General features: G+C 36.7%; 1 protein-coding gene across 1 annotated transcript; it reads left to right on the top strand.

The window, feature by feature from the left end:
• The first annotated feature begins 18008 nt into the window (after positions 1 to 18008).
• Positions 18009 to 57880, top strand: LOC112864668 (mitochondrial adenyl nucleotide antiporter SLC25A24-like). The gene is given in 7 exon segments (XM_086717726.1): positions 18009 to 18255; positions 36639 to 36771; positions 42961 to 43048; positions 44302 to 44413; positions 51708 to 51866; positions 54438 to 54590; positions 57725 to 57880. Coding segments are annotated over 7 exon segments (861 nt in total). The 5' UTR covers positions 18009 to 18072; the 3' UTR covers positions 57758 to 57880.
• The last annotated feature ends 1635 nt before the right edge of the window (positions 57881 to 59515 follow it).

Genomic DNA, 59515 nt, shown 5'->3' with positions numbered 1-59515 from the left:
ATGATCCCATTTAAATAAAATTCAAAGTCGACAAAACTAATCTGACTTCTGTCACCACCCACTGATGAATGTTGTTCCTTTGTATGATTAAAATACAACTTATTTGGGGGTGCCTGAGTGGCTCAGTCGGTTAAGCATCCGACTTCCGCTCAGGTCACGATCTCACGGTTCGTGGGTTCAAGCCCCACATCAGGTTCTGTGCTGACAGCTCTCTCAGAACCTGGAGCCTGTTGCGGATTCTGTGTCTCCCTCTCTCTCTGCCCCTCCCCCGCTCACGCTCTGTCTCAAAAATAAATTAATGTAAAAAAAAATTTTTTTTTAAATACAACTTATTTGTCCATACTATTATTGATAAATGTTTGGGCTTTTCCAGTTTGGGTTATTACAGAAAAAGCTTGTATGAATGTGCTTTTGCATTTCTTTTTCTTTTTTTTTTTTTTTATATATGAAATTTATTGTCAAATTGGTTTCCATACAACACCCAGTGCTCATCCCAAAACGTGCCCTCCTCAGTACCCATCACCCACCCTCTCCTCCCTCCCACCCCCCATCAACCCTTAGTTTGTTCTCAGTTCTCAACAGTCTCTTATGCTTTGGCTCTCTCCCACTCTAACCTCTTTTTTTTTTTTTTTTGTTCCCCTCCCCCATGGGTTTTTCTTAAGTTTCTCAGGATCCACATAAGAGTGAAACCATATGGTATCTGTCTTTCTCTGTATGGCTTATTTCACTTAGCATCACACTCTCCAGTTCCATCCACGTTGCTACAAAAGGCCATATTTCATTTTTTCTCATTGCCACGTAGTACTCCATTGTGTATATAAACCACAATTTCTTTATCCATTCATCAGTTGATGGACATTTAGGCTCTTTCCATAATTTGGCTATTGTTGAGAGTGCTGCTATGAACATTGGGGTACAAGTGCCCCTATGCATCAGTACTCCTGTGTCCCTTGGATAAATTCCTAGCAGTGCTATTGCTGGGTCATAGGGTAGGTCTATTTTTAATTTTCTGAGGAACCTCCACACTGCTTTCCAGAGCGGCTGCACCAATTTGCATTCCCACCAACAGTGCAAGAGGGTTCCCGTTTCTCCACATCCTCTCCAGCATCTATAGTCTCCTGATTTGTTCATTTTGGCCACTCTGACTGGCGTGAGGTGATACCTGAGTGTGGTTTTGATTTGTATTTCCCTGATAAGGAGCGACGCTGAACATCTTTTCATGTGCCTGTTGGCCATCCGGATGTCTTCTTTAGAGAAGTGTCTATTCATGTTTTCTGCCCATTTCTTCACTGGGTTATTTGCTTTTCGGGTGTGGAGTTTGGTGAGCTCTTTATAGATTTTGGATACTAGCCCTTTGTTCGATATGTCATTTGCAAATATCTTTTCCCATTCCGTGGGTTGCCTTTTAGTTTTGTTGGTTGTTTCCTTTGCTGTGCAGAAGCTTTTTATCTTCATAAGGTCCCAGTAATTCACTTTTGCTTTTAATTCCCTTGCCTTTGGGGATGTGTCGAGTAAGAGATTGCTACGGCTGAGGTCAGAGAGGTCTTTTCCTGCTTTCTCCTCTAAGGTTTTGATGGTTTCCTGTCTCACATTCAGATCCTTTATCCATTTTGAGTTTATTTTTGTGAATGGTGTGAGAAAGTGGTCTAGTTTCAACCTTCTGCATGTTGCTGTCCAGTTCTCCCAGCACCATTTGTTAAAGAGACTGTCTTTTTTCCATTGGATGTTCTTTCCTGCTTTGTCAAAGATTAGTTGGCCATACGTTTGTGGGTCTAGTTCTGGGGTTTCTATTCTATTCCATTGGTCTATGTGTCTGTTTTTGTGCCAATACCATGCTGTCTTGATGATGACAGCTTTGTAGTAGAGGCTAAAGTCTGGGATTGTGATGCCTCCTGCTTTGGTCTTCTTCTTCAAAATTACTTTGGCTATTCGGGGCCTTTTGTGGTTCCATATGAATTTTAGGATTGCTTGTTCTAGTTTCGAGAAGAATGCTGGTGCAATTTTGATTGGGATTGCATTGAATGTGTAGATAGCTTTGGGTAGTATTGACATTTTGATAATATTTATTCTTCCAATCCATGAGCAGGGAATGTCTTTCCATTTCTTTAAATCTTCTTCAATTACCTTCATAAGCTTTCTATAGTTTTCAGCATACAGATCCTTTACATCTTTGGTTAGATTTATTCCTAGGTATTTTATGCTTCTTGGTGCAATTGTGAATGGGATCAGTTTCTTTATTTGTCTTTCTGTTGCTTCATTGTTAGTGTATAAGAATGCAACTGATTTCCGTACATTGATTTTGTATCCTGCAACTTTGCTGAATTCATGTATCAGTTCTAGCAGACTTTTGGTGGAGTCTATCGGATTTTCCATGTATAATATCATGTCATCTGCAAAGAGCGAAAGCTTGACTTCATCTTTGCCAATTTTGACGCCTTTGATTTCCTTTTGTCGTCTGATTGCTGATGCTAGAACTTCCAGCACTATGTTAAATAACAGCGGTGAGAGTGGGCATCCCTGTCGTGTTCCTGATCTCAGGGAAAAAGCTCTCAGTTTTTCCCCGTTGAGGATGATGTTAGCTGTGGGCTTTTCATAAATGGCTTTTATGATCTTTAAGTATGTTCCTTCTATCCCGACTTTCTCAAGAGTTTTTATTAAGAAAGGGTGCTGGATTTTATCAAAGGCCTTTTCTGCATCGATTGACAGGATCATATGGTTCTTCTCTTTTTTTTTGTTAATGTGATGTATCATGTTGATTGATTTGCGAATGTTGAACCAGCCCTGCATCCCAGGAATGAATCCCACTTGATCATGGTGAATAATTCTTTTTCTATGCCGTTGAATTCGATTTGCTAGTATCTTATTGAGAATTTTTGCATCCATATTCATCAGGGATATTGGCCTGTAGTTCTCTTTTTTTACTGGGTCTCTGTCTGGTTTAGGAATCAAAGTAATACTGGCTTCATAGAATGAGTCTGGAAGTTTTCCTTCCCTTTCTATTTCTTGGAATAGCTTGAGAAGGATAGGTATTATCTCTGCTTTAAACGTCTGGTAGAACTCCCCTGGGAAGCCATCTGGTCCTGGACTCTTATTTGTTGGGAGATTTTTGATAACCGATTCAATTTCTTCGCTGGTTATGGGTCTGTTCAAGCTTTCTATTTCCTCCTGATTGAGTTTTGGAAGAGTGTGGGTGTTCAGGAATTTGTCCATTTCTTCCAGGTTGTCCAATTTGTTGGCATATAATTTTTCATAGTATTCCCTGATAATTGTTTGTATCTCTGAGGGATTGGTTGTAATAATTCCATTTTCATTCATGATTTTATCTATTTGGGTCATCTCCCTTTTCTTTTTGAGAAGCCTGGCTAGAGGTTTGTCAATTTTGTTTATTTTTTCAAAAAACCAACTCTTGGTTTCATTGATCTGCTCTACAGTTTTTTTAGATTCTATATTGTTTATTTCTGCTCTGATCTTTATTATTTCTCTTCTTCTGCTGGGTTTAGGCTGCCTTTGCTGTTCTGCTTCTAGTTCCTTTAGGTGTGCTGTTAGATTTTGTATTTGGGATTTTTCTTGTTTCTTGAGATAGGCCTGGATTGCAATGTATTTTCCTCTCAGGACTGCCTTCGCTGCGTCCCAAAGCGTTTGGATTGTTGTATTTTCATTTTCGTTTGTTTCCATATATTTTTTAATTTCTTCTCGAATTGCCTGGTTGACCCACTCATTCGTTAGTAGGGTGTTCTTTAACCTCCACGCTTTTGGAGGTTTTCCAGACTTTTTTCTGTGGTTGATTTCAAGCTTCATAGCATTGTGGTCTGAAAGTATGCATGGTATGATTTCAATTCTTGTAAACTTATGAAGGGCTGTTTTGTGACCCAGTATATGATCTATCTTGGAGAATGTTCCATGTGCACTCGAGAAGAAAGTATATTCTGCTTTGGGATGCAGAGTTCTAAATATATCTGTCAAGTCCATCTGATCCAATGTCTCATTCAGGGCCCTTGTTTCTTTATTGACCGTGTGTCTAGATGATCTATCCATTTCTGTAAGTGGGGTGTTAAAGTCCCCTGCAATTACCACATTCTTCTCAATAAGGTTGCTTATGTTTATGAGTAATTGTTTTATATATTTGGGCGCTCCGGTATTTGGCGCATAGACATTTATAATTGTTAGCTCTTCCTGATGGATAGACCCTGTCACTATTATATAATGTCCTTCTTCATCTCTTGTTACAGCCTTTAATTTAAAGTCTAGTTTGTCTGATATAAGGATGGCTACTCCAGCTTTCTTTTGGCTTCCAGTAGCATGATAAATAGTTCTCCATCCCCTCACTCTCAATCTAAAGGTGTCCTCAGGTCTAAAATGAGTCTCTTGTAGACAGCAAATAGATGGGTCTTGTTTTTTTATCCATTCTGATACCCTATGTCTTTTGGTGGGCGCATTTAATCCATTTACATTCAGTGTTATTATAGAAAGATATGGGTTTAGAGTCATTGTGATGTCTGTATGTTTTATGCTTGTAGTGATGTCTCTGATACTTTGTCTCACAGGGTCCCCCTTAGGATCTCTTGTAGGGCTGGTTTAGTGGGACAAATTCCTTCAGTTTTTGTTTGTTTGGGAAGACCTTTATCTCTCCTTCTATTCTAAATGACAGAGTTGCTGGATAAAGGATTCTCGGCTGCATATTTTTTCTGTCTAGCACACTGAAAATCTCGTGCCAATTCTTTCTGGCCTGCCAAGTTTCAAAAGAGAGATCAGTCACGAGTCTTATAGGTCTCCCTTTATATGTGAGGGCACGTTTACCCCTTGCTGCTTTCAGAATTTTCTCTTTATCCTTGTATTTTGCCAGTTTCACTATGATATGTCGTGCAGAAGATCGATTCAAGTTCCGTCTGAAGGGAGTTCTCTGTGCCTCTTGGATTTCAATGCCTTTTTCCTTCCCCACTTCAGGGAAGTTCTCAGCTATTATTTCTTCAAGTACCCCTTCAGCACCTTTCCCTCTCTCTTCCTCCTCTGGGATACCAATTATGCGTATATTATTTCTTTTTAGTGTATCACTTAGTTCTCTAATTTTCCCCTCACATTCCTGGATTTTTTTATCTCTCTTTTTCTCAGCTTCCTCTTTTTCCATAACTTTATCTTCTAGTTCACCTATTCTCTCCTCTGCCTCTTCAATCCGAGCCGTGGTGGTTTCCATTTTGTTTTGCATTTCGTTTAAAGCGTTTTTCAGCTCCTCGTGACTGTTTCTTAGTCCCTTGATCTCTGTAGCAAGAGATTCTCTGCTGTCAGCTATACTGTTTTCAAGCCCAGCGATTAGTTTTATGACTGTTATTCTAAATTCACTTTCTGTTATATTATTTAAATCCTTTTTGATCAGCTCATTAGCTGTTGTTATTTCCTGGAGATTCTTCTGAGGGGAATTCTTCCGCTTGGTCATTTTGGATAGTCCCTGGCGTGGTGAGGACCTGCAGGGCACTTCCCCTGTGCTGTGGTGTATAACTGGGGTTGGTGGGCGGAGCCGCAATCAGACCTGATGTCTGCCCCCAGCCCACTGCTGGGGCCACAGTCAGACTGGTGCGTGCCTTCTCTTCTCCTCTCCTAGGGGCGGGATTCACTGTGGGGTGGGGTGGCCTGTCTGGGCTACTTGCACACTGCCAGGCTTGTGATGCTGGGGATCTGGCGTCTTAGCTGGGGTGGGTAGGCAAGGTGCACAGGGGCAGGAGGGGCAGGCTTAGCTTGCTTCTCCTTAGGTGATCCACTTCAGGAGGGGCCCTGTGGCAGCAGGAGGGAGTCAGATCCGCTGCCGGAGGTTTGGCTCCGCAGAAGCGCAGAGTTGGGTGTTTGCGCGGACAGAGCAAGTTCCCTGGCAGGAACTGGTTCTCTTTGGGATTTTGGCTGGGGGATGGGCGGGGGAGATGGCGCTGGCGAGCGCCTTTGTTCCCCACCAAACTGAGCTCTGTCGTCAGGGGGCTCAGCAGCTCTCCTTCCCTTTGTCCTCCAGCCTTCCCGCTTTCTGAGCAGAGCTGTTAACTTATGACCTCCCAGACGCTAAGTCGCGCTTGCTGTCGGAACACAGTCCGTCAGGCCCCTCCGCTTTTTGCAAGCCAGACTCGGGGGCTCTGCTTGGCCGGCGAGCCGCCCCTCCGCCCCGGCTCCCTCCCGCCAGTCCGTGGAGCGCGCACCGCCTCGCCGCCCTTCCTACCCTCTTCCGTGGGCCTCTGGTCTGCGCTTGGCTCCGGCGACTCCGTTCTGCTAATCCTCTGGTGGTTTTCTGGGTTATTTAGGCAGGTGTAGGTGGAATCTAAGTGATCAGCAGGACGCGCGGTGAGCCCAGCGTCCTCCTACGCCGCCATCTTCCCTCCGAAAATCTGGGAATGCTTTTAGACCTAAAGGAAATATAGGGGATCAAGGGACACGTTTAATGATACTATTAAGAATCAACCAGACAAATATAGAATGTAGGCTATTCTATAAGACAATTGGCCTGGGCTATTCAAACAGCCATTGTCACAGAAAAAATGGTGGTTGTGGGGGAATCACTGGTAGTAGTCCTGATTAGGAAACTAAAATAACAAAACCAGTACAATGAGTAAATTTTGTTTAGATTTTAGTTTGTAAAAAAAAAAAAAAAAAAAACAACTCTAAGTGACATTTTTGGGACAACTGGGGCAATTTTAATTTTAATAAGGAGGTATGTGGTAAGATAGAAAATGATTTTTAATTTTGTAAGGCATAATTATGATTTGCATTACATAGATTAATCTCCTTATTTTTAGGATATGTTGACATATTTAAGGCTGCAAGGTTCATGGTGTTTGTAATTACTTTTAGAGTGCATACATTCACACACATATATGAACACATAATTATATGTAAGTATAGAGAAAAGAGGAAAAAAACAAAAACTAAGTATAGCAAAATGTCAAAATTTGAAACCAGGTAGTGAGTATAAAAATGTTCATTGTACTATTCTTTTTGTAGTTTACAATTTTCACAATAATGAGGTGGGGGCAATCAATGGGGAATGTAGGTTCAACATTAGAAAAAAAAGTAAGCATGTTCCACATTCTTTTATAAAATTATAGAAATTAAGAGCAGTGTTATTAGCTTCTACCAAAAAATAAAAGGCAAAAAAAAAAAAATGAACGTAGTAATAGAACATTCTCCAAGAAGTTGCATGGTGACTAAATATTTTCTAAAATTTCAAGGGAATTTATCTAAATTTCAAAGGAATTATTTTATTTTGAATGGGGAAGGATGGAGGGAGGAAATGTTTAGATTAAAATAAATAGCAACAGAAACTTTTCAATTCTCTACTGCTTTGTACTAAGTTTAGCTATGTCAATTTTGGGAACATGATATAGTGATTAGGGATTAGCTTAAGAATTTGAGAATGTTGCCAGGCACTACGCAATGATCCGAGCATGTGGGGTTTGAGTAAGCAAAAAGACATTGGTCCCTGCTCTCCTGGAACTGGTAGTCCAGTAGGGAAGATAGTTATTAATTAAATATTTACACAAATACATAAACTGTGATGAGAGGTACAAAGGAAAAGTGGACGTCTCTAAATACTGTATCACAGGAGTTGCTTAGGCAGTTCTGGAAGACTTTCTTGGGGAAGTGTTGCTTGAACTGAGAACTGAAGGCTGAGATGGGGTTAAATAGCCAAGGTTGGGGGGAGTGACTTTCAGGCAAAGGGAAAAACATATCAACTAGCTTAAGAGGGAAGAAGTTTGGGGACATCTGAGAAACTGAAAAGTAGCCCATATGACTACAGTGCAGAAAGCAGGGGAATAGTACAAGTGAGGTGGCAGGAGGAAACAGAGGCCAGACCATACTGTATTTAAGTCTAATGGGGAATTATTGAAACAGAAGAGTAACATAATCAGAGTTGCATTATTAAAAGTTCTCTCTGGTTAAAGTTATGGAGAAGAAAATGAAAGTGGTGATTATGGTAAAAGGCTGTTACACAGTCTAGGTAGTTGGGAGAATGGAGGCATGGCAGTGGACTTGGAGGTAAATGCGTGGATTTGAGAGATATCAGTAAAACTGATGGGTAATGGTTTGGATATGTAAGATGAAGGAAATATTATGGATGCCTTTCAGGTTTCCAGTTTCAACAGCTAGGTGAATGGTGGAGCCATTCCCTGAGAAAATAAATAGTGAATGAAACATATTTGAATTTGTTTCTGAGTTTGAGTTTCTTAAGACATAAGATGTTGCATAAAGGTACCTATATATGTCTAAATAGTTTTAAAAATTATGTTTACAATAATTATAAAGAAATTCACCACTAGTGGACAGAATTTGTTCCTAAAGAAAATTAAATAGAGATGAACATCAAATAGTTCCAACAGAGTCCCTGATTATATACTATGATGAACCAGAGATGTTCCCTTGGGACTACTTGTGAAAGAATTTAAGTAATTATATTTTATTATCTGTTTTAACATGTTTTACTTTAGTTACTGTTTGAAAAAAGCCAAATATCAAATGAATTAGGCTTTTTCCTTCTCTTTCATTTTCTAGGCATAATGGGAGTCCCACAGCTAATATGATTGGTGTCTTTAATCAAATTTATAAAAGCAGTGGAGTGATAATATTTTTCAGAGGCATGACTCCAAATTTCTTAAAGCTGCTTCCTTCAGTATGCATAAACTGTATGGTTTATGAAACAATAAAACCACTCTTGAAAATAGAGTAGAAATGAAATCATGAACTGCCACTTTATGTACATTTATTTATAAGCATGGAAATATCTTGGCTTTCTTCTTAAATTGCTAGAGGTCTGCATGAAAAGATGCTATACCCATCCTCCAAATAGATAAACATACAAATCAGACTTACTGAATTCTAATTTTTTTTGTAAGCCAGAATTACAGTTTATTAAGTTCTTTATGAACCAAAATCTTTAATATTCATAAAATCTATTTAAGCTTCTCTAAATTTTAATGAAACTCACCAGGAATTTGTATTAAAGTGGGTTAAAATGCAATTTCTATTAGCTAATATAACCTAATTATATTATTAACCTAATAAATTGTTATGTTAGAGAACAAAATTGGAATATTTTGAAGTTTTTCAGCATTTTCTATTTTAAAAACCTAATGTTGCCTTGCATACATATTTTAAATCTGAAAGCATTAAAAGAAAACCTATGCATTTAAAATTATAAATATAAGAGCGAAACAGTGGTGTTTGAACCCCTTTTATTTGTCTAAATAAACAAAACAGTTACATCTTAAACAGAATTACATGGCATCAGAACACTGCAGTCTCCTACCAGTGTTGTTAATGGAATACTGTGACTTATTGTTCACTTCCTGAGCACTCTCATTTGTGGATACAGACCTTTTTAACTTACTCTTAGTTCTTAACATTGCCAAAAATTGCAAGAAAGTCACTAATGTGAACAAAGACAAAAAATTGAGAACCCTTGTTTTTAAATCTGTTAAAACAAAGTGTTCCTATATTTTTTCTATCTTTTATACTAATGAGTTTTTATATATATTTTTCTATCATTTATAACTGTGCTTTTAAACTCCATTCTTTAAGAATAAATAAAGGCTGATTAGAACTTTGCTTTGAAATCTTAAACTTATATGAAGGATGAATAGTATTCTTATTTTCCCTTTGGAAATTTTTATATTTTGCCTCTTTTTAAAAAATTAAGGAGTGCCTGGGTGGCTCAGATGGTTGAGCATCGGACTCTTAAATTGGGCTCAGCTCATGATCCCAGGGTTGTGGGATGGAGCCCCACACTGGGCTGAGCATACAGACTGCTTGAGACTCTCTCTCTCCCCCTCCCTCTCTCTGCCTCTCTCCCCTGCTCATGCACATGTGCACTCTCTCTCTCTCAAAAAAATTAATTCATTATTTAAAATTTTATTTTTAATTAAAAATTTTTAAATGTTTATTTATATTTGAGAGAGAGAGAGAGAGAGCTCACATGCATGCAAGTGGGGGAAGGGCAGAGACAGCCAGAGACAGACTCTGAAGCAGGCTCCAGGCTCCAAGCTGCCAGCACAGAGCCCCACATGGGGCTTGAACTCATAAGCCTCGAGATCATGACCTGAGCCAAAGTCCGATGCTTAACTGACTGAGCCACCCAGTTGTCCCCCAAAATTAATTTTTAATTCTTAATTTTTGAGAAAAAATGAAAGCGTGAGTAGGAGAGGAGTAGAGGGAGAGGGAGAGAGAATCGTAAGCAGGCTCCACGCTCAGTGCAGAGCCTGACATGGGCCTAGATCTCATCATCCTAATTTATTTTTTGTTGATGTATAGTTGACATACACTCTTATATTCTGCTTACCACAAGTGTAGCTACCATCTATTACCACACGATGCTATTACAATATCGTTGACTATATTCCCTATACTGTACCTTTTATTCCTGTGACTTATTCATTCCATAACTGGAAGCCTATATCTACTGCTCCCTACAAACCATTTTGCTCATCCACTCACCATCTCCCCACTGGCTGCCATCAGTTTATTCTCTGTATTTATGGGTCTGTTTCTGCTTTTTGTTTATTTGCCTTTTCATTTGTTTTCCAGATTCCACATATAGAGAAATCAGATGGTATTTGTCTTTCTCTATCTGACTTATTTCACTTAGCATAATACACATGGGTCCACCCATGTTGCAAATTTGCCTCTATCTTTTCAATCTCTTACAGAGATTATAGTCAACAATGTTGTATTATAAACTTCAAAGTTTCTAAGAGACTAGATCTTACTTGTACTCATCACAAAAAAAGAAGTGATAATTATATGATGTGATAGAGGTGTTAGGTAATAATACAGTGGTAATCATATTGCAATATATAAATGTATCAAATCAACATGTTGTATACCTTTAACTCATACAATGTTACATGTAAATTATACTTCAATAAAAATTTATGAATTCTTTAATTCAAAAAAGAAGAGAGATGATAAACCAGTTTGAAAACCTAAAAATAAAAAAAAATAAAATAAAACAAATTATATAATTTATATTATAGACAACAACGAGTAACTGGATTGGACCAGCTTTCTTTTCAAGTGTCTTTTAGGACACAGATATTTCTGCCATTTTATAAATTATGGAGTTTTCAGTTACTCTAATATTTGGAGTTATGTCTTACTTACCAAGTTTTTTTAGTGAAAATTTGCGCTCACTGTAAAAAATGTTGAAACTCAAAAGAATAATTCATCTAGTCTTTTTCTCTCTTGTTAAATGGCATGATTTAATTCACTGTGAAATTAGCTGAATTTAATTTCCTTAAGATAGGATAAGGATAGGATCCTTAGGGTAGGGTACTTAAACTATTAATGATGGAATTAAATTGTTAAGTTAAATTTCCTAAAATTCAAAATAATATGAATATACAACTAACATAAGTTTGAGTGACAAAACCAAGCCAAATTTCTAGTTGGAGTCCCATTTTTTTCTTAGTAGGATTCATTAATAGAAGGATTCTAATTAATTTATAACTCAACTTCTAAAGATCACATAAAAAGAGATTAAAATAAAGCAAATGCCTCATGTAAAATTAGTATGTTACCATTCTTTGTTATTAAAAACAATTAGAAATTAATTTTTTTACATAAACTTTCATTCCAAAATAGAGAGGGAAAAATAAATGGCAAGCTAGACCCCTCAATAATTCTACAGATTATAAAGATCAGGTATTGATTTAGAATAACTACATACTGGCAAAATACTTTAAATGCTTCAGTGGATCAGATCCATTGAACCCATTTAAAGTCTTCTGCCATTTATTTTTTTTCTCTATGTTTTAGAATACAATTTATGAATAGCAGTGTGGTATGTAAATTGGAATTGTTGTTATGTGCTTTGAATACTCCTAGATTTGGAGAAATGTTGTGACTCTAACCTGTGAGTTTATGTATTTTCCATTTATTTTGTTTGTTAATAAAGACAGAACTATTTATATATACAATTCAATTAATATATCAAAGTTTATATACGGACATGAAAAGTCTAATCCAAATAGGTTTGATTCTATGGGCCAAATTGTCTATGAAGGGAAGAAGCAGTAATGGAGAAAAGGGCCTGTGAATTAGATGTGTGGCTCTACCTTTCCTAGGATTCAACAAATCCTTGAATAAGCTTCTAATAAGCTAAGGGAGTAAGGGGAAACAATTTTAAACTCTCCTCTCTGCACAATAAACGCTCCACAGGCAGTCATGTGTTTTATTCCACTCAATCATAAAGACAATAAATATTTAAATATATATATGTATTTATATACCAACCTGCCATACACACACACACATACACACACATACATGCATAAACATGATACACACACATACATATATACACACGTATAATCACAATTTTTTAAGCATCAGAGTTGTAGGAGAGGTGTAGATAGAGATGTAAAATCTTAATTGTAGTTAAATATTCAAGTACCCACAATGTGACAGGTGTTATATAACACACGTGCTGTCTTCCTAATTAATATATAGAAGATAACTCCTCTTTCTCTTATTCCTAATAAGATAAATTAGAAACACCTCCAAACCTGTCAATTAATTAAAGAATACCATAGCTACAAAGCCCTCAGAAATCTTGACTTGCGTCTATGAATTTCCTTGAATTTTAGGACTAGGTCTCTGTTAAATAGTAGAATTTTGGCTTACTTTCTTTGTCCTGGACACTTGTAGCCAAACATCATTTTATGTTTGTTTGTTTTTTAAGTTTTTAAAAGTTTATTTATTTTGAGAAAGAGAGAGCAAGTGTGCCAGCAGGGAAGGGGCAAACAGAGAGGGAAAGAGAGAGAATCCCAAGCGGACCCCTCAGCATCAGCACAGAGCCCAACACGGGCTCAAACCCACAAACTGAGATCATGACCTGAGCTGAAATCAAGAGTCCGATGCTTAATTAGCTGAGCCACCCAGGAACCCCTCAAACATCATTTTAAATTGTGGACCATTTCTGAAAGTAATATAAAAACACGGATATTTGGGAAGGGAACAATTATAACTGAATTAATCTCTATCATTTATTAAATGCTTCCATGACCAGTTTTTGTCAGTTTGACTAAAAAAAGAGTAAACTGGTTCTGTCTTTATATATGTCATTAAACATATATACATATACAGATATATAAATATATTTAAAAATTAAATATGTAGCATTTCACAAAGAAATAAATCAGGTATGCACTCCCCATACTGTTTGACTTCAGATACTACCTTTGTGCTTCAAACACTACCTTTCTTTTCTTCCCTCCTAAGAAGTAATCTCTATCCTGAAGTTGGTGTGTTTCATTGTTAATTTTTTTTAACGTTTATTTATTTTTGAGAGACAGAGCATGAGTGGGGGAGGAGCATAGAAAGAAGGAAACAAAGAATCTGAAGCAGGCTCCAGGCTCTGATTGTCAGCACAGAACCAGACAAACTCACGTACCGAATTGTAAGATCATGACCTGAGCTGAAGTCAGACGCTTAACCAACTGAGCCATCCAGGCACCCCTGGTGTGTTTCATTCTTATGCACATTTAAAATTTTTTCTATGTAAGTATATTCATAAATATTTTTCATAATTATATTTTGTATATATCTTCTAAAGCTTGCTTTTAATTTAACACTGTTACATTTATTGACATAACTATTTCATTCATGTTTACTCCTATGTGGTATTCCATCACATACATAAATGTAAGTAAGTATATTTATTTAATCTTCTGGTGGGCAGTTAATTCAAATGGGAAATAGATTCTTAAACTTATTTTAATAAATATTCTATCATGTTAGAGATTTTTATATCTTTATGAAGAAAGGATGGAGGAACTTCCAAAGGTTTCTTCTGAATTATTAAAGAAACAAGGAAGCTTGAACAAGTACTTTACATTTCAGAAAACAGAGAAGTCAATCTGTTATTAGGGCAATAAATTACTATTTAAGATTTATCATAACCACAGACTTTCAAGAGTTAAAAACATAGCAAAAGCCTGTTTTAAGTTAACTGGAATCCAGTTAAACCCCACCATTGTTAACACATAAATTAAGAAGCCATTGGATATTCTTTCTTGTGAAATGCCTGTTCAAGTCTTTTTTCTAATTGCTAAACTTTTAATTTGATTGTTTCCCTTTTTCTTACTGATTTGTAGGAGTTCTTAAAAATTCTGTATAGGAGTCATTTGTTAGCTGTATGTATTACGAATAACTTTTTCAGTCTGGGAATTGAAGATCAAGTATCTTAATTGTGTCTTTTGATGAACAGATGTTTTAAAGGTTGATGAGGCCCAATTTCTCAGTTTCCTTTCATGGTTAGTGCAGTAAAAACAAACCAAAAATAATAAACAGAGACCATATGTGGTCTATAAAGCCTCAAATATTTACTATCTAGTCCTATGTAGAAAAAATAAAGATGATCCCTGAACTAGACTAATGAATTGAACATAGCTGCAATTCAGCGATCAGAAAGTGGGTATAGCTACCACTACCATCAAATCGGCTTCAAGACATGAGTGAAATTAGTAAGTATTGGAATGCTGAGTCCAGGCACAAAAACTGGTCTAAACCCTATTATTCATAACCCTGCATGCCAGCTGAAACAGCAAAAGGAAGCTGTCTTACTTCCTCTTTTTATATTGACCTTGTATCTGGCAACCTTGCTAAATTCACTTATCAATACAAGTAGCTTTTTTTGTAGACTCCTTAGGATTTTTTATGTAAATGATCATGTCATCTGAGAACAAATAAAGTTTGACTTGCATCTTTCCAAAATGTATGTTTTTCCTTTTTCTTTTCTTATTGCATTTGCTAAGACATCTAGTACAATACTGACTAGAAGGGGTAAGAATGGTCATTCTTGCCTTATTTCCCATCTTAGTGGGAGAAAATATTTAGTCTTTCACCATTAAGTACGAATGTTCATGTTAGTTTTATGTAGATGGCTATTCAGGTTTACTATTTATTCTTTTTTAAAAAATTTTTTTTTTCAACGTTTATTTATTTTTGGGACAGAGAGAGACAGAGCATGAACGGGCGAGGGGCAGAGAGAGAGGGAGACACAGAATCGGAAACAGGCTCCAGGCTCCTAGCCATCAGCCCAGAGCCCGACGCGGGGCTCGAACTCACGGACTGCGAGATCGTGACCTGGCTGAAGTCGGACGCTTAACCGACTGCGCCACCCAGGCGCCCCTTTACTATTTATTCTTTTGTCAACTTTCATAATATGTTTTTGAAGGAATGTTCTCATTTTATCTAGGCTGTCAAATCTGTTGACATATGGTCTTTGTTAGCAAACTCTACACGTGCAGGTAAAAATAATGGGTATTCTGCTGTTGCTGGGTATATTGCTCTATTAATATCAATTAGTCAATCATGTTATTGAAGTCTTTATACCATTATTGACTTTGTTTCCTATTTTATCAACTGCTGTGAGAAGGCTATTGACATTTCTGACTCCAATTGTGGATCTGTCTATTTCTCTTTGCAGTCTATCCATTTTTGCTTCATATATTTTAAAGCTTTGTTATTAGGCGCATACACAGTATGGTTGTTATGCCATCTTGAAACAATCCTCCTAACATTATAAAATATCTTCCTTGTCTTGAAGTCTTCCTTGGCTGATATTAATATAGCTATGCCAGCTTCCTCATAATTAATGTTCACATGGGATTTCCTTATCTACCCTTTTACTTTAAGCCTATATGTATATTATATTTCACTTTTGTAAAAAGTATATATACAGGTCTTGCTTGTTCTGCCTTTTACTTGGAGTGTATAGAATATTATGTTTAATGTAATTATATATCAGTTAACTTTAAGGGTATCTTATTTGTTTTGTTTGTACCAAATATTCTTTTTTCTCTTTTCCTCTTACATTCTTTTGGACTAATACAGTACTTTTTAGTATTCTATTTTATCTCTTTTTATTGTTTTGTTAGCTATAATTCCATGGTTTTTTGTTTTGTTTTGTTTTAATGGTTGCCTTGGGGTTTCCTGCATACATTTTTATACTATTTTATTTTACTTTTTAAAGTTAAAAAAAAAAGCATTCTGAGGGAGAAAGAGAGAGAGAGAGAGACCGAGAGACCGAGTGGGGGAGGGGCAGAGAGAGGGAGCAAGAGAGAATTCCAAGCAGACCATGCATGGATAGTGTGGAGCCCCATGTAGGCGCTCCAATCCAGGAACCGTGAGATCATGACCTGAGCCTAAAACAAGAGCTGGATGCTTAACCGACTGAGCCACTCAGGACCCCTTTCCCACATACATTTTTAAATTTATACTACTTCACATATAATGCAAGAACTTATTAGCAGTAGACTTCCACGTCCTCTCTCCCATCCTTTTTACAATTGCTGTCATACATTTTACTTTCACATGTTATAAGCTTCACAATATATTAGTATATTTGCTTTTGACAGTTAATGATCTTTTAAAGAAGTCTTTTATATTTATAAATGTCAGCACTTACAATATTTTGTATAAGTTGTATAAATAGCTTTCTGTTTATTATTAATTCCTAAAACCCATTCATTTAAATAATACATATTTCATGACATTTGGTCACATTTTTATTATAGCACTTAAGTTGACTTTATTTGTTTACAGACCCAGAGCACACTAGATGGTGAGCTTCTATGTTAGCAGGTCCAATATTGTTTTTTTTTCTTTTAATTTTTTTTTAATGTCTTATTTATTTTTAAGACAGAGAGAGACAGAGCATGAGTGGGGATGGGACAGAGAGAGAGAGGGAGGCACAGAATCTGAAGCAGGCCCCAGGGTCCGAGCTGTCAGCACAGAGCCCCACGCGGGGCTTGAGAAATGTGAGATCATGACCTGAGCCAAAGTTGGACGCTCAACCCATTGAGCCACCCGGGCACCCCAATGTTCTTATTTTTATCTAGCATTTAACAAAATAGTATAAAATTTATATGAAATAAATGACATCGTAAAGTATATCTAATAGCATTATTTAAAGAAATAAGTGAACTTTATTCTGTGGTCCAAGATTTAGGATTTTACATGAAAAATTACTTTTTAAAACACTGGTCTGGGCCTGTCGTTAGACTGTACCACTGACTTTCAAAAGATGTGACCAGAGATTGAGGACACAAAGCTTCAGTGCAATGAATTGTGCAATGCACAATGCAATGAACTCAGTTTTTACATAATCCCTCAACCCTGTCTACTGCCATTGTCTAGTGCCTCAATTTTAGAAGATCTCAGTCTCCTTTTTGGGAGCCTGTAAAAGAGGCTGAGGAGGGGCAGAAATGTGTGGCGTCCCACAAGACAAAGGAAAAGGGTGTGGTCAGCAGTGTCTGAACAGGACCAGCATTAAATAGGACAAGGATTTGAAAGTGTCCTTCGGCTTCTGTGAGAAGGGAGTTCTGTAGAAGTAGGTGGTGGGGGCTGCGGCGAGGCTGCAAGGCTGCCGGGGGGGGGGGGGGGTGTCTAGGAGAAAGCTGGAGGTGAGGAAGAGGGGGCTCCCGGAAGCAACCCCAAGATCCCTGGGAGTGGGCTGGGAGGAGGGAGACTGGAACCAAGCGTGGAGGCCCCTCTGGGAGGGCTGCCCTCTTCAGACGCCCCCAGAAGGAGGGGTGGCGCGGGGGCACGAGATTCTCCCGTCAGAGGCGAGGAGCAGGTCGGAGCACTCACCTGAGGAGCCGCTCAGTTTGCGCAGGGAAACACCCGGAAGCTCTTTCGACGCCGCCAGGGGAACGCGCGCCCTCTCTGCTTCTGCTTAAACTTTCCTGGGCCCCCGGGTCGCTCGTGGGCCCGGGGAGGTCCTGGGTGCAGGTTGCCGCCACATTTGGTGCCTCAACCTGCAACTTTTGGGGCGTAGTGACCCTCGCGAGGCGCCTGGGGCGGTTTCCCACGAGGCGGTCCTCCGAACTTGCTCCCAGCGGCGCCAGAGAGCCCAGCGGTGTGGGCGGGCTCGCCCCGGAGGCCCCGTCGAGCCGTTGTCTCCGAGGCCCCACGCAGGCGGGCGTCGTCGAGGCGGCGGCAGGTGGCGCAGCCGGAAGCGGGGGTGGGGGCGGGTCGGGCGGGTCGCCCTCATCCGGCCAGGAGGAGAGGCGGCCGAACGGCCCCCGCCTTCCCGCCCGGGCCATGCTGCGCTGGCTTCGGGGCTTCGTGCTGCCGGGGGTGGCCTGCCAGAAAGACGAAGATGACTTAAGGTACGAGATCCTTTTCCAAGACCTGGACAGCGACGGGGACGGGTTGGTGGACATCGTCGAGCTCCAGGAGGGGCTGAAAAACTGGGGCTTATCGTCCGGCCAGAACTCGGAGGAGGTGAGTGACCAAGGGAACGTGGCACCGGGAGTGTGGGAGACGTTGGGCGGAGATTAAAGTCACACTTGCTCTTTGCAAAGCTTCTTTCCAAGAACCATGTTGGAAGGGTGGGATTCTCTTCCGTGAGCGCCCCCTCTCACCCGCAACGCAGAATAACGGAGCCCAGCCCAGCTAAACACGTTCTCGGCCTCCTTACAACAGTCACTTTCCACAATGACCAGAGCCTTCTCCTGGACTTTTTGGGAGATGCTGAGTGGGTGTCTAGTGACTCAACATTTACTTACCCGCACAGAATTTCAGGGGCTGTGTTAGCCTTTGTGAATTCGTAGAAGAGACTTTCTCCTTTCCCAAGATGTTCACAGCCTAGGTTCACGCTTCAGGGTCTTGCATAAAAGACAAGAGCAGATAGGTCCCCAGAGCTGCTCTCTCTTTGTCTTAAAGTTTATTTATTTTGTGAGGCCGGGGCAGAGAGAGAGGGAGAGAGAGAATCCCAGCGTTGCGTTGCTTAACCGACTGAACCATCCGGGCGTCCCTCTTCTCATTCTTAAATTGACACCAAATGTCTTGGGGGGAAATCAGACCTAGATCCGTGGGTTTACGCTTCAGCTGACTGATTTAGTGCCTTGCCTAGATTAGGGATGTCTTCCTTCTCTGGACCAGTCTTGATTATTTAAATACTGGTTAGGTGAAAGTTTCAAAATACCAAGAGAAAACAATCATGTTTCCCCTCTATTAGTGCTAACCAGTCCTCAGATGATCTCCCCACTTGTTTCAGCTCTCTGGTGAGATGTGTGTTAGAAGTCCAGAATATTCCCATGGGTCAGGAAATTCCTTAAGGGTCTGTGCTCCAGAACCAATTGCTCGGATTTGATTATTATCTCTTTATCTCATACCTCTGTCTTCCTGCTCTGCTTTACTTCCTTCTACTTAGTCCAGAACTCCACGACACTGGACCTCAGCCTATCAAGTATCTCTGGCTCCTGCTTACTTGAGAAGGGATATCAGAGAAGAAACCTGAGAGAGTAGGGTAGGAATCAGAGAAGAATGGTAGGGATATAGGTATATTAGCATGAGTACTGATTTAAGGTATACACTATGTCTTAGAGAATGGTATCTCATTCTCAAAAGGTATCATCTCCAACCTGCCACTTGGAAGAAAACCACTTATTTTCTGTCACTATATCAGGATTGGACAGCAGGATTGGACAGAGGGGGAAGTTGAGCTGTGATAGAATTGCAACAGAAGCTTCAGACAATTCAAAAGGAGCTTTGCATCTGGGGTAGTTCTTTAAGAGTTGTTCTTCCTTGAGGCAAGAGCGCCAGGGCTTTATTACCTACCCCTGTCTCTTATGCCCCCTCCCCTACTTATTGAACATTGGCTGCCTCCAGGGAGTGACTTTAGGCAAGGTGAGTCTTTTCAGCCTAGAGAAGCATGAAGGAGGAGCTCAACTGAGAACTGTCAGTCACCAGTACTCCCAGCTACTGTCAGTCCTGAGAATGTGGGCGATGCACCACAGCATCTACTGCAGAGAAGCATTTGGAAAATAGTGCTGACAGGACAAATTGATTAATTCGATCTGGAGTGTGAGGTAAAGGAAGAATTCAAGAATGATTCCAGGAATTTTGGTTTGAACAACTGGTTGGTTGGTGGTGCCATTTGCTAAGATCAGGCAGAATTGGAGAGTAGTGAAGTGGGGTGAGTGATTATCGAGAGTTCTTGGTTTGGACATTTGAGGTTCCTTAGAGACATCCAGGTGGATATAGCAAGTAGTAGTTTTGTATTTGAGTCTAAATCTCAAGGAGGTAATCTAAATCTAAATTTAGATAAATCTAAATCTCAAGGGTTAGAGATGTACATCATCAGCATTGTATCGGTAAAGCTTTTTATTGGGTGAAATCCCCTAGGTAGAGGAGTCTGAGGACTGAGTTGGTCTGAGGACTGAGTTGTGAATCATTGCAACATTTTGAGGTCAGGAAAGAGCCAACATAGGAGACTAAAAGTTAATGAAATAGAAGGGAAATCAGAAGAGTAAGGTCTCTTGGGAGCCAATTTGAGTCAAGTATTTCAAGGAGGTAGTTATTATATAGAACTGAGATATCTGCTGAGAGATTTTGTAAGATGAAGACTGAATTTAACTGTGGGGTTTGTCACAATGGAGGAAATTTCTAACCTTGAGTAATTCCATGTATGCATGTACCTTGTTGTTGGTTGTGTCTCTGAGGAAAGTGAGAGGGCTAGGATCCTGAATTGCTCAATACTTTACCACCTTCCTCTGCTAGTGATACATGTTATAGACGTAGAAGGTATACAACACAGATTACACTTGACCTCGGCTTTGGTCCTAGATCCCCATCTTATTCCCTTCTGTGATGAGGGAAGTTGTGCTGAACTACAGGTGAGTCTTGGTCTTGTTGCCTTGAACACAATCCAGACTAGTGGATCTCAAAACTTGAAAATATAGGCCTATATATTATCTTTTAAAGAAAAACAATTCTTGTACTCCTAAGGATTGAGTTAAATCATTTTTGTCATAGTTACTTAGATATATTTATAAATATAAAGAAAGTATAAAATCATTATGCTTATAGCTCTTATACAACCATAGATCCTAACAGGTATGTAAATTAAAGATTATAAAAACCACCAAAATTCTAATTAATAACATTTATTTAATGAGATAACTAATAGTGTTTGGCTAAAACTAAATTTCCATTTTCTTATGAATATTCTACTGATAGGTACATTTGTTTGAGTTAAACATTCTGAAATTATCACATGTTTGCCCAGTTCTCCCCCACTTTCTTTTTTTGTATGAATACTGTGAAAACTGTTATATATATGTGGGCTCTGATGTCACTGGATTTTACTTAACAAAAAATACATTATTGCCTTTGAGGTGAACCTCTGTTTTTTGTTTTTCATTAGCCTTCAACAAAGTGGTATCATTTTGATGCTTGATTACTGGATTACACAGGGACATTGAAATAAATATTAGGCCTTTGTTATAAGGTGGCTGTCTGGTTGCTTATGCTATTTGTCTTCAGATTATCTTTAAAAGGAAAACACAAAATTAGGAAATTCTCACAAAAGATACTCAGACCTGTAGGAGTTTATGGATTTCAGGATAAGAAATACTTACCTAGATTATAGGCAGATTTAAGCTGCCACAGCCCTGTCTCTTTTCCTCTGGACTCCACCCTGTTTCCTACAGGACCTTCTAAGGGCAAGGGTGGGGGACAGGGCCTAGAAAACCGGTTTGGAGTTTACCAAGCAGAAAGAAATGTGCATTTGTTGGAGTTATAATCCTTTTACTCCTCCCAGCAAAACTTCCCCTGTTTTAGCACTGGACCTAATCGTTTTTTATCTATATCAGTGCTCTTATTCTTTGAGGAAGAATAGTAAAGTAGCAGGAAGAAAGGTTTCCTTCTCCCTGAACCCTCTTGTCACCTCTGGAACTTTTATTCTGTGGTTAACAACCTTTCTCAGCACTTAAACCTCTTCATAGAGCCTTGATTCTTACTGAAGCAGCTATCCTCTGAAGAGCCTCCTTGCAGCCCTCTCAGGGCTGAAGTCCCTCCTCTTTCTCCTTTCTAATTACCCGCTTCATTGAGGTCCATGCCATCTACCGTCTGACCCAACCATTTTATTCTTTGCTACTCACTGAATTTCTGTATAAGCCTCTTGGTCACTGAAGACTTACCACCTGCTCATGGTCTCCATCTCTACTGCAGATCTTTATATCATCCTGAGTGACTTCCTCATCCACTTCTGCATATGATCCATACAACATCCAGGCTTCCTACTTCCTTGGCTATATATGTCCAGTGACCTTCACCTCACAACACTTCAGCATCTCACTCTCTGGGCCCCACTTGGGTAAATTTTCCTAATAGGACTAGAACTCACCTTATAGGGTAGCTGTTAGGATTAAACTGGGTAAGGCTTTATTTTAGCACAGCGAGGACACATAATTGTCATTTAGCAGATGTTAGCTGTTTTTGCACTAATTTATATCCATAGGGTTGGAGGGTGGTGAAAACAGAGCAAAAAAGATTTCCATTTCTACAGATTTCACTAGGAATGTGGGAGATTCTGAAACACTAGAATGGGAGTATGGCTGGGAGTGATATGAGCGGCTCTCTCCCAGGCAGTGGTCCTGACTGAGCCCACAGGGCATATACATACACACTGACTTTAATTAAAAATAGGTGAATTGAAAAGTTTACCCACAACTTTGTGAAATGGCATACTTGATATAAAATATTGAATTAGGCTACCTCTTGTTCAGTAATGTTACAAACCATACAGATAAGCCACTGGCTAGTCATTTGACCATTGACAAGGCAAGCAGAAGAGTGCCAGAACTATTTATTGCTTATTTACCATGTGTTAAGTACTGCCTTAGGTAGTTTACATTTTCCATTTCATTTTAAACTTGTGTTTTCTCATGTATAAAAAACAAGAGAGTTCTAAGTTTCAAAATTCTGATTCTAGGGACATCTGGGTGGCTCACTGGGTTAAATGTCCGACTCTTGATCTCAGCTCAGGTCTTGATCTCAGAGTCGAGAGTTCAAGCCTGTGTTTAAAAAAAAAAAAAGCAAAATTCTGATTCTCATTTGAATTCTCAGGATTTACATAAGTAAATCACCTGGAGAAATGAACCTCATTGACCCTTGGGAAAATGAGCAAACTCTTATTTTTAAAAACAACATATTTCTGCATTTTTATATGCTTTATAAAAATAAAACTGTTGTCTTTCACTGTGAGCTTTCCTTGTGCTACTTCAAAAACTTTCTTCATTTTAGCCTCCAGTTGCAAATGTCATGCATAGGAAAGCATATGATTCCTACATTTTTTCTTGAAATTGGCATATGACTTTAAATTGATTTTAATGTACAATTAAAATGTATTGAGTGAGCAGGTGTGATTAATGATGGAATGCAAATAAAGTATGGCAAAAAACTTATGCAATAATTGGAATAATTTCTATAAATTTAACTGTAGTAGGAGAAAGTGTCTTTATTGGCAAAAGAGGAAAAATTAGTCTTTGAAGCCAGTTGGTAGAAAATGCTTTGTAATGATTCTGATATAAAAGTGTTTAAAAGGTTCTGAAGGAAAAGAAGTTATTTTCTGATATGTCTACCAATAACCTCAATGCCTATTTGAATTCCGTGCTGTACACACAATATAACATCTTAGGAATACTACAAGTTGGCTTGCTTTCCAAAGGAGCAAAATATATACATCTTGGAGCTTCATTAAACAAATGTTCCAATAAGAAATTGTAAATTGCTTTGGAAGACTTGTCCTGCAAAGGGAATGGAAGAGGAATAAGTGAAATTGGTAGAGAAGGACTAAAAATTTCAGGAAAGTGAATAGATGGAAGAGATTTTTCAATCTTATATAGTATTGTTTTCTTTCAGTATTATAAATATATCAAGCATACATTTATAAAGTATGGAAAAATTTAGGGAGGAACTTTAAAATTTGGCTGTGATATCCTAGGTTTTATTATGAAATTTAAAAATTAGAGAACTTTATAATGATAAATAATGGTAATTTTGCCAATTTATATTCACATTTCTAGATGTTTTAGATTTCTAGTAGGTTTTCCAATATTAAAGTAGAGGAAAAATCTAGTTGAAATGTGTTTTGTTTCACTTAGCAGTGAATAGATGTTATGCCATATGATGGTAAGAGAGTATTTCACCTCTTTAAAATTAATGTCAGTATTATATAGATAAGGAATCAAAGAAAGACATAAATTATAACTACCCCCCATCACTTCTTAAAGGTATAAAGACTTAGTTATCCTCTTATGAGAACAAAGCATCATTTTAACAAACTTTCCTGCAATGTAAATGATGTGTGCAATTTTTTTCCCCTTATATTTTCATCTTCCTTAGAATAAAATTCTAGGTGAGTAATTTCAGGGTCAAGAGGTATGAATAAGGATCTTAATACATACTGCAAAATTATTATGTAGTTAGATTGTACTATTATCTAAGTAGATTGTCTCATTTACTGCCATAAATGAGAGTGCTTGTTTCCCTACATGGTCAGCAACAATAGGTAAGTAAAAAAAAAATTACTTCCAATTCAGTGTGACAACCAGCATGTTAATAATTTAAAATGATAAATTATTTTATCATGCCATCTGGTCTCAATAGCAGAGGTTAATTTTTACTTGCAATGTTTTTTGACCTGTACTTTTTTTCCCTTTTCTTTTATATGTAATCAGTCTTCTGTTTTTTGGTTTCTTTTGTCTGAGTTTGATTCTAAATAGTTAATGTAATGTCAGTAGTAATTTTTAATCTTCTTGTGTCCCTTAGTGATTTGTATCCAATTTCTACCAGCACAGATTGTTAGGTTCAGATATGGGAAATAATATTTAAGCCAACAAACTTGATGTTTAATTTCATTAATAATGCAAATTGAAACAAAAATATAATTTAATATTTCTTTCCTTCCTTTTTCCCTTCTTTTTTTTTAAAGATTTATTTTTTAATTTTAGAGAGAGAGTATGAGCAGGGGGGAGGGGCAGAGGGAGAGAAAGAGAGTCTCAAGAGAGAATCCCAACGTGGGGCCTGATCCCATGACTCTGGGATATTACCTGAGCTGAAATCAGTGTTGACTGTTCAACTGACTGAGCCACCCAGGTGCCCTTTCTCTCTCCCTTCTTTTCTTTTTCCCTTCCTTCCTTATCAGTGAGATTGGCAAACATTTGAAAAGTTTGATAGTATTTAGTATTTGTCATAATGTGGGGAAGTAGGCACACTGTAATATTTTTGATGAGAATATAAATTGACATTCCCTTTAAAAAAATATTTATTTATTTTGAGGGAGAGAGCACAGATGACCAGGGGAAGGGCAGAGAGAGAGGGAGAGAGAATCCTAAGCATACTCTGTGCTGATGACAGTGTAGATCCCGACACGGGGCTCCATCTCACAAACTGTGAGATTATGACCTGAGCAGAAATCAAGAGTCGGACACTTAAACGACTCAGCCACCCAGGTGTCCCTGACATTCCCTTTTAAAAAATTATTTATTTTAGTATAGTTGACATACAATGTTACATTAGTTTCAGGTGTACAACATATGATTCAACTTCTGTATATGTTATGCTATGCTCACCACAAGTGTAGCTACCATCTATTACCATACAATGCCATTCACTGTATTCCCTATGCTGTACCTTTTATTCCTGTGACTTATTTATTTCATCACTAGAAGCCTTTATCTTTCACTCTCCTTCACCCATTTTGTTCATCTTCCTACCTCTGTCCCCTCTGGCAACCATCAGTTCTCTGTATTTGTAGGTCTGATTCTGCTTTTTGTTTGTTTGTCTGGTTTCTTAGATTCCACTTGTAAGTGGAAATCGAATGGTATTATTCATTCCCTGTCTGACTTATTTCACTGAGCATAATACCCTCTAGGGTCATCCATGTTGTCACAGATGGCATGATCTCATCCTTTTTTATGACAGTAATGTTGATTGTCTATATCTACCACATCTTTACCCATTCATCTGTCAGTGCACACTTGGATTGTTTCTGTATCATGGCTATTGTAAATAATGCTGCAGTAGACATAGGGAGGTGTATATCTTTTCAAATGAGTGTTTTCATTTGGCGGGAGGCAAATACCCAGTAGTTCAGTTATTGGATCATATGGTATGTTCTATTTGTAATTTTTGAGGAAATTCCATACTATTTTCCATAGCATCTGCACCAATTTACATTTCCATCAACAGTGCACAAAAGTTCCTTTTTCTCTACATCCATCCCAACACTTGTTATTTCTGTCTTTTTTGCTTCTATCCATTTTGGCAGGTGTAAGGTGGTATCTCATTGTGGTTTTGATTTGCATTTCCCTGAGGATTAATGATGTTGAGCACCTTTTCATGTGTCTGTTGGCCATCTCTGTGTCTTCTTTGGAAAAATGTCTATTTGGGTCCTCTGCCCATTTTTTAATTATACTATTTGTTTGCTGGTATTGAGTTGTATTAGTTCTATATATATTTTGGATGTTAACACCTTTTTGTATCATTTGCAAGTATCTTCTCCCATTCAGTAGGTTGCCTTTTTGTTTTGTTGATGGTTTCCTTCACTGTGCAAAAAGCTTTTTATTTTGGTGTAGTCCCAATAGTTTATTTTTGGTTTGTTTCCCTTGCCTCTGGAGATAAATCTAGAAAAATATGGCTATCGTAATGTCATAGAAATTGCTGCCTATGTTCTAGGAGTTTTATAGTTTTAGGTCTCACATTTGGATCTTTAACCCATTTTGAGTTTGTTTTTGTGTATAGTGTAAAAAAGTGGTCCATTTTCATTCTTTTGCATGTAGCTGTCCGGTTTTCCCAGGGGGTATTTATTGAAGATAGTGTCTTTTCTCCACTGTACATTCTTGCCCCCTTTTTCATAGATTAATTGACCACATAAGTGTGTGTTTATTTCTTGACTCTCTGTTTTGTTCCATTGATCTATGTGTCTGTTTTTTATGCCAGTACCATACTGTTTTAATGACTACAGCTTTGTAGTATATCTTGAAATCTGGTATTGTGGCACCACCAGCTTTATTTTTTCTCGGGATTGCTTTGACTATTCAGGGTCCTTTGTAGTTCCACAGAAATTTTAGAATTATTTGTTCTAGTTCTGTGAAAAATACTGTTGTTATTTTGATAGGGATTGCAATGAGTCTGTAGATTACTTTGGGTAGTATGGACATTTTAACAATATTAATTTTTCCAAGAATATTAATATTCCATGGGATATCTTCATTTGTGTTGCCTTCAATTTCTTTTGTCATTATTTTATAGTGTTCAGAGTATAGGTCTTTCACCTCCTTAGGTAAGTTTATTCCTAGGTATTTTATTCTTTTTGGCGCAGTTGTAAATGGAATTGTTTTCTTAATTTCTCTTTCTGTTACTTTGTTATTGGTGTATAGAAAAACAAGCAATTTCTGGGTGTTAATTTTATATCGTGCAACTTTACTGAATTCATTTATTACTTGTAATAGTTTTTTGGTGGAGCTTTTAGAATTTTCTATGTATAGTATCATGTCATCTGACAGTTTAATTTCTAACTTACCAATACGTATGCCTTTTAGTTCTTTTTCTTGTCTGATTGCCATGGATCAGACTTTCCAGTAATATATTGAATAAAAGTGGCTTGAGTGGACATCCTTGTCTTGTTCTTGATCTTAGAAGAATAGCTATCAGTTTTTGACATTACTTCCCCTACCCCCCCTTTTTTGACAATCTTAGTTTTTTGACATTCCCTTTTTGGAAGATAATTTGGCGGTGTATAAAATTTAGAAAATCTACATGTCCTTTAATTCAGCAATTCTCTCTCTAGGAATCTATGTTACAAACAATTGTGATTCAAAAATTATAATTTTACAAGATTATTCATTGTAGCATGTCTTGTAAATAGTTAAAACTTGGGACCAACTTAAGTTGAAACTATAAAACTTCTAGGTGAACTTATATTCTTAAGTAGGCCATAGAATGATTAAATAAAATTCACAGAATATGTTTTCTTTATATTATGTCATTTTTAAGCTTTATTCAGCAAGTGTTAATTGATTACCTATTGTATGTCAGAAGCTGTTCTATGTGCTTGGGGTGTAGTGATGAACTAGACAAAGTCCTTATTTCTTGGAGCTTATGTTTTAGTAGCAGAGGCAGGCAGTAAAAAGACAAACAAGATAATTTTATGATATTCCCTGACTACATACACCTCTCTGGCCTTGTCTCTTGTTTGCTTCCATTTCTCACTCCCTCTCTCCTTTGCTCATTGTATTACAGTGAGCTGTAATTGCTCCAGCATTGTTGCCATTCTTGCCGTTTCCAGACACATCCTAGGCAGGCTCTCATGAACATTTACATAAAGCTACAGCTCTAGGTTCTGGTGAATTTTGTGTCAGGTACTTTGGTAAGGATGACAGACATCAAGGACCTCAGCTACTTCAATTCATGAGACTCAGCTTTCATAAAAAGGTGTATATCACTCATAGAACACTTAAAATATCAAACGCAGAAAAATCAGTAACTAAGTGACAAAAAGAATACTGCTAAAGAAAAGTTGATAATAAAAATACTAGGTTAAAATATCAGATTTCACAATTTTAGCAATTTGACTTTGGCTCCAAAAAGTGTGTGCAAATTAGGAATTCTTAGAAAAGACCCCCATGGTCTGCTTCGTGATTACTACCACAAACCAAAAAAATAATTCTGCATTGCCGCAATGTCTTCCCTGCTAATATAAACAACTCTTTCATAGTTCTAAAGAAACTAGATGGTAATTCACATAAAAGGGGGTTATAAGATCCTTCTTACTCAAAATAAAATGAAACTAAATATGATGTGTGTCAGGTCAGAAAGAAATCTTATCAAAATGTTGACCAGACAAAGAAACCAGTTACCTTCACTGGCTGCCTCAGAATGCAGAGCTAGCATGAACAGAGTCCTGGCTGTATCTTTGCATCCCCATAGTGTGAGGGTGGACAAAAAAGCCCTTCAGCTTTCCTGAGGTTTTGTTTCCTCAGGTGTAGGATTGAGGGGAGCAGACTAGGTGGCTTTTAAGAGACCTTTCAACTAAAAGGATCCAGGTCAGTTCGAGATCCCTGTATTTGAGCAGACATTTAGAGTGGCAAAAGAAATAGATTAAAAATGGTGGGTGAAGTATTTTTTGCCTTTTGATCCCATCATTCAGAACTATTTCACATTACAGTTCAAGGAATCTGTGTCAGATACTTTCATCTAACGGCTGGTACTGCTAAAGGGTAAGCAAATAAATGAAGCATCTGACAATGAAATTTTTAATAAAAATATAGAGGCTGTGCCAAGTTTGGTTAGAAAAATGACACACCACTACATCACACCAGCAGTTAGGACTTCCTGCCTCTGAATTTTAAGAGCCATCAACTTGGTCAGGAGACGTGCATTCAAGCCATTCACCAAGATCAAACGAGTGCACATCGATTAAAAATATGCTTCCTGGTGCTTGCTTCAGCAGCACATAAACTAAAATTGGGAAGAATACGTTTCCTGAAATCTTCCCAGGAAGGGAACTTGAAAGAAACTTTTTAACAGAAAGGATGCAAGAGAGTTAAGTGCAGGGTAGGATATTTTTTCTTTACAGAACAGAAAAATGTCCCAAAGAACAGTAGTTTCTCATTTTTTGTGCCGTAAAAAGAATACACATGTCACTTCTTCTGGAATCTAACACTGGCTTCATTTTCAAAGAGAATCATTTTATTTTCCTCAAATGCAGCCATAAATTATAAACTTTAAGCATGTGATAGTTACATGATTTCTTCAGTAAGCCTAGGGCTTCCACAAGCTTTTCTGGAGCTTAGAGCCAGAGTAGTCCAGGGAGTCAAAGATTAAAACTTTCTTCACAGCCATACATTCCTTTGATGTTTGGGTTATTGAACACAAACTCACTGGATAACTTGTCTTCGGCATTGTGCATTAAAGTGTTAGCTATGTTTTCTTCCTTTTTCTTCCTTTTCTTTTATTGTTTTATTTCATCTTCATCATAAGTGACTCTTTAATCCTCATCCCCCCACCCATCTCCCCTCTGGTAACCATCAGTTTATTCTCTATAGTTAAGAATCTATTCTTGGTTTGTCTCTCTCTTTTTTCTTTGCTCATTTGTTTTGTTTCTTAAATTCCACATATGAGTGAGATCATATGGTATTTGTCTTTCTCTGACTGACTTATTTTGCTTAGCATTATAGTGTCTGGTTCTATCCATGTTGTTGCAAATGGCAAGATTTCATTCCTTTTCCCCCCACAAACTAAAGTTATTTTAAATAGCATGTGGGAACGTAAGTTGTTCATTTCATCCTGAGCATGATTGACTGATTCATACTCTGAATGGATACGGAACAGGATATTATGAATTTCCTTGTCTTTCATTGAGCTATGATTTATATTTTCTTGATAAATTTATTTGAAAACTTATTGGATAATTTCATCTTATATTTAAGCATTATTGGAGGTAATAAATCATACTTTGAAAGACACTTAGGGTACTGAAGAACTTGTCTTCACACGGTGACAAAATTCACTTTTAAGTAGCTTTATCCAGCACAGTGGTGATCCTGAAGAAGAAGGGACTAATCTCTACTCACTCATAGAGGGTTTTTTCCCTTTTTTAAGAAGCTTTTTAAAAATAATTTTAATTGATCATCCAATGTCACTTTCAAATCACACAAGTGATTGTAACTATAGAAGGATCTCATCTTCTTCATTCTCTAATTCTTGGTTTGCCGGTTTCTATCGTTTTCTTTTGTTTTGCCTTTTTAAGCTTTTATTTAAATTTCAGTTAGTTAACATACAGTGTAATATTAGTTTCAGGTATACAATATAGTGTTTCAACACTTCCTTGTAACACCTGGTGCTTATCCCTACACGAGCACTCCTTAATCCCCATCACCTATTTCACCCATCCCCTTCCCTGGCAACCATTAGTTTGTTCTCTATATTTAAGAGTCTGTTTTTTGGTTCGTCTCTTTTTTTGTTTTGTTTTGTTTTGTTTCTTAAATTCTACATATGAGTGGAATCATCTGGTATTTGTCTTTCTCTGACTGACTTATTTTGCTTAGTCAGACTATTTGACTATTATTAGTCTCTAGCTCTATCCACGTCATTGCAGATGGCAAGATTTCATTCTTTTTTATGGATGAATAATATTCCATTGCAAAAAGTACTACATCTTCCTTATCCGTTTTTCTATTGATAGATACTTGAGCTGCTTCCATAGTTTGGCTATAGTAAATAATGCTGCAATAAACACAGGGTTACATGTGTCCCTTTGAATTAGTGTTTGTGTATTCTTTGGGTAAATACCTGGTAGTCTGATTCCTGGATCATAAGATAGTTCTATTTTTAATTTTTTTGAGGAACCTCTATATAATTTTTTTTGAGGAACCTCTATATAATTTTTTTGAGGAGCCTCTATGAGGCTAATCATTCCTTCTTGTTCTGGCCATGGTACACAGTGGCTGCACCAGTTTGCATTCCTACCAACAGTGCAAGAGGGTTTCTTTTTCACCACATCCTCGCCAACACTTGTTGTTTCTTGTGTTGTTGATTTTAGCCATTCTGACAGGTGTGAGGTGATATCTCCTTGTAGTTCTGATTTGCATTTCCCTGATGATCAGTGATATTGAGCATCTTTTCATGTGTCTATTGGCCATCTGTTATGTCTTTTTTAGAGAAATGTCTGTTCATGTCTTCTGCCCATTTTTAAATTGGATTATTTGTTTTTGTGTATGTGTGTATTTTCTTTTCAGGGAACACTCTGACTCCGTGAGGAATTTCCTTTTGTTTTTGTGTGTTCTAAAAGTATAAGAAAGGCCATTACAACCCTTGGTTTGGACATGATGTTCAGGCTTATCTTTAAGAATTTGTTTTATCTTGGGGTGTCTGAGTGGCTCAGTTGGTTAAACGTCCAACTCTTGATTTCGACTCAAGTCATGATCTTCGGTCATGGGGCCTGCTTAAGATTCTTTCTCTCTCCCTCTGCCCCACCCCCTGTGTGCCTGTGCTCTCTCTCAAAAAAAGAAAAAATTGCTTTATTTCATTTACTGCTGAAGGTGTCAGGGCGAGGGTACCTGGATGTGCTTTCTCTTGCTCACAGCCCGGAAGGTGACCTAGGATAATGAAGCCAACATCCTCCCCATCCTGGCGCCAGGGTTCCTGGGGCTAAAATTCAGTCACCTCAGCCTCTCTCCATGGGCACATGTTGACCAGGATTTACTGCTGAATTGAATTCTTAACATTAGCATTAAGTTTTCTGGCCATGTTATAAACAGTTGCTTACCTTTAAATTATACTCTGTAGTCTTCCATTTCTCATCAAGTTCCTTTTATCCCATGTTTTCCTCTTTCTTGGATTTTTTTTTTCATTTTATTGCAACTGCATCCTCAAGAAGCCTCTCCAGAGTTTAAGGGTAACAAACGGAGTATATCCCAAACTGGGTTTACTTTGATCATATTTGAATGCTAGTTTGGCTAGGTGTCAGCTTTTAGCTTCTGAATCATTTTCCAAGAGAACTTTGAAGATATTGCTCAGGTTTTTTTTTAAATTAAGGTACAGTTGACACACACAGTGTTATATTAGTTTCAGTGTATAACATAATGATTTGACAGTGTATAAGTTATGTTATGCTTGCTCAATTGTTAATATTCAGTGTTGCAGATAATTAAGTTTGATGCTAATCATTCCTTCTTTTCTCCTCTCTCTCAGGCCTTAGGGTTTTTCTCTTTACTCAGATATGTCTAGATCATAATACAACTTCTGTTTGAAGACTTGTGTCTTTCTTCTAATCATTTTCTTTCAAACTCTTTATAGAACTTCTAATAAATGAATATTAGATCTCTTGGATCTTTCTCCCAATTCTACTTTTTTTATCCTTTTCACCTCTCTTTTTGCATTGCATTCTAGGAGACCTTCTTGGCTTAGTCTTCAGCTGTTCAGCTATGTGCATTTTGTTAATAAAACATTGCTGAATAATTTATTACTGTAATTTTTTACTTATAAGAACTGTTGGTTTTTGTTTTTCCTAATGGATATAATATTCCCTCAAATCTTATACATATCTCCACTACTGAGGGTTTTCTCGGGAGTAGTTCTTCCATTTACAGACTATGGTGCTTTTTCCATGCTGGTGGTGATTCTTGGTTGTCCGACTTTGTTGATGGGCATTTGGATTGTATCCAGTTTTTAGCTATTGGGAATTATACTGCCATGAATATATGTGCGTAAGTTTTTGTATAGCTGCTTTAATCTCTCTTGGTTAGATGCCTAGGAGTGGAATTGCTGGGTCATTTGCTAAGTATATGTTTAACTTTTTGAGAAACTGCCACGGTTTTGCAAAGTGGCTATACCATTTTATATTCCCACCATCAGTGATGATTCCAATTTCTCTACATCCTTGTCAATACTTGACTTTTTTGACTATAGCCATTCTAGTGGATGAGTGGTGCTGTCTCACGGTGTTTTTAATTTGCATTTCATTAATGACTGATGTTTCTGAGCATCTTTTTATGTGGTTATAACTTTTCTTTGATATTCTTTGCTGAATTGTCTGTTTAAATCTTTTGTCCATTTTTTTGGTTGGGTTAATTTTTATTTGTAGTTACTTTTAATTTCTGGCAACTTAAACTGCTTTTCTAGTTATGGTAGTGATACAAAGTTTATTTTAAAAATAGTTGGTTTTTAAAAAGTATATCAATTAAGTGAAATATATTAAAGAAAAGATTATCACTTATCATTTTGTTGTGGCAAAAATTTTGAAGATGACATAAATGTCTAAAAAAACCACTTCCTCAAGGGTAGGTATTACCAGGGTCAACACCAGCCCTTTTCTCATTCTTGATATCTCTCAGTGATTTTATCTACTCCCATAGCTTCTGCCCTGTCCCTCTACTGATGTTGTTGAAGTTCACATCTCCAAGACCTGTATGTGAGGATCTGCAAATACTGTCTACTGTTTGCTAGACATTATGAAGATACCTCACTAGCACTTCGAAGTCAACATGTTTTCCTGACTGCCCCCTCATCACAGTGTTCCTTCCAACTTCCTATTTTGGGGTTCTCACCATTTTATAGTCACTGAAGCTTAAACTCTAGAACTCAGTCTTGCGTTATCTCTTTGCTTCTTTGCCTGTTCCTTAACTCAGAATGCCCCAAACTCTTTTTCTCGCAAACCTGATGACTGTCAGAGTAAGACCCTCCCTATACACATGGCAACCCAAATAACACCTTCAGAGTTCTAGATTCCTCTCTTTCCCTTACCTTCAATATTGTGTCAGTGATCAAGTTACCTCCCACTTGCTAAAGATCTTTTGTATTTTGCTCCGCATTGCCATTCCTACCACCTTCCCCCTAGTTCGGAGATTCATTTCTCTTCTGGATTTTTGTAATAACCCTCTTATTGTTCTTTCTATTTTTAATATTTTCTCTCTCCTTCTCACCAAAGTTTATCACTGGAGTAACCTTTTTCTAACACCGATCATGTCACTTCTCTGCTCAAAATTCATCAGTAGGAAAAAAAAAAGGAGTGGGAGATACAGGCTTCTAGTTATGGAATGAAGAAGTCTTGGGAATAAAAGGCACAACGTAGAGAATATAGTCAATTCTATTGTACTAGCATTGTATGGCAATAGATGGTAGCTGGTCTTGTGAGTACAGCATAACATATAAAGTTATCAAATCACTATGTTGTATACCTGCAACTGATGTAATGTGTGTCAACTACACTCAAAAATTTTTTTAAAAACCCCAAAATTTGTCAGCAGAGAACCATTATTTATATCAGTATTTCCCAACTTCATGAGTTTGCTATAATCAAGAATTGACTGTACTCTAATTATTTTAAGAGTGGATTCATTTATATGTCAAGAAATTTACTTTAAAATAAAATTTTGTAATACTACCATAAACAGAAATCTAGTTGATTAAAAGTAAACATAAAATACAGGTTGCCCGGGTGGCTCAGTTGGTTAAGCATCCACTCTTAATTTTGGCCCAGGTCATGATCTCATGGTTTGTGGGATCAAGTCCTATGTGCTCCGTGCTAATAGCACAGATCCTGCTTGGGATTCTCTCTCTCCCCCTCTCTCTCTGCCCCTCCCCAGTTTGTGCTTTCTTTCTCTCTCAAAATAAATAAATAAACATTAAAAAAATAAAAAATAAAATTAAGCAAATAAAATAAAAACAAATAAAACAAATAGATAAAATAAATAAAATAAAAACAAATTAGTGTTGTGAATTGCTGGCTAAATATTGTATCATTTGATAAAATTATCCTGTTACTTATCCCCCCTTTTTTTTAAGTTGGCAAGTATTCAGGAATATTAGCGCAAAACTGAAATGTTGCCCATGATGTTACCAGAAGGACTGAAAGATAATTGAAATGAGAATAATTTTCTCACACCGTGATTTAGTGTTATTTAATACTACTTCAACATAAGCACCACATGTATTCCACTCATTTGGAAATACTAACTATAGAATTCATTTGAAATCCTTTTTGTGGCACATAAGTTCTCTCACAATCTCCCTGTGCTTATGGTGTCTCCTACTTTTCTCCCTTGCATTTTATCCTTAGCAAATTAGAACAATGTAGGGTTGTTATGAAGATTAAATGAGTTTATATGTACAAGGTGCTTAGAAGTAAGTGCTCCATAAATATTAGCTGTCATCACTGTCATTATTATTGTGTTTTTTCTAATTAACATGTGTTCTGCCTGCTTGCAGACACTGTGACGTATTCTTGGGATGTTTTTTCACATTTGTCTGCTCAGCTAATGCCTGTTTTTTTTTTTTTCTGCAAGTCTAAGCTCATACAGTCTTCCTCTTCTGAATTCCCACCCCCCCCCCCCCAACTCTACTGTACCTTGAATACATTCCCAGTATAACACCTGAAATATTCTCTTTGGTTATGTGAGTGGTCTGTAACTTTCTTCAGGGAAGGCACTGCATCTTCTTGTCTTTTAACCCTAGCACCTAGACCAGTGTCCAGCTCACAGTATTTAAAAAAAATTTTTTTTAACGTTTATTTATTTTTGAGACAGGGAGAGACAGCATGAACGGGGGAGGGTCAGAGAGAGAGGGAGACACAGAATCTGAAACAGGCTCCAGGCTCTGAGCTGTCAGCACAGAGCCCGACGTGGGGCTCAAACTCACGCACCGCGAGATCATGACCTGAGCTGAAGTCGGATGCTTAACTGACTGAGCCACCCAGGCACCCCTCACAGTATTTTTTAATTCAATAAATATGGATTAAGAGCCTTAGTATGCCATACCTTATGCTAGGCATGGATGGTACAAAGATGAACAAGACATGGCCTATCTCTTTGAGGTAGGAGTCTGTTGGAAATACATATGATGTATATTTAAGGATTATGATTATTAATTTTTTATTTAAAAAACTGTAACAACCTAGTGAGATTTGAACATACACTCTTACTCCATAAGGCTCAGTCTCAAACCATTAAGCTGTGAGTCATACTAAAATTTTAAGTATTTTATCTCATCTGGTTAATAGAGCGTGAGGTCTCTGATGGCAAAGACTATGTATCTCAGTACCTTTCTTCCCTCAAGGTACTTGGCATTCATTGTTTACCTCTGGTAAATACTTACCAACTTATAAGATTCAGAATTATTTGGAATGACATGGTGGCTATTGACTCTAGTATTGCACAAGTTTAAAAATCACAAATGTACTTAGCCTTGTAGCTGTGACTGAAAAACTAGGACAATGGATGCTGATGAAAATGATAATTAATATGAAATGTGTAATTTTAGCATGCTACAGTGGCTTTATTTGTAATACATCTCTGAGATGAGTTTCTACTTTTTTGTAGCACATTTTTGAAGCTGGAAATACCAATGATGATTCAGGATTGGACTTTGAAGAATTTATGCAGTACCTTAAAGACCACGAGATAAAAATGAGGCTGGCATTTAATAGCCTGGACAAAAATAATGATGATGTGTGTGTTTGTGTTTTATTCACAATTAGCTTAACATGAATAATAATTGTCAGTATTAAAGGGATTTTTTTTACTAGCTTTTACTTACCCCTGTCATCAAAGATTCAGTTATTTCTATTGTCTAGCAGTAATTTTTTATTTCTAAAAATAATATATAAACTATATTTATTAGTGTTATAATTTTTGTGTGATTTTGAAAATATTTTGGTTGCAGGAAAGTTAGATAACACAGAAAAGATCCTAAAATAAAGTAACAGTTACTTGTAACTCTGCTGTGTAGATGTCAGGTTTAACACACACACACACACACACACACACACACACACACACACACACACACACACACAAATATGTAGTTGTTTGTTTTTACCTGAGAGAGAGAGAGAGCACGCTCATGTGTGTGCAAGCAATGGGGAGGGGCATAGGGAGAGGGAGAGAGAGAATCTCAAGCAGGCTCCACACACAGCACAGAGCCTGGTGTGGGGTTCGATCCGGAGACTGTGAGATTGTGACCTGAGTTGAAATGAAGAGTCGGACACAGCTGACTGAGCCACCCAGGTGTCCCTTGATATATTTTTATATTTCCCTCTAGACTTTTTATTTCTGTTTCTTTCTTTGTTTCTCTTTCTTTCTTTAAATGAAATTGTAGTCACGCTGTATATATAGTTTGGTGTCCTGTTTTTTTCTCTGAATGTTACAATGTAAGCGTTTTCATTTCATTTAGTATTCTTCACATAGTTTTTAATGACTCTGAAATATTCTATTTATGAGTAGATAAATCATTCCTATATTGTGAGACATTTAGAATGTTTCCAATCTTTTATTCATAGTGCTGCAATCAATATCCATGCTGATTTACAGAGAAAAGGTATATCTTGTTACAAACCTTTAAATCAGAAAGACTATAGGTAAAAGTAGAGTACCATTTCTGCATCCATATGTGGCTAATCCATCATAGGTAATTAGAACCTAATTATATGCTATTCAAGAAACATATGTGTTGATTTTTTAAGTTTTGTGAAATCTAGTTTTTGTTAATTGAAAAATTCTAACTGTACCAGAAAAGCTATTTAAAGGATTGTACTGAAAGATTCTTGGGTAAAACAAAATGTAACCTGAATGTCACAGGCTTAGTGACCTGTGATATCCATACTGCAGCGCTCTATGCTTCCATTCACTTTCCAGAAAGAAGTTTAGGCCTTTCTGGGTTCTGCTACTGAAATAGTACCCAGAAGCTTTAAAGGTACCACTTACTAATTTATGTAAATTAGACCTGGTCATCGGTTGCTGCTGATCTTGGACCAGTAGTTCTGTTCTTGTGCTATTCTGGAATTTCACTCTCTTACTACTGCTTACCGCCATGATCATCATTTGTAAGCTGAAAATCCACCGTGTCAGATAATCAGCGAAATTAGAATGCCATTAGTAAAATATAATGCTATCACTATCTCTGGTAAAGCTGTAAATCACTGCTTGTAGCTCTTGGTAATAATAGAGAATACTTTTTCTGAGGAAAGATGGATATCCGAAAGTAATATAGTGATTGGCAATATAGATCTTTTAATTTCTGCCTTGTCTAGTCAAACTGCCAGGAGTCAGCCCCCAAAGTCCTGAGAGCCACAGTCCCAGTTCTCACGGGCTTCACGTGTCTCGAACACCTGAGCTGCAACAGTTGGTGTGAGGCTCTGCTGTGGGCACCAGGGCTACTGCCCACCTGGCCTGCAGAGCTCAGGCCCCAGGAGCCCTGCAGGAGCACCAGGTCTGGCGGAGCTGCCTGCTCCGTGTCATCATTGTTGCCGCTTCAGTGACCACCTTGCAGAGCTCAGCCAGTTTACTTTGGCCAGCATGCTTTTTGTGTGTGAAAAAGGGAGCACATCCTCTGTTATGGGTTGAGAGGTGTGCAGCTTAAAAAAGATACGTTGAGGGGCGCCTGGGTGGCGCAGTCGGTTAAGCGTCCGACTTCAGCCAGGTCACGATCTCGCGGTCCGTGAGTTCGAGCCCCGCGTCAGGCTCTGGGCTGATGGCTCAGAGCCTGGAGCCTGTTTCCGATTCTGTGTCTCCCTCTCTCTCTGCCCCTCCCCCATTCATGCTCTGTCTCTCTCTGTCCCAAAAATAAATAAATGTTGAAAAAAAAAAAAAAAAAGATACGTTGAAGTCCTAGCCTCCTGTACCTCAGACTGTGACCTTATTTGGAAACAGTTCTTTACAGAAGTAATCAAGTTAAAATTATGTCATTAGGGTAATGCCCAATATCTAATATGACTGGTGTCACATCAAGGGGAATCGTGGACACAGAGGCACATGTGCACAGAGGAAGATGATGTGAAACGACCAGACTTCTGGCTTCCAGAATTGTGAAACAGTAAATTCCTGTTGTTCTAAACTACCCAGATTGTGGTACTTTGTTACGGCAGCCCCAGGAAACTCCTCCCTTCTGTTATGCTTTATCAAGTGTCTGACAATACCAGAATGTTTTGGGCCTCAAAGTACAGCTTTCTCGATTCATGTGAATATGCAGTCACTTTCTTCCAGAGTGTACAAATGCTTCCAGATTGGCTGCGATAGGGTAGTTTCTGCTGTCAGGTGTGTATCATTGACCCTGGAGCTGACATTTCCTTCTGAATTCTATTACTGGATCTGGCTCACTGCATCATACCTTCCCACGCTTTTCTTCCTGACATCATTGTTCCTGATGGGACTCTCCCAGCTCATCACACATTATATTTGTTAAACATTAATAGTATACCGGATTCAATGTTTACCACCTGCTTTCTGTCCCCCAGGAGGCTTTCCAGGCCTTATGCCAATCAGTGGAGGCAAGAGGATGCATGTGGGCTGCTGTACTATCAAACTCATTAGCAGGAAGTGCTCAAACCCCAGTGTAATCTCATCTATTTAACTTCGTTTCACCAAGTAGTATCTGAGCTCCTGCTCAGTTCAGCCAAAATGTCCATGGAATGCTGTTGTAAAAATGTGAATGAAGTAATTATTGAACATAATTTTATCATTAAGATTATTTTTTAGATGGAGTTTTTTTGGAGGCTGAGGAAATGGTCGGAAAGAAATTAACATTTATTGGACTTTATCTTCTATATCTTATTTTTGTCTCACACAAGTCTTCGTAGCAGCTGTTTTTCACAGATGAGAACACTGAGGCTAAGGAAGGTTAAATAATTTTGCCTTCCATTGGCTTTCCCAGTGAACCACATCTCCCAGCACTTATGCCTCGGTGTAGCCATATACCACACAGACCTGTGTTTGGCCATTTGACTTGCTTCAGCCATTAGCACATTAGCAAGGCTTAATAAGTATTTGTACATTGGAACTTGTCCTCTTGGAATACTCTTTCTTGAACATCCTGAGCCACCAGAAAAGAGGTCTTAGCTACCCAGTTGGAGAGATTGCATGGAGAGAAATGCTCATTTAGTAATCAATTATTTTACATTTCCATCTGAGGTAATAGATATGAGTGAAGCCATCTTGGATTTCTAGCTGTGGTTGAACCTCCAGATGATTGAATTCACAGGAGTGGCCCAGGCAACACAAGAAGAACCAATGAGTTGAATCAAGCTCAGATTGCATACTCATAGTCAAATATATCCTTTTTAAACCACTAAATTTTGGAATAGTTTGTTACTTAGCAATAAATCACTGGTACAGGAATGGAATATTTTGTATTTCTCCCTGGAATAGCAATGCTAGAATGGTTGTGTTCCTCCTCTCCATCCATCTAACTATTGTTATTCCATTGAATTTATTTCAAGTCCATTATATGCTTGCTGCATATAATTAAAGACAAGTTTGAATCTCTTTTTCAGGTCATATGCCTTGATTATATTCTGGAACACATTACCTAATTTTTTCTACATCTTAGCTTGGATTTTTAGCTTCTTCGGGGTAAAAATTACTTAATGTATTTTAGTTAAATGAAGCAAACAGTTTTTGAGCACTGTATGTGAGTTATTGCACTAGGAACTGTGTGAACAAAGGTCTTCAGAAGCACACCATTTGGGGTGAATTAAGAATAAACATACAGAAGACAGACTATGATCATTGCTCTAGAAGCGATATAAGGAGAGCTTAATTGTGCCAAGGGACACTTCAGATTTGTGCTGGATCAATATGTAAATAGAATGGAAAAGAAAGGGTTTCTTGAGCAAAGAGAGTAAGTAGTTTGAACAAAGGCAAAATTAGGAAATTGTCAGTCAAGGTCAGAACTGGTTAATATGGCTTTTCAAGTTTGGCCCTAACTTACTATTTTTTGGGGGAAATTTCACTGACATATAACATATATATCAATGTGCACACATTCTAAGTTAAAAGCTCTACAAATTTTCCCGAGGCAAACACACAACATGAAAACAGCATCCAGATTAAGAAGCAAAATATTAGTAGTATCTCAGAAGCAGCCCTTTTATATCCCTGCCAAATCACTATCGCCCACTAAAGTAGCTGTTATCCTGCTTTCTAGTACTGTATGTAAGTCCTCAATCAATCTTTGTTAAACAAGTAAGTGTACCGTGCTCATACTGTATCTCTTGCTGAAATGCTTTTTTGTTTCTTTGGTGGTATCTTGTTTATCATTTATTGTACTTCATTTGTGACTTTTGTTTTTCACTCCTTTATTTATGCCTCCATTACACTTTATTTATAACTATCCTATAACATACATTTGGCACAGTGTGATATAATTTTGAAATAAGTAGTTCATCCATACAAGCTGGCAAGCTTCTCAGGGGTGGTTGTTTTATTAATCTCTGGCTTCTCTCACATTTAGCATAGTGATTTTAATAGTACGCTTTCAAAATATATTTTTTAAACTATTGAATTAATGAACATAGTGTTCAGAGATTGTAATGGGATATAAGGCAGAGGATTCAGTTTTCCCAGTTGAAGAAAAGTTTGATTTCTAGGCTGAGGAATAGACCAGTAAATTCCACCCTGTGAAGCTTGGAACGCTAGGGGCCTTGGAATGATTGCAAAGAGTCTGAAATTCTATGCATGAATACTGGGCTTTATCTATAGGCTAAATAAATAATATATCTCATACATATGTGCACTATTTATAAATGTATACAGATGCAGCTATGGCTCATAAAATATGAACTAAAGATGTGACTGAATTCATATATTTTTGTTGTTACATATTTTCAACTAGGTGACATTAAGTTGATTTTTTTAATATTGAAATGTCCTCATATTTTAAAAGACTGAGTATCCTCAACTCTTTGTTTTACACAGAGGAGGAATCAAAGATTCTTTGGACTTGTATAGTGCCATGATGAGTTATGTGTTTTAGAGTTTGAGGAGAAAATGGAATACTTAATTTTTCCTTTATAACATCCTGCAACATGAGATTGAGATGCATAGTAGGCTTGTATTCAATGTATCAGTTGATTTGAGTTATAACATAGGATATGGTTGTGCTAAAAAGAATTTGTGTTGGGGGTGTCTGGGTGGCTCAGTTGGGTAAATGTCTGACTCTTGGTTTCAGCTCACGTCATGGTCTTGTAGTATGTGGGATCAAGCCACATGTTGGGCTTTGTGCTGACAGCATGGAGCCTGCTTGGGATTCTCTATCCCTCTCTCTCTCTCTGCCCCTCCCCTGCTCTCATTCTCTCTCTCAAAAGGAAATAAACTTTAAAAAATGCACCTTAAAAAAAGATTTTGTGTTGTATTATAATTTAGGTATGTTATTATTTTTTTAGTTTACCTTATAAAATGTTGGGTTGCCTTATTTTCATGTGCCTGAATCAGATCTTCAGAGTTAGCTTTTAAATTTTTTCCAAGTAGGTATCATAATCTAAATCTGTTGTAGATCTGCAATCTCTTACTGGAAATCCTTAGGGTCAGATGTGTTCAGAAATTTAGAATTTGGGTTTTAGACAAGCAATACAGTTCCTGTATGATATATTATGTGATACTACAAGTGAGATTTGAGGTACCACTGTGCAATTATATATGTATTTCTTCAAAGAAACAAATGAATAATTATATAGAATCATAAATAATTGACGACCAAATGAATTTTGATGACAAATATACAAGAAGTTTTCAGAGCTTTTAAGCTTTGTGTTGTGAATATGGAATTATTGGCCTAAAAAACATGGACTTTTTAAAGACTATTATGTTCTAAGTATATTGCCTTATCTTTTCAGATACTTTAATTTGACATTTTTTTCACTTTTTAAAGGAATAATAGAAACTTCAGAAATAATTGCTGCTTTGAAATCACTGGGTATGAATATTTCTGAAGCTCAGGCAAAAAAAATTCTACAAAGGTCAGTCCTCATCCTTATTTTTAACAGTTTTTATTTAGTTCCATGTTAGAAACTGATTGCTATATATGTAGCACCTTCCTTCCTCCCTGCCTTCCTCATTTCCTGCCTGCCTGCCTTTATAACATCAGCTTTTATTGACAGTGTTATAAGAAGAGTCCCTGAGAAATTTATGGAACTGTGAGAATGCTGTTGACTAAATCATGAAGTGTTTACACTTCACAAAGTCCCTAGGATAAAATCCTTCCTGCTTCTAGTTCAAAGAACAGATGTAATTCTCTTAAGCAATTGACTTAACACGTTTCTTTTTAATTTTTTTGACATACAAAATACTGTACATAATTAATATACACAACTTGGTGAGTTTGGAGATAAGTGAACACCTAGGAAATCATTACCACATCTGTGTCATAAATCTATCCATCTCTTCCAAAAGTTTCCGCCTACCCTCTTATTTACTACTATTATTTTTTCTGATAAGAATACTTTTTGTAGTTAAAACTTCAACTTATTTATTTTTTTACTGAGGTGTAACTGACATGAAACACTAGTTTCAGGCATATAATGTAATGTTTTGATATTTGCATATATTGGGAAATGATCATCACTGTAAGTCCAGTTAGCATCTGTCACCATATATAGTTAAAATTTTTTTTCCTACAATGAGAACTTCTAAGATTTACTCTCTTAGCAAGTTTCAAAATTATGCAGTATACGATAATTAACTCTAGTTATTATGCTGTACATTACATTCCCATGACTTACCTATTTTATAACTAAAGTTTGTACCTTTTGGCCTCTTTCACCCATTTCACTCATTCCCTAAACCCCCACTTTGGACAACCCTAATCTGTTCTCTGTATCTATGAGCTTTTTTATTATTATTATTTTTTTAATATTTCACTTATAGGTGAGATCATACGGTATTTGTCCTTGTCTGACTTGTTTAACTTAGCAAAATTCCCTCAAGGTCCATCGATGTTGTCTCAAATAGGTAGATTTCCTTCTTTTTTATGGCTGAATGATATTCCATATTCCACACACACGTGTGTGTATGTGTACACACACATACCACATTTTCTTTATCCATTCATCCATTGGTAGACACTTAGGTTGTCTCCATGTAAGAACAACTAACATAAATCTGCTGTCTTAGCAAATTTTTAAATATCCAACAGAGTATTCTTACACTTAGTACTTATTCTTAGAGGATTTATTATAAATGTTATAAGCACTATTTTTGTTGTAAATTTCAGCATCGATAGTGATGGAACAATGACAATAGACTGGGATGAATGGAAGTACTACTTTTTACTTCATCCTGCAAAAAATATTGATGAAATTGCTCATTTCTGGAAGCGCTCTACTGTAAGATTACTTTGTATTTTACTATATTTTTATTTTGTCACAAATGCCATAGCTGTTATTATGATCACATAATCCCTATATTACTTCCAGCCTCAGTGGCTAAAATAGCAAAATTCTCTCCTAATAGTGTTCTACTAATTTAGCAAGGAGTGTTAATATTATATGTACAAAGACAGCTACCACAATTTGTTTGGTAAAATCTAGAACTTAAAGTAGATACTTATCTGCTGCAAGGGCCTTCTTTGCATTGAGAATAAGTTATTCCGATATAGTTAACTGTCTTAGGAAAGTGGAAAAATAATATACTTTAATTCTTTTCACAGAAATGATATACTCAGTTAGGTTTCTATCATAGGAAATGCAAAGTCAAACATTAAAATGCAAAATTTCAGAATCAGAAAGGATCAACTGTGTAATCTACCTATTCGTTTTATATAAGCACTTGACTCAGTTGTGAGGAGGAAATGAGGTTTTATAATTGAAAACATTTTTTTTTCTTTTTTAGATCTCTGATGCAGGGGGTTAAGTTAATCATTTATTCATGGTATACTATTTGCAAATCCTCCTCTCCATAGACAATATAAGGGAGGGCCAAGAGCATAGGCTTCGGAGTCAGATGCCTAGGTTTGAACTTCGCTTCTGCCATCCACTAGCTATATAACCCCTCTGTGCCTCAGGTTTTCTCAATTATATACTGGGTATAATAATGGTAAGAGTTTTGAGAATTAAATTAGTACATTAGTTAATAAATGTAGAAAAGGGCGGAGCAGGTAATACATGTCTTCAGTAAAGGTTACTTATTATGATAGGCACTTATTCTAATATGTTTCCTCTGTGTCTTGGATATGTGTATGATCTTAGGAATCATGTAGTGTTTCATGTGTGTGCTTTTATTTTACATAGATAGTATTCTGCTAAAGGCCACAGCTGATTTTTTGCTTTGTTCACTCAATATTATGATTTTAAGATTTGTCCTTGTTTTTATGCATTCATCTAGTTTATTGCTTCTAACTACTGCATGCTATACATTTAACACATCTTCTTTATCCATTTTCCTAGTAATAGGAACTGATAAATAGTTTCCTCCAACTTCAAGCAAAATGCCTTCCTCTACTGTAGCTTAGGGAATTTCACCTGAATTTCTGAGTCAGAAGTAATATGCATTTGCAAATTTTAGTAGGTTATCCAGTCTTAATTTTATAAAATATATCCATGTTATTTCCCAGGATAACTTGCTATGGTAGCTTACATTCCCACCAGCAATGCCTGAAAGTTCCTGTTTCTCTACGTATTGCTTGGTATTGTCCAGTTTTCTAATACTTTCCACTCTGTTGGGTACAAAGTGGTATCTTCTTTTAATGTGCACTTCTTTGATTTTAGTCCATTTTAAACATCTCTTCATAGAAATACTAGAGATTCACGTGTTCTTTTTCTATGAATTATCTATTTATATCCTTATAAGATTTGTTGAGATATAATTGATATATGACATTGTGTAAGTTAGGGTGTACCACATAATATTTGATACACTTATGTATTGTGAAATGACTGCCACAGTAGGGTTAGTTAGTTAGCACTTCTGTTACCTCACATAATTATCATTTCTTTTTTGCAGTGAGAACACTCATAGCAACTTGCAAGTATATAATACAGTATTAACCATAAGCACCATGCTGTAATTAGATCCCCACAGAATTTGTTCACCTCATAACTGGTGGTTTTGTCCTTTGACCAACGTCTTCTCATTTCCCTAATTCCCCAGCCCCTAACAACCACCATTCTACTGTCTGTTTATATGAATTTGGCTTTTTTTAGATTCTGTATATGAGTGAGACCACACAGTATTTGCCTTTCTCTATCTGACTTATTTCATATTTAGCATAATGCCCTCAAAGTCCATCTATATTGTTGCAAATAGCAGGATTTTCTCCTTTCTAGTGGCTGAGTAATAATCTATTGTGTATAATGTATATATATCACATCTTACACTTAGGTTGTTTACGTAACTTCACCATTGTGAATAATGCTGCAATGAACATGGAGGTACAGATATCTTTTTGAGATCCTGATTTCATTTTCTTTGGCTTTATACCAAGAAGTGGAATTTCTGGATTATATGATAGTTCTGTCTTTAATATTTTGAGGAGCCTCATACTGATTTCCATAGTGGCTGCACCAATTAAATTCCCACCGACATTGCAGAAAAGGTTCCCTTCTGTCTACATCCTCACCAACACTTGTCTCTTGTTTTGTAGGTAGTAGCCATTCTAACAAGTGTGAGGTAATATTGTGATTTTGATTTGTGTTTCCCTGATGTAGACCATCTTTTCATATACACATTGGCCATTTATAGGTCTTTTTTTTTTTTTTTTTTTTGAGAAATGTCTGTTTTGTTCTTTTGCTCATTTGTTTTCATTAGATTGTTCTTGAGTTGTATGAGTCCCTTATATATTTTGGATATTAACCCTAAATAAGATATATGATTGTTTCTTTTACTGTGTAGAAACTTTGAAGTTTGATGTAGACCCACTAATTAATTTTTGCTTTTGTTATTTATACTCTTGGTGTCATATCCAAAAGGTCCTTGATGGTACCCATGTCAAGAAGATTTTTCCTTGTCTGCTTTAAGGAGTTTTATAGTCTGAGGTCTTATTTTAAGTTTTTAATCCATTTTGAGTTCATTTTTATGAGTGGTTTAAGGTAGAGGTCCAATTTCATTTTGCTGCATGTGATTATCCAGTTTTGCCAACACCATTCTTTGAAGAGGCTATCTTGCCCATTGAATATTCTTGGCTTCTTTGTCAAATATGAATTTACATGTAAGGATTTATTTCTGGGCTCCCAATTCTGTTTCATTGGTTTATGTGTCTCTTTTTCTGCCAGTAGCATACATTTTCATTATGAGCTTTGTAGTATTGCTTGAAACCAAAGAGTATGATGCCTCTAGCTTTGTTCTCTTTCAGGATTACTTTGGCTATTTGGAGTTTGTGTTTCCATATGCGTTCTAGGATTTTTTTTCTATTCTGTGAAGAATGCAATTGGAATTTTGATAGGGATTGTGTTGAATCTATAGATGGCTTTGGGTATATGGACATTTAACAATATTAGTTCTTCCAAACCATGACCATGGTATATCTTTCCATATATTTGTGTCATATTCAATTTGTTTTTAAAAATTTTTTAGTGTTTATTTATTATTGACAGACAGAGCGTGAACAGGGGAGGGGCAGAGAGAGAGGGAGACACAGAATTGGAAGCAGGCTTCAGGCTCTGAGCTGTCAGTACAGAGCCTGATGTGGGGCTCTAACTGACAAACCACAAGATCATGACCTGAGCCGAAGTCATCCACTTAACCCACTGAGCCACCCGGGTGCCCCACATTTTCATTTTATTTCATCAATGTCATCTAGTCCTCAAACTGTAGGTCTCTTACTTCCTTGGTTAAATTTGTTCCTAAGTATTTTATTGTTTTTGATGCTATTATGAATGAGTTTGTTTTCTATATTTCTTTTTCATATATTTTGTTGTTAATGTATAGAAATGCAGCTGATTTTTATATATTAATTTTGTATCTTGCAATTTTACTGATTTCATTGATTAACTCTAACAGGTTTTTTTGTGGAGTCTTTGGGATTTTCTATATATAAGATCATGTCATTTGCAGCAGAGACAATTATACTTCTTTCTTTCTGATTTGGATGCCTTTTTTTCCTCTTTCTTGCTCAACTGCTATAGCTAGAACTTTCAGTACTGTGTTGAATAGGATTGGTGGGAAGAATGGTCAACATTGTCTTGTTCCTGATCTTCAAGGAAAAGCTTTCAACCTTTAACCATCAAGTATTATGTTAGCTGTGGGCTTGTCATATATGGTCTTTAATATGTTGAGTTATATTCATTCTCTACCCAGTTTTTTGATAGTTTTTTTTAATCATGAAAGGATGTTGAATTTTGTGAAATGCTTTTTCTGCATCTATTGATATGATCATATGATTTTTATCCCTAATTCTATTAATATGATGTCACATTTTTTGATTTGTGTATGTTGAACCATCTTTGCATCCCAGAAATAAATCCCATTTATCATGATCCTTTTAATGTGCTATTGAATTTTATTTGCTAATATTTTGTTGAGATTTTTGAATTTATATTCATCAGGAATATTGGCCTATAGTGTTCTTTTTTTTGTAGTGTCCTTGTCTGGCTTTGGTATCAGGGTAATGCTGGTATTGTAAAAATTAGTTTGGAAGGTTCTATACTCTTCAGATTTTTAGTAGAGTTTGAAATGATTGGTAGTAATTTTTCTTTAAATGTTCGTAGAATTCACTAGGGATACCATCTGATCATGGGCTTTTATTTGTTGGGAGATTTTTGATTACTGATTCAGTCTGCTTTCTCATTGGTCTGTTTACATTTTCTTTTTCTTCATGATTCAGTCGTGTGTGGTACATTGTATGTACCTAGAGATTTATCCATTTCTGCTAGATTATGCAATTTATAGGTGTATAATTGTGCAGAGTAGTGTCTTACGACCCATTGTATTTCTGTGGTATCCTTTATATTATCTCCTCTTTTGCTTCTGATTTTATTTGGGTTTTCTCTCTTTTTTTAGTTTAGCTAAAGGTTTCCCAATTTTGTTTATCTTTTCAAAATAACCAGCTATTAGTTTTGGTGAGTTTTTTTTTTTTTTTGCTTTGTTTTTGGTCTCTATTTCCTTCATTTCTGCTATGGTCTTTATTATTTCTTTCCTTCTTATAACTTTTGTCTTAGTTTGTTTTTCTTTTTCTAGTTCCTTAAGGTATAAATTTACATTGAGGTTTTTCCTGTTTCTTGAGGTAGGCCTGTATCACTATGAACTTCCCTCTAAGAACTGCTTCTGTTGCATGCCATAAGTTTTGGTATGTTGTGTTTCCATTTTCATTTGTCTCAAGATATTGTTTTGATTTCCCCTTTGATTTAATCTTTGACCCATTCAGAGGCCTTATTCTCTTCCTTATCTCCTTTATTTTTTGTATTTAAATATCCTGCATTTAAACATTTAACATATTTAAGTCATTATCATTTAAAAAAAAGTATAATCCTACTGATGTTCCCTCTAGCTACCTTAAATTTTTTACAGTCTTCATGGCTATACTTTCCATTTACTTCTCAACTAACTGGCTTTGCTTTTAGCACTTTATAAAAATTATTTTACCAAGCCAGTCTCCCAAATGTTAGTTCATTGTATATTTTCTAGATCTTACCACTCTCTCTTTTTAAATGTTCTCTTCAGCTGGCTTCCTTGACACTGCATTCTCCTGGTTTTCTTCCCACTTCTCTATCATTACTTTTCCATATCTCTTGAGGATCTTCTTCCACAGTTTGTTTCTTATATGTTTTCTTCTATATTCTATTTTAAGCTTTCTTTACGTCTCATTCTGTACATTTTCTTTCCTAGGCAGTCCCACTTACTCTTCCATCTAGAGCATACCTTCCTTCTGCATGTACAAGCATTCATTGGACATCAGTTGAGACACCTCAAACATAAACACAACATCATCTGTTCCCTAGACCTTCTTTTTCCATTTCGCTGAATGGTGTCATTAACTTCCTAGTTGCCCAAACCAGAAATGTCAACATTATTCTGAGGTCTTGAGCTTTTCTTTATCCTCCTTCCATCCCTGTATACAGTCTTGCAGTTCTTAGAATATGCAGTATCTTTGAAGAAATTATTTCCTTTGCCTAGAACATTCCCTAGGTTAATGCCTACTTCTATAGGGAGATAGTAGAGTGTGATAGACAAGAAGTTAACCTTTGAGGTCAGAATACCTGGATTCATATTGCTTTGCTACTTCTAAGTCACTTTGTGTGGAAAATGTTCCCTGACAGTTCCACTCATCTCTCCCCCCGCCAAAAAAAAATTCTATACTCTATTCAGTGTCTCTATATTATGTTATTTTTTTAATGTTTATTTATTTATTTTGAGAGAGAGTGTGTGTGTGAGCAGGGGAGTGGCAGACAGAGAGGGAGACACAGAATCTGAAGCAGGCTTCAGGCTCTGAGCTGTCAGCACAGAGCCCAACATGGGGCTTAAACCCACAAACTGTGAGATCATGACCTGAGCTAAAGTTGGACACTTAACTGTCTGAGCCACCCAGGCACCCCTGTATTATGTTCTTAAGACATTTTTTTTTGCTACCCTTATTATTGTACTTATTCCTCTGTATTATAATTGCTTGTTTCCTTTCCTGTTTTTCTCATTATACTATAAACTCCCAGAGGGAAGAAAGTAACTTTTGAACCATAATATTATGAATGCACAGCCCAGCACGTGGCATGTTAATTTATTAATTCAACACCTATTTACTGAGCACACTTGTCTACATAGACCAAGGTGCAAGGTTGACAACAGTGAGCAAGAAAGACTAGTTTGCAGCTCTTATCAGGATTAATTTCTAAAGGAGGAAGCAACCAATAGATAGAAATGAACTAATTAAAATTGTGCTAAGTGTTAGAGAAGAATTCATGGAAAGAGCGACAGAGGATTGTTCTAGGTAGAGGGAAGATCAAGTACAATGGTTTTGAGGTGGAATGGTGTTTGGAAAGGGGGCATTCAATGAATGAATAAACTGAAGGTGGGAAAACTAAGAACCAGAGAAGTGACTTGTCCACCATGATTGACAAGTAATGGAACCTAGATCCCCTGAGTCCAGTGTGATGCTCTTTCCAGAGAGTCACACTGCCTCAACATTTAGCAAAAACGGACAAGCTTAGCAAAAGCATGTATGATTACTGAAAAGAAAGTGAAATGCAAAACTTGTCAGAGTTCAGATTTTTAAAAAGAAAATTGTCATTTGAGGAAAGAATTGATGTCAGTAATAAAGAAATTAAAGCATATAAAATGCTGCTCTTGAATTCTGACTTAGGTAAGTACACAGTGGAATTTGAGAGAATTTTAAATAAAGTAAAGAAACTTAATTAAGCATTTATTCCTTACCTATTGTGTGGCAGGCACTGTGGTGTGTTACTAGGACGTGGTCACTGCACTGATTATTTACATTTTTCATGGAAGAGATTAAATAGTTTGATAATTTAAAATTAATAACTCTAATGGTAATTGATTTTACAGATTTTAAACCTATATGTGAATGTATTATTAAAAATCATTTGGTCTAGTACAAGCGCTGAGAAAATTGTCAGTCTTCATTAACAGGCGGTGAGATATGAAAAAAAAACTTTGGGTTTTTGGTCTTTGTAAAAAGTTATCTTTTTAATTTGTCATTTCCTTATTATGTAATTCATATTTATATCATATTAGATAATTGACATAGGGGAGAGTATATCTATTCCAGATGAATTTACTGAGCAAGAGAAGCGTTCTGGAGATTGGTGGAGGCATTTGGTGGCAGCAGGTATAGCCGGGACAGTTGCAAGGACATGCACGGCACCTTTTGACCGCTTGAAAGTCATGATGCAGGTAGATTGCACACTTTACCCCTTAAGCATTAACATAACTTGAAAAACCCTCCTTAATTTTCAAAAGGAAATATTTTGACACACTTCATCCTATTTCCCATTAAAGTTTTACTTTTTCTGAAAATGTAAATTTTCTTATTTCAATATTAAAAGATTTCTTAATTTTCTTACAGATGCTTGTGTGCTATTTGAATTAGTTTTTATTGGAAATAATAATAGAACACTCTGTTAGAGGTTTTTTTTTCCCCAGAAATATAACTAAATCTACCAAAGAAGTGATAAGACACCACTAGTCTTATTTATTGGTTATCTTTAGACTCTAGCACCTACATAATAACACGGTTGTATTCTACTAATGAAGTGTTAGGCATATTTCTAAGAACTGGAAAATAAGTTACTTAAAGTTTACTAGTGGCTGATACTTCACTGGAGGTAATGTCAAATTATTTTTATTTTACCGAGTAAGGATTGCCAATGATAGTTTTAAAGTAGTGCATAGTTTAGTCTGTTAACTATCATAATTCAAATTTAATATTTGCAGAATACTTTCTTTGCAAGGATATAAAAATTTATAATTCACAGTCTAGTGAGTTTAAATTTGTAATTAAACTTACATACTGGATGTTGTTTTGTCTTTTGTTTTTTTGGTAACATTGGTGACATTTGGTAATGGATTATGAATAGTGTTTTTTGGTTGATGGCTGATCTTGTTACTCTTAGAAAATCTTATTTCTGACAGACTCAGATGTACACGTTGGGAGCTCTCAGAGGGGATAGCTCCCATCTCCTGACAATCTATTCCTGCTATTTTCCTTTGGCTTCCTTCCTTCTCTTGCCAAATGTTTACCATATTCTATGGCCTCTTCCTTATTTTTCTTAGTATGCTATCTCTTCAGAGCCATCATTTGTGTTGCAGGACACACGGAACAATGAGATAACTGAATCTCGGGCACTTGGGTCCTGGGTTTCATGCCAGCCCTGAACAAAGGTTCAGGGGCTTTCTGACAACATGTTGGGGGACATCATCTTCTACAGAGAGAATGAAAAGTTTGCAGATCCTGCTACCTCTTATGGGTGCTAGGTGAAGAGGCACAGTAGTAGCAGCCTAGGAATATCCTTCTCCCATTTTTTCACAATAACCAAGTTTAGAACACTCAGATCTGTATCCACAATGCAACCCTGAACATATTTGCACTTTCTTTCTCCAGCTCTTCTGCATCTATAGCAGGAATGCCTCTTACTAAGTAGCAGTATATATGAATAATTTATATACTGTTTTTTGTTCTTGTAATGAACAGGATAATGTGAGCATGTTTTCATGTTATTTCAGATATTCTTCAAATATTTCAAATATTTGTGTATTCTTCAAATACAGGTTTTAATGACTGTATTATTTCAAGTGGATATGTCCTATTATTTTTGTTTTTTTTCCTATTCTTGGACATGTAGGTGGTTTTAAAATTCTTTTAAAATTATAATTCATAATAGTTCATAATGATTAACATCATTGTTTATGAATATTTTTATCATATTTAGGATTATTTATTTAGAAATAGTTCCTAGAAATTAAGTAATGATTTGAAGCTGTGTGGGTGCACATGCTTAGTGTTAAATTCTTTTCCAGACTTCTTCCCATAGGAGGTGAGAATATCCATTTCACCCTGCTCTCCCATTATTATTCTCTTATATCATAGCCAGGAGGGTATTTTACTGTTTTAGTTTTAACTCTCTTAAAAATAACATTTTTCTTATTATAAAATAAAACATTAGGAAAATGGGAAAATAAAGAAAAGTATAAAGGGGGACATTAAAATGACCTGTAATCCTTGTGTATTAGTCTGCCAGGGATGCTGTAACAAAATATCACATACTGACTGGCTTACACAACCAAATTTTATTGTCTCACAGTTTTGGAGGCTAGAAATCTGAGATCAAGGTGTTGGCACCTTCTGAGGGCACTGAGGAAAGGATCTGTTCCAGGCCTTTCTCCTTGGCTTGGAGATGACTGTCTTTTCTCTGTGTCTCTTCACATTGTCTTCCCTCTCTACATATTTCTGTGTCCAAATTTCCTCATTTTATAAGGATACTAATCATATTAGATTTTAGAGCCCGCTTTAAGACCTTACTTTAATTTGATTATCTGTATAAAGACCCTGTCTTCAAATAAGGTCACATTCTGAGGTAATACCTTGCTACCCAGAAGTATCCACTTTTGAAAGTTTGACATATTCTCATCCATTCCTTTTTCAGTGCATATTTCAGTGTACTTTTTAATAATCTTGTGATATATTAGCAGCAACACATTTTGTGTGTGTAAAAATTTTCTGGTAAGTCATTCCTGTTTTCTTTAAGTTGTTCTTTTCTTTGATATATGAGATTAAAGTATGTATTTGGTAAAACAAAAGAATTAATATATCAATTTTGTATGTCTCCAAACAAAAATGAAAATGGTATTGAATATCATAGATATTGATATTTATATTTATGTATCATTATTTTATTAGCAATAATAACATCATTGTCATATTACCAACAAAATCAATTAAAAAATAAATTTCCTGTTCATTTCTAGGTTCATAGTTTAAAGTCAAGGAGACTGAGATTGATTGGTGGGTTTGAGCAGATGGCAAAAGAAGGAGGAATTCATTCTCTTTGGCGGGGGAATGGTGTAAATGTTTTTAAAATTGCACCTGAGACAACACTCAAGATTGGGGCCTATGAACAGGTAAAATGTTACTTCTTGTGGAATTTTATGATAAAGATCAGGTTTTAAATTTAATTAAAAAATTTAGACTTTCATGAGAGAGAAAAGTGGCATGTGCACAAGCAGTAGATATCATTGTGTAAATGATACCTTGAAGATATTGTGGGTTTGGTTCTGGATCACTGCAATAAAGGGAGTCAAATATGTTTTTGGTTTCCCGGTGCATATGAAAGTTATGTGGTCTATTTAGTGTGCAATAGCATTGTATCTAAAACAAAAAAAAAACAAAAAAAAAACCAAAAAAAAAACAACTATGTATTTACTCTAAGTAAAAGTACTTTATAAGCATCATCTGAACTTTTAGTGAGTTCTAATCTTTTTGCAAATGGAAGGTCTTGCTTTTATGGGTATGGTTGCTAACTGATTAGGGTGGTGGTTGCTGAAGGTTGGGGTGGCTGTGGCAATTTCTTGAAATAAGACAGCAATGAAGTTTGCCCCATTGATGAACTCTTCTTTTCATGAACATTTTCTATGTAGCATGTGATGCTGTTTATTAGCATTTTACCCACAGTAGAACTTTTTTCGAAATTAGAGTCAATCCTGTCAAACTTGCCACTGCTTTATCAACTAACTTTATATAATAGTCTAAATCCTTTGTTGTCATTTTAACAGACTTCACAGCATCTTCACCAGGAGTAGATTCCATCGCAAGGAAACACTTTTTTTTGTTCTTCTATCAGAAGAAACTTTATCTGTGAAAGTTTTCTAATGAAATTACAGCAGTTCAGTCCCATCTTCAGGCTCCACTTCTGATTCTAGTTTTCTTGCTGTTTCCATCACATCTGCAGTTACTTCCTGCACTGAAGTCTGGAGCCCCTTCTTCCAAACTCCTATTAATTGATTAATTGATATTTTGACCTCTTCCCATGAATCATGAAAATTCTTAATGACATCTAGAAAGGTGAATCCTTTCCCGAAGGTTTTCTGTTTACTTTCTGTAGATCTGTCAGAGGAATCTATGGCAGCTATAGTCCCCTGCTGTCAACACTGAGACAGTCATCTTTGGGTCTTTCAACAAGGACTCCCTTCTTCTCTTAGAAACATAGTCTACTGGTAGGTTCTCCAGGCATGATAAAATTCATTGTAATATTTCTACCTTCCTGAGTCTGCTGACCCCTTCCTCAACAATCTGTCAAAACTTTAACATCTCTATCTCATTTGCTGCCAGCTGTAGTTGTGTCCAAGCTTTAAAGAGCAGTCCCAGTAGCATATTCCAACCGGCTTTAGGAGTCCTGTGTCATGAGAGAGTGTTCCACATCAGTAAAGTCTTCTCTATCCAGCATTACATCCCACCTCTCATATCCCCCCGGTCAGTACTCTTGTGATCCACTCTCACACCATTCCCTTGGTTCCTTCCAGCCCATAGTAGCCAGGTCCTTGGGCTGTCTGAGGACTGACCCTATATAAGTTATTGGTTGAGAGGCAGTAAGAGGCAATCATAGGTGGGACAGACTGTGGGAAAAGCAAACATCCTCTTGTTAGGTATCTGCCTTTTTGAGGCCTTTACATTGCCTCTGGACAAAGAGAAGCTTCTCTGCTCTAGAATTAGGAAGGAGGCAACTTTTTGCCAAATTGGAGGGTGCTAGAGACTACATTTTCTCGGCATATACATCCAAATGTCCCCATCCCATGTGTCAGGGTCTTACTCCTCCCCAGCGAGGGTCTTCACTTTACCATAGGAGACCTTTTGAGACTCTATATGGTTTCCTTAGTAACTGTTACCTTTACATTTATATCCTGGGCCTGATTTGTAGTTATCCATGAGACTCTCTTTAAATGCTTATATGAAGGCCTTACGGTGTTCATAATATGATTTAAGGTGACAATCAGCTGATCTAACCTTGACATTATCTTCCTTCAAAGTATCTAAGACATGGGGTGCCTGGGTGGCTCAGACGATTAAGCATCCAACTTCAGCTCAGGTCATGATCTCATGGTTTGTGGGTTTGAGCCCCGTATCAGGCTCTGTGCTGGATTCTGTGTTGCCCTCTCTCTCTGCCCCTCTCACACTTGCACTCTGTCTCTCTCTGTCTCTCTCTCAAAAATAAATAATTAAAAAAAAAAGGATCTAAGACATGATGAATCACTAAACTCTACACCTGAAAATAATACCACACTATATGTTAGCTAACTTGAATTTAAGTAAAATCTTGGAAGGAAAAAGAAAATAAGAAAAAACAAACAAAAACCCCAAAAAACAAAGTTTCTAAGACAGTGAATTAGAGCCAGCCACCTCTACAATCTTGTAATTTTCCCCGTGCTGTTCAAGTATTAGGGCAACTGCATAATATAATGCTTTGCTGCCTATGAATATCTCATCCCAACCCACCATGACTATGAATATTAGTAATTATAATTACTAAGTAATAATTATAATTACTAAGTAATTATAATCCCCTTAGCAAGGAGAGATTGGGTGGAAGGGAGGTTGTCTGGTTTTTTTCTCTCAAGTGAAATGTTAGCAATTTAGATTTTAAGAAAATACCTTTATCACTTTACAAAAAGAAAAAGAAACCTTATCTAATTCTATTTTTATATTCCTCAGTAAATTATTTAAGGAGTCATGTGGCAAGTGATATTCTTTTACATTTGTTTTCTCCTCTTGTTGGTAAGATTTTCAGATTTAATTTAGATGGCAATCCAGGTGGGGAATCTCTCTATCCATCCAATCACCCATCCATTGCCCTATCAAACTGTGTCATACCCAATTCCAAATGCGTTGTTGAGGTCCCTTATGAAAGACATTCAAGTGCTGCCCAAAAGAACTTTCTGCAGTGATAGAAATATTTTATCTCTGTGTTGTCCAGTATGAAAGCCACTAGTCAGGCACTTGAAATATTTCTAATGCAACTAAGAAACTGGATTTTTAGTTTTAATTAATTTTAATTAATTTAAGTTTAAATAGACACAGGTTTCTGGGGTCTACTGTACTGGATAGCACAAGATTATTCTAGAGGTAGGGAGAGAGTTATATTTTAGCTTGTGTAAATTCTAGAGTAATTTTAGCTTCTGTAAATTCTCATTAATCATTGGACTATCTTAATGTATAAAGACTAAATATTGAATTACACTGATTTTTTTTTTTCAATTTATAGCACTGGAGGAAAAAGGAACAACAACTTCTATGATTCACCTCATTCAAGAGATACATAACAATGAAGGAAAAAAGGGATTTTTCAGGGGTCTCACCCCAAACATCATAAAGGTGCTTCCTACAGTAATCATCAGCTGTGCAGCTTATGAAAAAGTGACACAACATATGGGATTAATTTAAAAGTGAAATGTCAAATTATTGTCATAACCAGAATCACTTAATTGTAAGATAATACCTGGGTGGTAAAGAGAAATCTGTCCTTTTCTAAAAGGAAACACATACCAAATAATTGTTAAAACATTTTTTTATTATAAAATCTATAAATTAAATAATCATTTTGGTAAAGTTCTTTAATAATTTAAAATCCTCAATATCCACAGAAATCTATTTGTGTTTTCTACTACTCTCCATTGAATCCTAACTTTAAACTTGTTTTTATTGGGTTTGGGTATACATACCATGGTATTTGGTTTTAACATTTATATGTTTATATGTTCTACATTTGGTAGAAGCTTGTGTTAACCTTTTTCTATTTAAACAATTGTTTGCAAATCTGAGCTTGAAAATATTTTATACACTTTAACAAAAATCACTGCATTTAGAATTAATGTTGCAGCAAATGATCATGGTTTATTTCTCTTTTTTAAGCCAAAATGGAACATTGGTTTCCTAATTCCTTCATAGTTCCTTCTATCAGATGGTAGATGGAATAATAACACAACAACATATTTCTGATTTCTCCAGCTATTTTATTTGTAAATACAAACACTCTTCGTTCATTTTTATTCTTGATATTTTCAGCTGTTATAAGGAGGTCAGTATTGAGAACCGGTTGGCATTGGACAAATTTTCTTTTTACCTTCTGGTAGAAAAACATTTGAGAGGAAGAATTTTAAAGATTAAATCCATTATTTCATACTTGTTGAAGCAATTCTTATTTTAGCTTATGAGTTGATTGACTCAACCCTGGAAAATCCTGAATACTTCTCCTTGCTTTTATGGAACAACGAATCCTGTTCCCTGCTGAAACTGAATGAGAGTGTGGCAAGACAATGGCAAGGGGCCGGTTGGCCACAACAAGCTTCGAATGAAGAACTGCCTCACTAGACTGACTGATCCAGGCTTGGAGACCTGGCCTTGCTGATTCCAAAATTTGACTTTATTAATTTCGTCAAGGTGATCAGTTCCTTGGTGATAGATTAATTAAAATTACTCACGAGATCTAGAGGTATTACAATGCAAAAGTATTAGTGTGTAGTGGACTTTATACTTTCCACTGACCAGAATACTTTCATCCCTTCTCCTGGGCACAGTCTCCTGGTATCAGGGTATCTGGGAAACCACAAATAAATCATGAGAAGATTGATGTAGAATGAGAACAAAGAGAGGACTGTTTTACTCAGACCTATCCCAGTTAAGGTGGGAAGAGGTAGGAGCTTGTGAACAAGGAAGAGTGGTTGAAGAGTGGGAGAGAGGAGAGGATTGTGAAACTTTAGCTAAACTAAAACCACAGATCACCAGAGGGGAGGAAGGCAAATCTCATCTGAAGTCCAGGAGGGTGTGTGAACAGCAAGTAATGGTGATAATTGTGTAGATAGACTTTTACAAAGCATTCCAAATCGATGAGATAGCTTGAGTGGTAACATGGAAATGGTGGTGGGGTTGTGGGGAGAGGGTTTGTGGAGCATTAGGGAAATCACAAGTAGCCTGGTCATTTGGAAATGTGTGGTGAATAGGAAGATACAGTGAAATATAAGGCTACTGCTGTAGGTTCGTGATGGGTCATGGAGAG

Source organism: Puma concolor, chromosome C1, assembly GCF_028749965.1.
Source record: "Puma concolor isolate L17-30 chromosome C1, mPumCon1.1.hap2, whole genome shotgun sequence".
NCBI classification, from domain to species: domain Eukaryota; kingdom Metazoa; phylum Chordata; class Mammalia; order Carnivora; family Felidae; genus Puma; species Puma concolor.
The sequence above is the reverse complement of the archived record's forward strand: the minus strand, read 5'-3'. Positions and strand labels throughout refer to the sequence as shown.